General features: G+C 35.6%; 1 non-coding gene across 1 annotated transcript; it reads left to right on the forward strand.

Annotated features, from left to right (window-relative positions):
• Positions 1-22,770: 22,770 nt before the first annotated feature.
• Positions 22,771-22,875, forward strand: LOC128578683 (U6 spliceosomal RNA). Its single transcript, XR_008377823.1, has one exon. It is a non-coding gene; the product is annotated as a U6 spliceosomal RNA (small nuclear RNA).
• Positions 22,876-72,089: the final 49,214 nt, after the last annotated feature.

Here is a 72,089-nt window from a genome sequence, read left to right on the forward strand (position 1 = left end):
TTTTTTTTTTTTACCTAATTGGCTATTGTTTTTAGGATTTTTCTCCTACTATAGTTTGTTTTTAAAATCAGAGATGGCTAATATGAATGGATTTTGTCCTTGGGTAAATGGAAAGAAATTTTTTTTCTTTCTTTTTTCATTGTAACTACTAAGTCACTAACTGTATGAGCAGATATTTTATTTTTGTTTATTAAGTGGTTCATATTTCTGACTTACTATATTACAAAGCACATGTCCCCTTTGTCTTCTTTTCTTTTTTTTGAGACAGAGCCTCAAGCTGGGTAGAGTGCCACGGCATCACAGTTCGCAGCAACCTCCAACTCTTGGGCTTAAGTGATTCTCTTGCCTCAGTCTCCCGACTAGCTGGGACTACAGGCCCCTGCCACAACGCCAGGCTATTTTTTGGTTGTAGTTGTCATTGTTGTTTGGCAGGTCCGGGCTGGATTTGAACCCACCATCTCTGGTGTATGTGGCTGGTGCCTTAGCCACTTGAGCTACCAGCGCTGAGCCGACCCCTCTGTTTTCTATAAGCAATTCTTTGCAGGTGGCATGTAGGAAGTGTGATTTCTCTCAAACTTTTGTCATATAGGTCTTTCAGTAATAAATCCAACTGTTTTCGTTTATGTAATAAAGATGCTATTTTTCCCTGGAAAATTATTATTTACTGTTCTCTTTAGTGATATTAGTAGCACTCTTCTGTATCTATAGAAACTGTGATAGTTAAACTGGAAAGCATTGTACCCAAGTAACTCACTTTCTGTTTATATAGAGAGATTGCAATGTGGTTTCTATATTTAACAAGATAAGCTGTTAATATGTTTTTAAACTTTTCTATTTTATTTGAATTTTTCTGATTTTTTTATTTCAGGTTAATATGAGGGTACATATGATTAGGCAAAATTGTTTATGTTGGTAAGATAAAGTCCAGAGTCTGAGTTGTACTTGAGTCCTTCACCCAGAAAGTGTCCCATCTACCTCCACAATGTACCTGTTAGATAGAAACTTACCAAGCCCCCTCCCACTCCTATTTCTTGAATTTCATTGTTTTTCTCTCGTATGTCCACAGGTTATTGTTAATCTACTATTTTCAGATTAGTACTGAGTACATGGGATGCTTACTTTTTCATTCTTGAGATAGTTTTCTTAGGAGAATATTCTCCAAATCCATCCAGGTAAATACACCATATAAAGTCTCCATCTTTTCATGGCTGAACAGTATTCCATGGTGCACATATATCACAGTTTATTAATCCATTCACGGGTTGATGGGCACTTGGGTTGATTCCACATCTTTGCAATTGTGAATTGAGTTTCTATAGATATTAGAATGCAAATATCCTTATGGTAAAATGATTTTTTTCTCTGGGTGGACGACTACTGATGGGAATGTGGGAGCAATGGAAAGTCTACATTTAGCTCTTTGAGGAGTCTTCATACTTCTTTCCAAAAAAGCTGTACTAGTTTGCAATTCTATGCCAGCATCTGCAGCTTTGGGACCCTGTGATGTGGGCCATTCTCACTGGTGGTAGGTAATATCTCAGAGTGGTTTTGATTTGCATTTCTCTGATGATTAAGGATGATGATCATTTTTTCATGGGATTGTTGGCCTATTGTCTGTCTTGGGAAAAGGTTCTGTTCATCCCATTTGCCCATTGATTGATGAGTTTGTTTGCTCTTTTCTTGCTGATTTGCAAACTGTTAATATTATCAAAGCCTCTTTAAGGTGTCTTATTGGCAAGTTTTAAAATAATTTCATCATGAATTACACAGTAACATTTTATATTTTCAATTCATTCCTTGTTGCCAACAGCCAAGAGACAAGGTGAAGATGTCACAACTGTTTAGACATTTATTCTATACAACTGATGGAACACATCGTACATAAGCTCAAACAAGCAAATGACCACTGCTCAAAGTGGAAGAAAACTGAACAATACAGCATTGCTGTGATTTGAATATTTGTATCCTTCCAAATATCATGTTGAAATTTATGCTCTGTTGTGGTGTTAAGAGGTAGGGCATTTGACAAGTGATTAAGTCATGAGGGCTCCACCCTCATGAATGAATGTCTTTATAAAGGAAAATTGTATGAAGAAACCTCGAAGAACTTAAAGTAGACCTACCATTTGATCTGGCAGTTTCACTTCTGGGTATATACCCAAAGTAAAAAAGTCATTTTGTAAAAAGAACACCTCTACTTGAATATTTTTAGCAGCATAATTCACAATTGCAAAGATGTGGAAATAACCCGAGTGCCCACCAACACATGAATGGATTAAAAAAATGTGGTATATGCATACTATGGAGTACTACTTAGCCATAAAAAAGAAGATCTAGTGTCTGTTGTGGCAACTTGGAGAGAACTGGAAACCATTTTTCTAAGGCAGTGGTTCTCAACCTTCCTAATGCCGCAGCCCTTTAATGCAGTTCCTGTGGGTCACGAGCCACAGGTTGAGAACCACTGTTCTAAGGGAAACATCACAAGAACAAACACATGTACTTAGTACCAAATTAGAACTAATTGATCAACACTGAAGTGCACATATGGAAGTAAATCTCAGTGAAAATCAAGGTGAGGGAGGGGCGGTAGGGGATAGATAAATTCACAGCTATTGGGTACAGTGCACACTATTTGGGCGAAGTGCATACTTACGTGTATAACTTTGACTCAGTCTGCACAAAAACAAAATATGTAAACAAAACATGTGTACCCCCTAATATTCTGAAAATTTTAAAAAGAGGCTTCAGAGAGCTACCACGTGATCATACAGTATTTATTTTTTCTGCCTTTCCATCATGTGGGAAAATCTCAAGAAAAAGGCCATATATAGAATAAACTCTTCCCAGACACTGAATCTGCTGGCACCATGATCTTGGACTTCCCAACCTCCATAACTAAGAGATACATTTCCTTTATTTATAACTCAGTGTAAGGTATTTTGTTACAGCAGTAGCAACAGACTGCACGTATAATGAAAATGGCATGCATAATTTGTATTGTTTAATCAGTTATGTACTGTGAGTGTTTACCAAGGCTATTCTAATTAATACTAAAATGCCAGATGGATGCATAAACAATATTTGGTATGCATATATTATAGATAATATGGATTTTGAGTTATGGAATTAATATTCTTAGCCAGTTTGGGAACTCTCAGACTCTAACAAGATAAACAAAATTAATTATAGTTTTAAAATATACATAAACCTCTTGTTTTCTAGGCTTTTAATTTGCATACATTAATCCATAATTTGTTTATATCAACCAAAATTAAATACATGAAATCTACTTCATTTAAATAGCTACTTATGCTGAAAGCACATGCATTTTTTTCTGTCTTAACTTTCAAGTATATATTTATCCTTTATACTGAAGGCAACAGAGTTAAGAATATAGAGTTGGTGGGGGTGGGGGATGAGGAGTTCTGAGAAAGGGAGGAGGGAGGGGGTTGGAGGGACAAGGGAAGTTCACCTTTTGGGGGTGGGACACAATTATAAGAGGGTCCTTATCTAACAAAGGCAATCAATGTAACCTGGTTATGTGTACCCTTAATGAATCCCCAACAATAATAATAAAAAAAAAGAATATAGACTTGGGAAGCCAATTAGTTCAAATCCTAGCTCTGCACCTTATTAGTTCTGTGCCTTTGAGTAACTTAGTTAACATTTTATCTCAGTTTATATTCATCTAAAAATGAAAAAATATGCAGACTCTTTGGGATTATTATGAAAATTAAATGGCATAATATAAAGAAATTACAATATTGTGAATAGTATGTTCACAATATTGTAATTAAGCACTTAAGGTTAACTACCATGAATTCAGAGCTGGGATTTAAGTGCAGCATCTCCTAACAACCCACAAACATGTCTATGAAGTTACAGTGAAAAAAAAAGTGCCTACTACTGAAAAGTAGGGCTAAGCATTAAGCTATTAACAGAATATAAGAGGAGTTACTACAAACTAAACATTCGTAAGGATTATATTTAATATCTCAATATAGTTTCCATGTGACTTGGAAATTCTACACCTGATTATTTAAACTGAAAGAAATGATAACATACAGTTATACAAAGAATGTATATTGCTGTTCATAGAATCTTTATCCCTGCTATGGTTTGAATGTTTGTCCCCTCTGAAACTTAATGGAAAAGTTGAAACTTTTAAGAGGTAACTGGACCATGAGGGATTTTCCTTCATAAGTGGATTAATCCATTCATGGATTGATGGTTAATAGATTGATGAATTATCACCAAGGTGGGACTGGTGGCCTTAGTAGAAGAGGAGACCTGAGCTAACACGTTTGCAAACTCTGCTTCCTCACAATGTGATAGCTGGTGCCACCTTAGGACTGTGCACAGAGTTCCCACCAATAAGGAGGCCCTCACCATACGTGGCTTCTTGACCTTAAACTCCTTAGCTACATAAATGTAAGAAAGAAATTATTTTTCTTTATAAATTACTCAGTTTCAGGTAGTCAGTTTTAAGCCTCAGAGACAGTCCTAATAGCCAAAGAAACAAAGACAAACCCCCCCAAAAAACCCCCAAAAAACAAAAAAACAAAGACAGTCCTAATAGCCAAAACCTGGAAACAAATGTCCATCGACAAATAGATAAATGAACAAATCATGATATGTATATACAATGGAATACTACTTAGCAATAAGAAATAATTGTTGATAACATGCAATAACACGATGGATTAGAAAACATTTTACTGGAAAACAAAGCAGGCGCAGATAGAGTATGCATTATATGGTTCCCTGACATGACAAATCTAAATGACAGTGATGGAAAGCATCAATGTCTGGGGCTGAGAATAGAAATTAAACAATTATTTGTGTTAAAAAGCCATCCGTTTTAAAGGCTTACATGATTGCTACTTTCCAAACTGGTTCTTGCCTGAGAAAACAACTGTGTGAAAATATTAGAAAAAGAATGTAAGATACATAAATACAGTTAATATTAATAAAGAGAAAATTATGATGAGCAGAAATTAGTAGAATAGAAAATAGTAGAGATAATCAAGTCTGAAGATGGTCCTTTGAAAAGACTAAAATATTGATAATACACTGGCAAGATCAATAAGAGCAATAAATTATACATATATATGTATATCTATATCTCGGGAACAAAGGAATAGAAGTGATTACAAATGACACAACTTAAAGAGCACAAGACAATATAACAAATAATGTTAGAATAATAAATTAAAAACTTAGTAGAATGGATAGCATGTAATTTAGAAAATACAATTCAATAATGAATGTACCCCCCACATATGTAATTATTACATATCAACTAAAAGTAAAAGAAAAAAATTAAAAAATAAAAATTCTAAGTAGCTCTACTTTATTCAATAAATAGAATCCATTATTAAAAATTCCACATACAGATTACTTCACAGGTAAATTTTTCTAAACACTTAAGGAAAAAATGATATCGATCTTATATACATTCTTCTAGAGAATAAAACATGAGGAAAGACGTCTCAGCTTGCTTTATGACTGTAATGTAAACTTTGAGTTGAAAAATTTGATGATGATCTTATAAGAAAGAAAAATTACAGGTTGATATCAGCAGCATAAATACAAAAATTCTCAATGGAAAATCAGCATAACAAATCAAAAATATATAAAATGAAATGTGCAGCATTTCCCGAAAGTTTCCCCTAAAGTCGACATACATAGGAAAACTGGGAAATTGTTGCTAGATTGACCTTTATTTACAAAATATTCATTGCAAAATTTTACAAGACAGAGACAACGTGTGCAGAATATTTTGTAAAATTCTGTACTGAATGTTCTGTAAACAAAGGTCTATTTAGCTACAATTTCCCAGTTTCTCACTGTTTGGTGGCTTTAGGGGCAACTTTTAGGACACCCTGTATTATGGACAAGTAGTTTTATAAGAATACAAGGTTGGATTCATGTCTGAAAAGCAATCATTGCCATTTTGCACAGCAATGAAATGAATAAAAATCACATGATCATTTCAATAGCTGTAGGAAAAGCATTTGATAAAGTGCAATATCTAAACATGACTTAAAAAAACTTGTAGAAACTAGAAAAACTTCTTAAACTAATAAAGAATTTTTACAAAATAAAAAGAAATATGGGAAACACTGAAATTAGTAAAACTTTGAAAACTTTGCTGCTATGATAAGGAATAAAAGGGTGTACTTTTATAGTCGCTTGTATTCATTATGGAATTGGAAACCCCACCAGTACAAAAATATAAGGAAAATGAATGAAAGTATATGGATTTTTAAGGAAGAAATGAAACTGTAATTCTCATATGATACCTATTTAGAAGATCTAAAATAATCAAGAGACAGACTAATCAAATTAATAAAAATATTGGAAAGACAGCTGAATTCAAAGTTCATACATAAATAGCAATTGCATTTCTATATACCACAAAAATGGAATATGAAATGCTAAAAATGATATTATTTTTAATGGCATAAAACTATCTTCTCAAAATAAAGGTGAATCAAAAACACATCCTACACTGTTTGCTGCAGGTTTATTTATAATTCCCCAAATTAGAAACAACCAAACGTCTGTTAGTAAATGGACAAATAAATGTAGAATATATCATGCAATGAAATACTATAGTAGAAGTGAGTCTTATACATTTTGACCTCGGGACAATTTCATTGTCTAACAAAGACAATTTCTTTGTCTAACAAAGAATTGATGACCTTAAAATGCTTATGTTTATATGGATTACACCTGTCGATAGGTAGAGTATTTGTAACTGTAACTAAGATTTTTTTTTTAAATATCTTGTCAAGAACTGTAAAGTATCTGAAATTTTACCCTATGTGCATGCTAACAAGTTAGCCTGCCAAAGTTTCATGAATGCTGGCAGAAGACACCAGAATACTGGGTCAAAGACAAAGGACATTATAACTTGTAGCAACAGCAGTAGTGAGAGTTCTCAGCATTATCTCCTGCCAGTTCTCTGAGCCCCAGTTCCCACAGGATGAGGTGATTAGGGCCAACTCACTAGCACATGCAGTGAGTTGTGTTACAGGAAAGAAACTGCGGTCAGGAGGGCGATTCTGGTTTTTTATAATGGGCAGTAAGCCTATTGCCCTTTGCTCTGGAGGGAGATACTACCTGTCTTCCAAGGTGGTTCAGTGTATAAGCATCCTGGAAAAGCAGTTCAGAACAAAGGCAGTCAGTGCTTCCACTCATGAGAAAGTGCAGAAAGAAAAGAAGCCCACGAAGAACTATCTTACAACCCACCCATTCTATGTTAACATATTTTATGAAAAATAACTATTTTCCAAAACAAAATAAAATTAGTGGGAAGAGTGATGTTGCTTTCCAGTGTTGTAACTATTTCACACCTGGCTTGAGGGAGAAGCATATCTGCTTTTGCATTCTTTCTGTTTTGATATCACCTATCATATACTGTTTGGAAACTTATGTATACTCATAAGAAAATAAATATGAAATGCAAGTAACATCTGCTGGTGATGACGATAGTTTTGAGGTCACTGACCCTCTGAAGGGGTCTCAGAAATTGCCAGGGGTTCTTGGATTACACTCTGAGAACTGATTCCATATAGCAAAACAAATAAAATAACTGTAGGAATTAATTGCATGGATGAATCTCAAAGAACAAAAGACATCAAACACAAATTTGCACATACTTGTGATTCCATTTCTGTTAAGTTCACAAAGATGAAATGAATCAATTGTGATAGGAGCAGTAAGGGTTAGAGATTGGGAGGAGATCTGGATGGGGATGGGGTTTCTGGCTACATTTTCATTCTTATTCTGAATGGCATTGTCATAAACGTGCTCACTGTGTAAACTGGAAAAAAGAAAGGTGCGCAAAAAGAGTTTAGCAGTGTTCTGTATTAGAAAGTGTATGTGTTGAGTGCATTCCTCACCAAATATGATGGAGTCGTAATTCCCAGTACCTCAGAATGTGACTTTATTTGAGCAGAGGTCCTTGCAGTGTAATTAGTTAAGATGAGGTCATATTGCTGTCCTTAAGAGAAGAGAGAAGTTTGTATAGAAACACATCCAGAGAATTTCATGTGACAGCAAAGACAAATATTGGAATTAGGCTGCTGTAAGCCAAAGAATGCCAAAGATTTCTACCAATTACTGTTAGCTAGGAAGAGGCAAGAAAGGATTTCCCCACAGGTTTCAGAGGGCGTATGGCCCTAAAGACAGCTTGGATTTGGATGTCTATCCTCCAGAACTGTAAGACAACAAATTACTAATGTTTTAAGCCATTCCATGTCTAGTATTTCTTTATGGCAGCCCTGAGAAACTAATACAGTAGGTCACTTGGCACAATGTAGATGACTAATCATAAATGACGAGTTAAATAAACTAAAATACAATGCTGCAAAGAAGCAACTTAATCTCTTTTAATCAAGGAGACAGATCTGTGTGTGCTGATATGAAAAGAAACTCTACCGAAGGCGGTAAAGTGAGACTCTGTCTCTACAAAAAAATAAAATAAAATAAATAAAATAGATTATATTAAATATGTAACAGCAAATTTATAGAAAAGTAAATGTTGTGTGGTTCCCTATATGTAAAGGAAACTAATGCACATTTGTGTGTGTGTGTGTGTGTCTGGGTCTGGGTCTATTTGTAAGGAAAAAACAGAAATATCAACAGTTATATTTCTGTGAAATGAATAACCAGAAATAGGGAAAATCATTTTTTTGTTTAGTTTAGCCTTTTTTGCTTTAATTTCTTTTACAATAATCATGTTGAGTTTTTATAAGGAAAAAGGCAAATCTGTTGCATTGTTGTTTTGTTTTTTTTAATTTTGTGAGACAGTCTCACTTTGTCACTCTTGGCAGAATGCCGTGACATCACAGCTCTCAGCAACCTCAGGCTCTTCTGCTTAAGTGTTTCTCTTGTCTCAGCCTCCCAAGTAGCTGCAACTATAGGCGCCCGCCACAACGCCCAGCTAAGTTGCATTGTTGTTTGAATCCTTTCCGGGGGTTCTCTTTGCCTATATTATAGAAGCCAAAATCCTTATCCACGGCCTGCAGTGATGTGGGTACCCCAATCTCTCACCCTTAGCTTTACCTCTTTCTGTCCCTGCTCGTCATTCTACAAAAACATTTTAGCTTCTCTCACTAGATTCCAAACTCCACATAGATAGTTACACGGTCTATCATCAATTGCTATACATCTACCCCACCTAAAATACTGCCTTGAGCATAGAGGACTCTCACACATTTGTTGCATGAACAAATTAATTAACTGCGCCTGTGCACCATACAGTTTAATAGATCAGGGTTTTCTTTCTAGATTTAACACACTCAACTTTTCTTTGCCTATCTCTTTCACATACTATAAGGCTTAGCTTGAACATCACTTCTGCTAAGAAGACTTCCCAATATTGAATACTTGGCTAGGCCTCTGGTGGTAAATTCCTGGGACATTCTCCATTTCTCCCACTTAACACTCGCATTGTAATACAGGTTGAGTATCCCTTATCTAAAATGCCTGGGACCACAGTATTGAGATTCAGACTTTTTTTTGGAATATTTTCATATACGAAATGAGATATCATAGGGATGGGATCCAAGTCTAAACATGAAATTCATTTGTGTTTCATGTACACCTTGTGAAAGCCTAGAAGTATTTTATACCGTATTGTAGAACCTCCATAGTTGATCACCTCCGTATGTTGACCAGTTTGTTACGGTTCTGTGGGAGGTAATCTTACAGAGGTTCTCTGTATTGTTAATAATTGTGTAATGCAGAAAAGTATGTTTAAAGCACTTACATGTGCAATTTTCCATGCATGATGTCATTTCGATGCTTGAAAAGTTCTGGATTAGGGACCATTTCATATTTTCAATTTTCAGACTATGTATGCTCAACCTGATACATTCATGGGTTGCTTAATGATGGGGACATAGGTCCTGAGAGAGGCATCATTAGGTGATTTCATCATTGTGCAAACATCATGCAATGCCCTTATACAACCCTAGATGGTTTAACCATGTAAACACCTAGACTATATGGAAGAGTCTATTGCCTCTTCACCATCAACCTGTACAAAATGTTATTGTACTAAATATACAACTAAGCACAGAAAAAGTGCAGTCAAAATTTAATATATAAAAGATAAAAAATGGTACAACTGTATAGGGCATTTATCATGAATGAACCATGCAAGACTGGAAATTGTTCTGTGTGAGTCTGGGAGTGAGTGGTGGGTGAGAGTTAAGGCCAGGAAATTACTGTACACTGTTGTAGACTTTCTGAACACTGTATGCTTAGGCTACAAAATGGAACATTTTTCTTTCTTCAATACAATGACAGTTAACCTTAGCTTACTGTAAACTTTGTACTTTAAAAGCTTTTAAAATCTTAAAAATTTTGGATTCTTTTGTAATAAAATTTGGCTTCAAACACACATTTTTATGACTGTACACAAATATTTTCTTCCTTTTGATCATTCTACAAGCTTTTTTCTATTTTAATTTTTTTCAACTTTTTGAATTCTTTTCATAAAAACTAAGAAACAACACACACCTTCATCTAGGCCTATACAGGGTCGGGATCATAAATATCACCGTCTTCCAATTCTACGTCTTGTCCCATTGGAAGATCTTCAGGGACAATAACAGGCATGGAGCTGTCATCTCTTATGATAACAATGCCTTCTTCTGTAAATCATCCTGAAGGACCTGCGTGAGGCTCTTTCATAGTTAACATTTTGTAATCAGGAAAAGTACATTGTAACACGGTTATTTATCATTGCCGAGTATTACATAGTGTGCATAATTGTATGTGTGATACTTTTATGTGACTGGTAGCACAGTAGGTTTCTTTACCCCAGCATCACCACCGATAATTGAGTAATGTGCTATGGCATTATAACAGTTATGTCACTAGGCAATAGAGATTTTTCAGCTCCATTATAATCTTATGTGATCACCTTTTTACATGTGGTCTGCCATTCACCCCAACATCGTTATGTGGTGCATGACTATAATTACAACCATGACCAGCCCCTGCCAATCTTTCCAACTCACACACTGTTTTCCTTCCATCATTTCTCAACTACCCCCACACTTTCAGTTTATTTATATTACATTAACATTTCTGTATCCTCAATCCCATCTGTCATACACGCACTTCCTTTCTTATTCAGCTTAGATTCAAATTCTTCATTATAACAAGTCCCTGCTCATTACTAGCTTGCCCCTCACCCTGTACTTGCCTGGCAAAATGCTGCACCCTTCACATGATCTATTTACCTCAGTTATATTTTGTTTTCTAAAAGAAATTCTTTAAGTGAGTCTCCTTTTCTCCTTTTCTCTCTTCTTCTTCACTTATCAGTTATTCCTTTCCTAAAAGATCATTCTATTGACATGCAAATATGCTCTGTACTCTTTATCATGAATCTATTGAATCCTGACATTGCTTGAGTATAAGCATTATCCATTAATATTACTTGTGGATGATGATTAAATTACACCTATATAGTGCTAAAATAAAGAGTTCAGACAATAAACATTAAGGAAGTTTGAGAAGAAATTATTGAACTCTAGAGCAGCGGTTCTCAACCTTACTAATGCTGCAACCCTACAGTTCCTGTGTGTCACAACCCACAGGTTGAGAACTGCTGCTCTAGAGGCTAAGAAAAGTAGTAGAATGAGTTATTCCTTGGTTCAACTCAGCAAGTATAACCTAGTAAATTCCTTTTGAGCCCCCACTATAGGCAAGGCATTGCCCTAAGCACAGAGTTTGAATCTGCGGAAAGGAGTGAAGTGGGCAATCGCTCTCATCCTTGAATTTGAAGATACCAGTTTAGCCACCATTCTGTCATGCTCTGCAAGTCTCACTAAGATGGATTTTCTCCAGACCCATTAAATGTACCCTTGAGTTATTAAGGTACTCTTTATTAACTGGTCTTTCCATCATTGGTGTATTATATCTCCAGAGCAAACTCCCCATGGTAGGCACTGAGTTAATGGTAATTAATTACAGCAGCACGAGGAAACTAATGTACTCTCCTTATACCAGAACAAGTTCCTTTTCAACTGCACTTTTGCTATCATCCCTTTTATGGACTGTGCCTGAGCTACATGGAATTACTTGGAGTTTCCAGAACATCCCAATCTCTTTTACTCTAGTACTTTTGTGCATGGGCCACCTGTGTCTGGAATGAATTTTCCTGCTGACTTTATCTATTTCATTTTTGCTTTGTTTTAAATTGTTGATATTATGGTTACTTTGGAGTCTTTTTACTTAATTTTTTTTCTATTAGTATGGATTGATGAAAAAGTAGTACCTTTTCTCTGGATTTTTGCATTATAGAAATTTGTGAGGTTTTGAAAAATACAAAACATAAGACAAAAATCTCACCATCCAAAGCTATCCATAACTGGAGGGTTTTTTTCTACATATTTCTAATCATTTATTTAAATTGCTTCATAATTTAAACTATTATATTATAAATTATAATGAATATTATTTTATAAATCACAATTCTTATAATATTGTGAGATTTTCCTCACAGGACTACTTGATTATCTAATACAACTATTGTTCAGTATTCATCACAATGATATTCAACAATTGAATTGATAATTCTCCTACTATTATATATTTTAGCCATTTCAAGTGTTAAAAATTTCTGCACTCTTCATCCTCAAGGTGACATCTTCGTGAATATCTCTGATGATTTTCCCAGGATAGGTTCCCAAAATTAAATAACTGGGTTAGGCTCTGAGCATTTTTTTTTTTTTTTTGCAGTTTTTGGCCGGGGCTGGGTTTGAACCCACCACCTCCAGCATATGGGGCCGGCGTCCTACTCCTTTGAGCCACAGGTGCCGCCCAGCTCTGAGCATTTTTAATATGTTTTGGAAAACAGCTTGATGGAAAGGTCATATATATTTACTCTCCCTCAGAGAGTGTTAAGGCACTTCTTTTTTTTTTTTTTTTTTTTTTTTTGTTGCAGTTTGGCCGGGGCTGGGTTTGAACCTGCCACCCTCGGCATATGGGGCCGGTGCCCTACTCACTGAGCCACAGGCGCCACCCAAGGCACTTCTTAAATTTGTAAAACAAGTGAAAAAAATTCATCAATGGAATTATATTGTCTTAATTCGATTTCTTGTATACTTTGTGAATTTTTCTTATTTAGTTGCTAGTTCATGTCTTTCATCAGTTTTAAGAGTGCTTTATGTAAGATAATATTAAGATCTACTTTGATATGTAAGTTGAAAAATTTCCCCCAAAGTATTTTTGCTCATGGTTATTTTTGACATAAGGATTTCTGAAATATTTATATGGTCACATATATCATGTTTATTTCTTTATCTTTGTATTTAAAAATTAGTTCTTCCTTGACCTGGGATCAAATTCAAACCCTTTCCCATCCTATGTCAGATTTCATTCAACATAATGATTTTCCTGTTCTGCTCCTATGTGTGAAGGTGTCTGCTGCTGGAGCCAGTTTGGACGCATTTCCTCATGTAGTACGGACTCTAGCCAACAGATAGTTCAAGTTGTACTCTTTCTGTTTCTTGGCAGGCCATGTCTTTTGATGTGAACAGGAGATCATGTTTTGTCGTCGCGGAGTTTTGCTTGTACGAAAATGGCAGGGAGAAAGCCCGTAAGTGACGATGATATTGCAACATGGATTTTTGAGGACAGTGAGGTCGAACAAGAGTTTAGTGATGAACGTGAGCATGAAGACACTCTTCCTGTATGCAGTGATATTAGCTCCAGTGGATGTGAAGCTAGTGATGAAGAAGAAAGTGAGAAAAATAGGAAACCTGCAACAAGGAGCTGGAAGGTTTACTGCGATGAGGATGGAGATGGTGAACTTATAGTTCCCCTGCTATGTCACACAACAGGGATTCAGCTGTCTTCAAAGCGCCAGGCAGAAACTGAACTCGAATATTTCTAGCTCTTTTTCTCAGATGATGTTGTTTGTGAAATTGTGACCACAACAAATATGTATACAGTGGAAAAAATACAGAAGGTGACTCCACTAACCAACTACTCAATGTGGCACTCGTGGAGAATGAAGGTGTTCTTTGGTATAATACGGAGCATGGCTCTGAATTTGAAGGTGCAGTTAGTTGACTATTTTACCAAAGATTGGCTAGACCGAATCCCATTTTTTCAAGGATGTTTTCTCTTACCTCCGTTTATTCCAAATATTTTGGAGGCTGCATTTAGTTCCTCCCGTCACACCTTAAGGGAGTGTGCATACCCAAGGGAGTAAGGCGAAAAATGTGACTGAGTATATTGACAGTAAATGCAAAGAACTTTATGTACTGGGAAGAACTGTGGCTATAGATAAGAGCGCAGTAGGTTTCAAAGGAAGGATTTGATTCAAGTGCTACAATCCTAAGAAGCCTACAAAGGGATACCTACGGATGTTTTTGCCTGTGTGATTTAGAAAATGGTTGTGTTTTCTCACATCCCCTATTGTGGCAAGACAACAACAGAAAAGTCTCATTTGTCCTGATTTGCCATTTTTGTCAAATAGTGATTCATTTGGCACAAGTTTTGCAAACACATACGAGTGATTCAGGCTCTTACATCTACACTGAGAGGTTCTACACAAGCTCTCAACTTGCTCAGGAACTTCCTACAAAGAAAATACATATAACAGGAACAGTTGTGACTTCTAGGAAAGATTTTCCAAATGATCAAAAAAAAAAAGAGACTTCAAGATTATTAATTATGTGCCTATCAATGTGATATGAAAATGATGTGCCTTTCATTCTGGGACAAGAGCTTAGTGACAATGCTGAGCACATTCTTTGGCCCTCAAACATAGTTGATCACTTGTTACAGGAAGAAAAGCCTATTCATTTTGAAAAATCAACAGTTATTTTAGAACACACAAAGTTTATGAGAAGAGGGGACAGAGATGATCAGTACTGTGGATGTCACAGATTTACAAGGAGTTCCTACAAATGGTGGAAAAAATTATTCTTTGGCGTGGCGCCTGTTGTTCAGAGGTTAGGGTGCCAGCTCTATACACCGAAGCTGGCGGGTTCGAGCCCAGCCTGGGCCTCCTAAAAACAACAGTGACAACTGCAACCAAAAAATAGCCAGGCTTTGTGGCGGGCACCTGTAGTCCCCAGCTACTCAGGAGGCTGAGGCAAGAGAATCGCTTAAGCCCAAGAGTTTGAGGTTGCTGTGAGCTGTGACACCACAGCACTCTACCTAGGGCAACAGCTTGAGACTCTGTCTCAAAAAAAAAAAAGAAAGAAAAGAAAGAAAGAAAAGAAAAAAAGTTATTCTTCTGGCTGATGGGAGTTGCATTTGTGAGCAGGTACATCCTTGACTCATGAGATAAGGAGGAGAGTGGAGAAACAGTGCAGACCCACCTTTCTTACAGGAGAAACCTCATCACTCAGCCTCTGAGCAATGTGAGGAATGGAAATTCAAGAACCAGGGGAAGACCATCACCTTCCGACACTGAGGAAAGGCTAAATAGGAAGATGCATTTTGGAAGGCAACATAAAAACAATCAGCAAAGGATTGCGTGTTTTGCAGCAGGGACTTGAGAAAGGTGGAAGGAGAGAGACCATTTCCTACTGTGAGACGTGCAGGAGGGAGCCTGCCTGCATCCTGGAGATTGCTTCAAGAACACTCAAAAAAAAGTTACCGACTAAAATAAACAAACACACTTTAATTATTTTATGTGTCCTAAAATAGATAATAATCAGGTGAGTACATATTTATGTTTTTCTCTTTTAAAACCGTAGGATAATTACAAGTAATCTACCAACCTCTTTCCTACCCAAAATAAATAAGAGCTGGGGAGTATGCCAGTGGCAGAAAAACAGGATTGGAAGGGGTTTTAATACTGTGCCATACCTTACTGTAACCCATTTGTGTATGTGTGTGGTTTTAATAATATTTCTGTATTTAATATACTTGGGATTTTCTGTTATATAGTTGAATATAGAGCTCCAGTTTCACTTTATATTTAAAAAATAATTTATCCAAGTACTATTTATTAAATTATCACTCTTAATCAAATAGTATATGCTTAGCTATACTTTGGTCTATTTCTGGATTTTCTAAATGTTTCAAGAATCTCTCTATTCCTGCATATATACACATGTTGTAACAACTGGCATTTTAAAATGAATTCAAATACCAGCCCCTGGAAGCTACCTTCTTATTCCTATTTTAAATTACTTTCTGTTAATTCTTTAAAAGAGAATTTGAGAATCATTTTTTTCAAGATAGCAAATCCTTAATGGAACCAAAAAACATTTGTAATTAAAGGGAAGCCGAATTTATGTCTTTATATGAGTCTTTTCCATGTAGCAATAAATTATTTCTTTCCATTGATGCATCTCTTCTATTATAACCTTTAGTAATTATTTCTAGTTTTTGATAGAAAATCCTATATAATTTATAATATTTTATTAAGCCTACTATTAATAAGGATTTTATATTTTTGGTCATTAGCAATAAGATCTTTTCCCCCATATTTTCTAACGAGCTTATTAGTAAAGATTGCTGTTGCTAATCAGAGAAACTTACGCCCATTAGATTACACGTACAAAAGGTGGAGATACTATTTAATGTCAGGATTCAAAAATATCTCAACTAACCTCGAGGCCAAGGTTTTTCCAGGACGCAGAACTGAACTATAAGCAAATGCTCCTGAGATCCCCGATTCCTTCTGCACATCCTGTTTGTCACTTCTATGCCTCTCTACTTATTTTGCTTTTCCCCTTGGATAGGCTTCCCTTGACTTTCCTAGAGAAAAAAAAAATGTGGTAGATGATTTGCTAGAAAAAATAGCCGTGGAATTTATGTTCCCCAAGCTTAGCCATTCATGCTTTCAGCCTGACTTTCATGTTCTCATGGAAAAGTCACTGATTGATCCAAGTTATATCAATGTCTGAGCTAGCACTGTTCATCTACTCATTCCCGGTACACTAGAAAGGAAATCTGTGTGGAGATTTGACTTTTTTGGTTTTCTCCACTTACCGCCATGCGGCAGTGATCTAGAATAAGGAGCAAAGGTAAAAGTGCTTTTCTGGAGATCTGAAATAATAGTTGGCTCTCTTGTTATAAACCTGTTTAATCCTTGCATATATTTTCACTTTTTCAAAAGGCAAAATATTGCACCTTGAGGTTATTACTTTTTAGACAAGCATCACTTCTCTGTTTATGGAGGCTTCTGTTCAACTTTGGAAAATGTTGAGTGAAGGAAAATAATGTCTGTTATAGTAACTTAAAAAGATAACTGAATTAAGTTACTGTTTACAAGAGAACTGACTTACACGTCAAACAGTATGGATTCCTTGGTACCAGTAAAGAATTGCAGTTTTAGATATTTACATCTGTTGTGAAATCATCTTTCACAGAATTACTACGTTTATTTAAAGAAAAAAGGCAATGCATTCAAGAGCTCTACTAGTCGTCCCAGTACCGGTTAACACAAGGGGCAAATCTCTCAATAAACAGTGAGTCAGTTAGCAATTTTGAGCTCTTTCTCTAAGCCATCTTGGTCTCAGAGATGTAGTGTCCTCTCCAGTCCCAGATCCATGGGGGGGCACTTCTGCTGTCAATGCTGTTTCAAAGCTGGTCATCTTTTTCTACGGTGATAATGATCTTGGGTATCTGACACACATCACACAAAGTGACATAAGCTTTACAACTTAGAAGCAACATAACAGATTTTGCCTTCTTATCCTCCATTGGCAGGAAGATCTGAATCCTAAGCACCTAATTACCAGCAGAATCTTTTCACCATTTGGTTCCTAAAGTCCCTATAGGCTTGATTCTTATATCAAGACACCTCAAAAGAAATCCCATAAGGGGTACACACTTTACTATCATGAGCCAAAGAAGACTGTAGACTTCAGTTTCAGGGGTCCTCAAACTACGGCCCACGGGCCACATCGGCGGTGTGGTTGTATTTGTTCCCATTTTGTTTTTTTACTTCAAAATAAGGTATGTGCAGTGTGCATAGGAATTTATTCATAGTTTTTTTTTTAACTATACTCTGGTCCTCCAATGGTCTGAGGGACAGTTAACTTACCCCGTGTTTAAAAAGTTTGAGGACCCCTGCTAGATAATAATTCCCAAAGTTATATTCTTTAAACTCTGATTACTTGGTGCTAGGTCTTGACATTTCCTGATATCAGTAGTATCTTTCAGCTGGGGAGATAAAAATGATCAGACAGAAAAAAATTCTTGACTTTAGATTCTGCCTTTAAAACTAAACTGTTTACTAAACATGAACAAATTAAGCCTGTGTTTAAGCTCAGTTTTAAAGAGATGATGGTTTCCTTCCTGTGGTTCTTTGTAATGAGTTTTCTGTACAGATACAAAAGACTCACTTTTAGCAGAATTCCTTCGTCTAAAATGATATACCTGAGAGGTGAGAAGCGAATCAGTTATCAATTTTTGAATGATAGAAAAGTGCCAAAAGTACTTTACTTTCTTCAGGTGTTTCAGAGATTTTTCATAGTAGGATTTTTTTTTTTTTTAAATAACAGACCTAAATGTCTAAGGGTTCATAGGTTGTAAATAACATTTTCGGTGTGTCAAGTTAACCTATATTTGTTGGGGCAGGAAAAGGTAAAAGTGCTGAAAAGGCTACCTCTTCCTTGAATAGCAATGGTTCTCAGCCCTCCAGAATTTTGGAATATGAGGCAGAGCTCTTTTGATTCACATTTTATAAGTTTAGGAAGCAGGCAGACCAGGAAAGAAGAAATGCTTTTATGTTTCTTAAGGCCTAATCTTCCTACCAGCACTTTGCCCAGAGACTTGATTGATCCAGCACTTGCCTTTTGACCACCAGAGCCTATCTCTTCTCCCCCTTTCAGGTTCAACCTCATTCTGATGTTTAGGATTGTAGCTCTTAACGTGGTAGTTCATATGAATCACTTGTGCAGTTTTAAAATGCACGTATGTGTGGGTAGACAGACTAGGAGATTATATAGTTTTTGGAGCTGAAGATCTACATATAAACAACAACAAGGATGTTCTGAGGATAATTCTGATAGGTAGCCTCAGGCCCGATCCAATAAGAAACAAGAGGGAGCCGGAGGCTCCAGCTTATTGAATCATCCTTTCTTTCAGTAGGTTCTAAATTATGCCTCTACAGCACAAGCCAAAGCAAGGTTCCTTGTTTGTAAGTTCCTGTCTTGGTAAGTTCTCTAAAAAACAATTTAAAAAAAATTCACTCCAATTGGATGGAATTCTGTTCTTAAAGTAGTCCAATGCTTGGAGCTCAGTTATTTACTTCTAAGATTTTATGATCACCAAATATGTCAATCCTGATTGCCCAATGTTCACGATTATTTCCTCCATTGACATTGCCACCAATTAAGAAATCAGCACATTCTTTTTTTTTTTTATTGTTGGGGATTCATTGAGGGTACAATAAGCCAGGTTACACTGATTGCAATTGAATCAGCACACTCTTATTTTGGATCCTCCAATAAAGAGTTCTGCCCTAGAATAGTGTCTCTGCACTTTGCATTTTGGTCACCCACTCCTAACCCCGGGGCTTGGATTTCAGCAGCTAAGCTATTAGTTAAGTCTACTCTCTAGAATATGCCTGTCCAGATGGGTATGTCTAGTTTGAGATGGCGGCTACTCTTGTTCTGTTCTGTCTCATTTCTGTTAATCATACCATAATCAGCAGTTCCTTGAGTATTTTAACATTATCCTACTTCACACCATAGAGAAATAGTTGATAGAAGTTGATAATATGCTACTGGAGGCTGAAAAATCACTGAGATTTAACACAAGGACTAAGCAGAGAGGTTATTGACAGCTCAAATATGTAATAGCCTGAGAGAGTGAACACAATACTGGTCAGGAACCAAAAATGGTCAACAATGTGTCCAGTGAGGAGGTGATAACCTGGCACCCTTAGACTATCAATATCAAAATGTTGGTATCAGGCTGACAACCTGCAACTCCTGGTAAATTCCTTGATTTTAGGGAGCATCAGATTTGAAAGTTACTAGAGTGGTGTTTTTTAAACTTTGGTGTTTGAATAGCATAGACCAATACAGATGTGTAGGGTCTAGATATTCTGATTGACTAGGTCTCTGATAGGACCAAGGAATCACATTCTGGAGAAAGTCACCTATGTGATTTTTATACAGCTTGTCAAGGATCATACCTTGAGGAACTCTGAGCACATAAGGTCATAAGATGTCTTAAAATTTGAAACTTCAAATAGAAGCCATATTGTCCTATATATTGGAACATGGGAATATAAGTCTTGAAGCCCAGAAGGCCTCCCAATAACTGTGCCAAATTTGTTAAAAATAATTATATAAGTGCTAAGTTTAGCAATTTAATACATGTTTTGTATGGTTTTACCAAAGTAATTATTTTTGAATTTTCCTCAAATCCTTCGTTTTGTAAGTCCTAAGTTAAAGACTTTTACTTTAATATATTTAGGAAAGAACCTACACCTAAACCAAATGGTCTCAACTAATCATTCTGCCATTTGTTAGTTCTTAAACAGAGCCTCTCTTTATTTGAATCTACTCGGCTTCAGTAAAAAGCACTATTGCATACCCAGGGGTCCAAACGAAGTACATCCCTGATTTGGTGGTTACCAGGCATAGTCAGTAGCCTACTGGCCTACTGCTGTACCAACAATGAAGTAAAAATTAGAGGAAGAAAGTGTGTTATTTCAGTCCTTCAATGATGTCCTTTAATATCTAAGGGTATCTTCCAGTACTGATATACAAAGAAGCTTAAATAGCCAGGCATGGTGGCTCATGCCTATAATCCTAGCACTCTGGGAGGCTGAGATGGGTGGATCTCCTGAGTTCAGGAGTTTAAGATGAGCCTAAGTGAGAACAACACCTGCCTCTACCAAAAATAGAAAAACTAGCCTAGTATTGCAGACTTATAGTTCCAGCTCCCTGGGAGGCTAAGGCAAGAGGAATTCTTGAGCCCAAGAGTTTGAGATTGCTTGTGAGCTATGGCACCACCCAAAGAACTCTGCCCAGGGTGACTGAGACTCTGTCTTAAAAAAAAAAAAAAGCCTAAATAAAGTCATTAAAAAATTAGTGAGCCCAGGGTTCTTAGTTCTTCTCACATGATGGAGTCTTCATTCCACACTGGCTCCAAAGATCTCCAAAATTAGGTCCAATTGCTTCCATGAGGAATAATTCACGTGTCACGGCGTCATGTTCACTCACATGGATCCTTTGTGCTGCTTGCTTGCAAGTTAAGTAGTAAAATGAAACAAAAAATTGAAACTACCTCTCAATCTTCATTCTTAGCAATCTTTAAACATATACTAACAATTGTGGTCTGGGCTAGGTGAGCAGACACTGTAAACTTGGACTACCAAATATTAAATAATTTAGTGATCCTACATGTACTTTCCTTATTGTGGGTACAATCACTTCATTGTTGTAGCTTAAAATGCCTGTGAGGGAGAAACAAGAAAATACAGCTCCCTGGAAATAGATACGTTGGACTGAAAACCTCACTATGCTATTAGTGATGTTTTCATTTTTAAACATGGTTTTCATCATGCCACTGCCATTTATAGACTCCTATGGTGGTTCTCAATTGGCTCTGAAGCCGAATTCAATTTCCTGATCCTGGGTGGTAAAGTTCTCAACTTAACTTGGTTCACCTTTACCTAAAAGTCCCTATTTTCCACTCTGCCGTGTTCACAGACCTCTGTGTACCAAACCTAATTATTTTTGAGAGCTCATGTCTCAGATTTGCCTCTGAGTTTTCACATTGGCTATATTTCCCCTAGAAAAACTTCCCTGTTTTTTTTTTCTTTAACAATTAACACTTTCTTCACTTTTCTTTTTAGAAGTGAAATGACCTTTAAAATGCTTTGGCAAAGGTTTTCACTGATCAATATCATATTCCCCTGTCATGGTGGTTCTCAGCCTCTACTGCACATTAGAGTCACCTGTAAAGCACCAAGACCACATCTGAGACCAATTATATTACAGTCTCTGGGGCTGGGATCCAGGTAACAGTGCTTGTTAATCCTCCCTAGATGATTCCCATATACTTCAAGGGTTGCTAGCAGTCTCAAAATGTTTTTCAAATCTTAATGTGCATAAGTGTTAAGAATGCAGCTTCATGGGCAAGTGCTCCTGTGTGGATTCATGATGGTTCTTCATTTTACCCTTGCCAGCTTCCATAGTCTAAAAAGCACAGGCATTTTAAAATAGTGTTTAAAACCTTACTTTTCTTAACAGGAGAAACAACCTCCTTTTTCTTTACACTTTTATCTTCAATCACAAAGGTAAGGTGAGGATCTTCTTTCATGTGGTGACCTTCAGAGGTGGCCAGGGCAGAGTTTATGATCTACTGCTTCTGTGTTGTATTGAATCTATGGTGAAAATAGTACTGTACTTGGCCCCTTGCAAACATGGAGCATCTGTCTTATTGTACCCTCAATGAATCCCCAACAATAAAAAAAAAAAAGAAATATACTTCTGGAATTTCCCTGGCTAGAATGTTGGGTCAAATATGGGGGAGTGTGAGCCATTGCATTGCTGTTACCTCAAAATTTAACACTGAACTGATGGACTGCCTAATTCATTGATAGTACATGGCTGGCTGTTACTTTTGTACAAGTTGGTATGAACAAAGATCCAAATATCTGGTTGAATGGGAACCTTCAACAGAGCAGGGAAGATGGTGTTTTATCAGAGGCTCCATGTTTTTGGAGTATATTATAATAATAACAACACTGGACAGAGCATGCCACGGCAGGCAGATAGACCCAGAGATTCCAGTTTAAGAGTTCACTGCTATGCTCGCTTCGGCAGCCCATGTACTAAAATTGGAACGCTACAGAGAAGATTAGCATGGCCCCTGCGCAAGGATGACATGCAAATTCGTGAAGCGTTTCATATTTTTTCTCAATATTTTTTGTACCTACTGCTCAGAATACAAACTTGAAATATAAAAAGAAAGTTCACTGCACTACTTTACTGCACCGATTTTGAACAGCTTTTCCAACAGAAATGTGCCTGTGCCTCATTTGTAGTGCTCAGTACCAACGCTAGATGTCTGACCTAATAGGAGTAGGACTTGGCAGCACCCACGGATGACTTGCAGAGACTGAAATATCTCTGGCTATTTAGGGAAATAACAGGGAGTTCAGCAGTGACTGAAAATAAATAGCAGTTTCCCACGGTATGTCCAATGCCCGTGAATATGCTGGTACCCAGCAACTGTAAGCACTTATGTGCATACACTTAAATTAACACTTGCAGACTCTCAAATATGATAGTGAGATTTTGCAGATAAGTGGAGGTCCTTTATAAATCCCTGGGGGTAAGAGCCATAGAAATCTAGGTTTTTACTTTTAATATGATGCTATTTGAACTCATAATGTGCTGGAGACTGAGAGAATTCTGGTAATAAATTAGAAAACACTTTGTATTGGATTTTTTTTTAAGATTTGACAGATGAGGGCGATCATGCAGTAATTTTCTTTCTGGGTCTGACATATTTCACTTAGCATAAAGTCCTCCAGGTTAATCCATATGAATCCAGCTTGTCTCAAATGGTAGGATTTTTTCCTTTTATGGCTGAATAATATTCCTTTATGTATGTATATACATGGGTCACTATGAAAAGTTTTGAGATAAATTGTGTTATGGTGCATTTTTTTTTTACTTCCAAAAAGATAGTCAACAATGTCCTTTCTGATTCAGCCGTGCAAGTTTCAACTTGCTTGGCTTAGAGGTATTGCTGGGAGGGCTTCATTTGTTTCCATCTGCGCAGATTTTACGTTTGTTGATTTTTGTGCATCTTTAAACTTTCGTCATGACCCTTGTAATAGCTACAGATATACGTACTACAATTTCTTTATCCATTCATCTGCTGATGAACATTTGGGTTGTTTACATATCTTGGGAGCCCAGATGATAGCTGTCAGTGAAGAGTTCATTTCACTTGGGTATGTGCCTACAAAGAAGATTGCTGGGTTACATGGTAGTTCAATTTTAAATTTTTTGAAGATCCTCTATACTGTTTTTCATAATGGTTGCACCGAGTTTCATTCCCACCAACACTGTCCAATGGTTTACTTTTCTCCAAACCCTTGCTGACACCTGTTATCTCCTGTCTTTTTGATAACAGCCATCTTAATAGATACTAGCTGGTATCTCATGTTTTTAAATTTCAAAATATTAAGGGGGTACAAATGTTTTTGTTACATGGATACCTTTTATAATGCTCAAGTCAGGGCTTTTAGTTGCCCATCACCCAAATAGTGTTCATTGTATCCAATAGGTAAGTTTTTTTGTTTGTTTGTTTTTGTTTTGTAGTTTTTGGCCGGGGCTGGGTTTGAACCCGCCACCTCTGGCATATGGAGCTGGTGCCCTACTCCTTTGAGCCATAGGCGCTGCCCCCAATAGGTAAGTTTTTACCCCTTTCCTTTTCCCACTTCCCCCTTCTTGATTTTCAATGACCTTTATGTCTCTTGTGTGCCAATTGATTAGGTCCACTTATTCGAAAGCACATATGGTGCTTGTTTTCCCATTCCTGAGATACTGCCATCCAAACTGCTGCAAAAGACATTATTTCATTCCTTTACATCCCTGTATTACTGCTATATATATACTATATATAGTATTATATATATATAAATGTGATTATATATGTGTGCATATATATACATACATATATCACATTTTTTAATCCACTCATGAATTGATGGGCACTTGATCCCACATTTTTGCAATTACGAATTGTGCTGCAATAAACATTTGAATGTAGGTATCTTTTTCATAAAATGACTTCTTTTCCTTTGATACCCAGTAGTGGGATTGTTGGGTTGAATGGTAGGTCTACATTTTTTTCTTTGAGGCATATCTATACTGTTTTTCATAGAAGTTGTATTAATTTTCAGTACCATCAGTAGTGTATAAGCAATAATAGCTATTTTAACAATTAGTGTGAGGGCGGCGCCTGTGGCTCAGTGAGTAGGGCGCCGGCCCCATATGCCGAGGGTGGCGGGTTCAAACCCAGCCCCGGCCAAACTAACAAAAAAATAGCTGGGCGTTGTGGCGGACGCCTGTAGTCCCAGCTGCTCGGGAGGCTGAGGCAAGAGAATCGCGTAAGCCCAAGAGTTAGAGGTTGCTGTGAGCCGTGTGACGCCACGGCACTCTACCCGAGGGCGGTACAGTGAGACTCTGTCTCTACAAAAAAAAAAAAAAAAAAAAAAAAAAAAACAAACAATTAGTGTGAGGTGACACCTAATTATGGCTTTTATTTGTATTTCCCTGATAATGAATGATGAGTATCTTTTCATGTACCTGTCATTTATGTCTTCTTTGGAGAAATATCTACTTAGCCCATTTATTTAATTGGATTAGTAGGGGCTTTTTGTCTTTGTTCGTTTGTTTGTTTTATTTTGCTTTTTGTTTGTTATTGAGCTGTAGGAGCTTATATATTTTGGAAGTTAATCCTTTATCTGATAGATAATTTAAAAATATTTTCTCCCATTCCATAGGTTGCCATTTTTAAAAAATTTTCTCTCTATATATACATGTCTTTATTTGGTTTCCACTTTTTGCCTTCACAAAATTAAAAAGGCTTAAAATTTAATAACAATAACAATGTTTAAGAATTGGACTAGAAACAAAAATCTCATAAAGAACGAATGAAGATAAATACATTAAGAAAAGAAATCAGACAATTGCTGCAATGAAATATTGAGCAATAATAATAATAATGCAAAAAAAGTAACATTCACATTGTCAGATAAGAGTATGTCCATCTTAGAATGCTTTGACTCTGAGGTTCAGTATGGAGTCATCAGTTAACTTCTTCTTATTATTTTTTTCCAAAGTCTCAAAAAACAGACAACTAATATTTATAATTAAAAATAAAAGATAATTTCAAAAAACAGATCATGCCAAATCTTATAGACAATAGAAAAAGAAGGAATACTTCAAAATCATTCTACTTCATCTGGATACACCTGATATTAAAATTGGAAAAAATATATTATTATAAAGGGAAATTACAAACATATTTCACTTATAAATGAGGATGCAATATCCTAAACACCATATTAACAAGTTGAATTAAAAATTAATGTTCAAGTAATGTACTTTGGTCAAAATTAAATCCAATTTATGTGAAAATTAGTCACTATTTTCTTTTCTTTTTTTTCTTTTCCTTTCCCTTACCTCCTCCCTCCTTCTCTGTCTGCTCTCCCCTTCCCCCATGCCTCACCATGTCATTAATTGTCATTAATTAACCTCATATCAAAGTTGAATACATGGGATTCATACTTCTCCATTCCTGTGATGCTTCACTAAGAATAATGTGTTCCACCTCCATCCAGGTTAGCACAAATGCTGGAAAATCTCCATTTTTTTAAATGGCTGAATAGTATTCCATGGTATACATATACCACATCTTGACAATCCATTCCTGGGTTGAGGAGCATTTAGGCTGTTTCCACATTTTAGTGATTGTAAACTGAGCTGTGGTAAACAGTCTAGTACAAGTGTCTTTATAATAAAAGAGGTTTTTTCCTTCTGGATAGATCCCCAGTAATGGGATTGCAGGATCAAATGGCAGGTCTAGGTTGAGTTCTTTAAGGTTTCTCCATACTTCCTTTCAAAAAGGTTGTATTAGTTTGCAGTCCCACCAGCAGAGTAAAAGTGTTCCTTTCTCTCCACATCCATGCCAGCATCTGCAGTTTTGAGATTTTGTGATATGGGCCATTCTCGCTGGGGTTAGATGATATCTCAGGGTGGTTTTCATTTGCATTTCTCTAATAATTAGGGATGATGAAAAATTTTACATGTGCTTGCTAACCATTTGTCTGTCTTCTTTAGAGGAGGTTCTGTTCATCTCTCTTCCCCATTGATGTATGGTTTGTTTGGTTTTGTTCATCTCTCTTCCCCAATGATGTATGGTTTGATCATTGGTTTTGTTCTTGTGGATTAATTTAAGTTCTGTATAGATCCTAGTTATTAAGCTTTTGTCTGATTCAAAATATGCAAATATCCTTTCCCATTGGGTAGGCTGTCTGTTTGCTTTGGTTGTTGTCACCTTGGCTGTACAGAAGCTTTTCAGTTTAATGAAATCCCATTTGTTTATTATTGCTGTTGTTACTACTGCTATGGAAGACTTCTTCATAAAGTCTTCAAAAAGGCATAGGTTGCCATTTCATTCTGTTAATTGTTTCCTTTGCTGTGAAGAATATTTTTAATTTAATATACTCCCACTACTTTTGTTTTTGTTCCTTGTGCTTTTGGTGTTATATCCATGAAATCATTGCCAAGATCAATCTCATGAAGACGGTCTCCCATTTTCTTCAAGAAGTTGTATAGTTTCAGGTTTTACCTTGAAATCTTTAATCCATTTTGAGCTGAATCTTGTATATGATGAAAGATAGGGGTCCAATTTAATTCTTCTGCATGTGGATATCTAATTTTCCCAATGTCATTTGTTGAAAAGATTATTCTTTCTTCATTTTGTGTTCTTGTCACCTTGGCAAAGATCAGTTGACCATCCATGTGCATTCTTATTTAAGGGTTCTTTCTTCTTCTCCATTGGTCTATATGTCTTTATGCCAGTAATATTTTGTTTTAATTAGTGTAACTTTGTAATGTATACTAAAATCAAGAAGTGTGACTCTAGATTCTTTTTCAACATTGTTTGACCGTTTAAAGGTTTTTTGTGCTTCCATATGAATTTTAGGATTCATTTTTCTATTTCTGAAAAAATACCATTAGTATTTTTGATTAGTATGGAAATTTTAACAATATTAATTCATCCTACCTATGAATAGAAGATATATTTTGTGTCTTTTGAAATTTTTTAAATTAACATTTCATGGTTTCAGTGTACAAGTTATTAACTTTCTCAGTTAAGTGCATTCCTATTTTATTTTCTTTGATGCTTTTGAAAATGGAATTCCTAATTTCTTCTTCATATAGTTTATTAGCATAGAGATATAAAACTCATTTTTGTTTGTTGATATTCTATCCTGCAGCTTTACTGAATTCATTACAAGCGTTTATTTATTAGACTGGCAAACATTTTTAAAAATACATGTATAAGCTATTCTGGCCTTGTATTTTTCTTAGACTATTGTTTTGGAAAAACATATTATTTTATATTTTTCTAATAATGTAAACTATCAAGGTCTGCCACATTCTATTCCCATTCCAGATATCAGCCATGGTCCTCCTTCAATTTCAGACTACTCACACTGGATCCAGTGAGAATTTTTCAGCACAGTCAGGAATTAGTTTTTGCAATGCCAGTTTCATTCACCCTCTGGCCTATGGCAGATCTGCTTCTGCCTCTGTCTCTTAGATAACCACCTAGTTTTCCACCCCTATTGGGTTTCTGAAGTCTTATAGATGCCAAGTCCTACATCTCAGCCAGAAAACTGGAATATGTCCTGTGCTTTAAAGTTTTGCCAATTTTTTCTAAGAACCGAGATTATTGTTGTTCATCTGTGCTTTACAATAGACTGCCCTATCTTCAGGGGCATTATAAGGGTCAAATTCTCAAGAAGGGTTTTATCTGACCCTCTCTCCAACCTCATTCCTAATCAGCCCCTCAAAGCAGCTTTGTCAGCCATCGATACACGTATGGAATTGGTCTACTATTTGTTATGGATTTTACTCCTTCTATGTAAGCGCTCTGTCTTTCCATTAGCATCTCTTTGCCTAATTAATACCCTATACTTGTCAGGAATATTACAGACTCCACTTAACAGACATCAAATTCAAACTGACTTGAAAATAAGAAGGGAATTTATTGACTTACAGTTTTTAAAATTCCAGAGAATTCAATTCTCACCCTCTTCACATCTTTCTCTGTGTCGTCTTCATTCTCAGCCCAGCTGTGTTTATCCATTGGGTATCTGGCTACTAATACTCACCCCAGAGCACTACTTTGATAGACTAATGGCTGAGCAAATATTTTTATTTTGTAATAACTCTGGCAAAAATCTAAGGTAACATTCACTGGCTTAGCTTCAGTCACATGTAAGTCCCGAATCAATCACCAAAGCCAAAGAATCTTTTGATGCAAGTCCTACTATCATATAGAAGGGTGGGCCATGCCCATTAGAACTACATGGGCTGTAGGAGAGAATGAAACTCTACTACCCCCAAATTGGAATACTGTATTCTCACCAGAATAAAGAGGAAATGGAAATCGATCACTACCCTTCATTAATAGTGAGAGCATGCATTAATTCACATCAAATATTATTTATTTTGCTAACTGAGACAATAACAAGTAACATTTTTTAGAGCACTTTTTATATGCCTGACTGTGAATAAAAGGTTATCATTATGCCTGGACTTATGGAGACCTTACAGAGAATGCCTTTGAACTCCACAGCATGGTTTCCTTGGAAACAGAAAAAAATAACAGATAAATGTTATGTCTGCCTCTTTTGTTGTATGAAACTGTGCCTGTGTTGATGGAGCTTTGTCTTAGCATGCAGGATTCTGGCCTACATGACTAGGACAGTATAAAAGATTAACAGGGGATAGGCTTGTGGCTTCTGTATGTCAAGGTAACCCACATGTACCTAGATTCTCATGCCCTGGAAGGGTTACTAGGCAAAAGGATCTCTGTACTTGGACAGATACTGGGCCTGCTGATGATCTCTACCTGGTGTTTCTCCTGCCTTGAATTATTCTTTAAAATGAAGCAAATGCAGCATTAGATTGAAGCTTATTTTTGTCTTATGAGTTTTGTTGACATCTCAAACCCCTACTTACAGCTGTGCTGCAGCATGGACACACTCTCTCAAGAGTTTTAAATACAGCATCTTGTTTATTCTTTATGGAAAAGTCTATTTAGGTATTATTTAAAGATGAGCAAGCTGAAACTTGAAATGTTGCACAATTTACTCATGCTCATGCAGGAAAATGTAGAAGAACCACAGGATCAAATGAAGCCAGGTCAACCCAAGACGCTATCCTCAGACAATATGCTATGTGGGCATGTCTGCCCCAGATCACATTTAATCTCTTTTATAGTGATGACCTCAATGGTATTGCAAAGTTTTTTTCCTACTCACATGTGAAGAAAAAGGATGTTGCTTGCTCCTTAGGTGGTACTTTTACTAATTTGGAACATAAATCACATGGGAAATGTTAAAAATGTATTTTCTTATTGACTTTTTTATAGAAGCATACAGCCTGTTTACCTTAGAATCTGATGATGCACATTTGTTTATGTCAAATTTTGGAAAGTTAACTGTGTTCCTGCAGCATTCAAAAAGTTTATTTTTTTTTCTCTTTAACATCTTTCCTACGAGATTTCTTTTTTTTTTTTCTTGACTGAGATTTCCACCCACACAGGATTAGCTAAAATCCTTTGTTAGGTGCTTTTCTTACTACCTATGAAAGTGTTGTGTTCTTCCTTTTCCTAATTAGAAACCATCCATCTGGAAGTTTTAAAGTTTGAATATCTTCATGCTGTAAGTTTTTTTTTTTTATTTTTCAAGTATGTCTTTGCTGATGTAGGCAACTTGTTCTTTTGGGTGCAGACTATTTGGAAAGCAGGCAGTAAAAGTAACAGTTGATCTATCAAAATAGTACCTTTACCTAATATTTAAGTTATATTTAATAAATTCCAACTGTATATTGTAATTAAGGTAAAATGGACTGTTTTGGTAATTTTAACATTTATAAAGACGATAACAGACTTACCAAATTTCAAGGATCTGAATGGAAGCGTCAGAAGTCAAATAACTAAAAGATGGCTTATTTAATTTAGGTTTATGAGGAGCAAAACAGGCCCTTATTATTATTTTATTTATTTATTTATTTGCAGTTTTTGGCCAGGGCTAGGTTTGAACCCGCCACCTCCAGCATACGAGGCCAGCGCTTTGAGTCACAGGCGCTGCTCCAGGCCCAGGCCCTTATTATTTACCTCAGAACTTTATTTGGCTGAGTCAATCCTAATCAGATTCCATCTAAGCCTGCCAGTCTTAAAGTAAAAGAAGTAGGAACTTCACTAAAAGTTTCCAAATCGTATTAAAATTGTCCCACATAAAATCAGAAGATTCACTGGATTGAATTTATCTCTTTGGATGTGAAGATGATCCATTAGAAAAGTAGCCAGGGATCGTGTTTGAAATCTAGAAAAGCAACACAGAGTGGTTTGGGATTTTGGGATTCTTGTTTGTGTGGTACTATTTATTATTCACAAACATTTAAGTGGCTCTAGGTGCTCTGTCATAGGAAGCAGTGACGAGGAAAAACCAGATCCAATAAGGGAGCAAATGGGAAATAACTGGCCCTGGTTTTGCGTTAGAATGAGCACTGCAAAATAAGGATTTATTAAAACACATAGAAAAACATAGAAATTCACCTATTTCCGGATGTAAGGGAAACACAATGGTCAGGCCTTTCTTACTGTAATTGACAAGACACAGCCTGTTTTCAGTCAGAGGTGCCTGTCTTTGCCAGTCCAAATGATGTTAAACCATAATAGGTAATGAGGTTTCCAGATAAATTGTAGCTTGAATATGGGTTTAAGAAGCAATTACTTACTTTAAATATTAATGGTAAAATTTAGAAAGACTATCAGTATGATTAAATTTTATTTGGACTACAATTAAAAAAATAAAAACAGCTGGCCAGGTGCGGTGACTCACGCCTATACTCCTAGCACTTGGGGAGGTCAAGACAGGCGGATTGCTTGAACTCAGGAGTTCGAGACTGTCCTGAGCAAAAGCGAGACTCAGTCTCTACTAAAACTAGAAAAACTAGCCAGGCGTTGCGGCAGGCGAGTGTACTCCCAGCTACTCTGGAGGCTGAAGCAAGAGGATTGCTTAAACCCAGGAGTTTGGGGTTATTGTGAGCTGTGACACCATGGCACTCTAGCCAGGATGACAGAGTGAGACTCTGTCTCAAAGATAGATAAATAAATAAATACAGCTGCCATATAAAACATTTATCAACGAATTGTTAGGACCACAGAATTATTCCTTTTCTTATAAGTTGCTATACAGTGTTGAATTGGTACAAGGAACATATTTTTTCTGATTGGTGCATTATTTTCTCAAGTAGTATGAGATTAAAAAACGCTTCCAAAGGTTTTCCTTTTTATCATTATTTCATGGTCAGTTATATTGCTTTGGGAATACATTTCTTAAAAGGATAGTTGATATTCAGAATCTAATTTATACATGTAAGAATTCACAGCTCCCAAAGGGAAAACATTTGCGTAGATGTAAGTCCTTACTGTCATACGACTTCACTAGGTACTACAACAGAGAGATTTTGTGTACAGATTCTGGAGCCAGCCTGCCTGGATACAAATTCCAGTACTGACACTCGCTGCGTGACATTAGGCAAATTACTTAACTTCACGTGACATTTTTCTTATCTATAAAGTGGAGATTAAAATAGTACCTGCCTCATAGTATTATTTTAAGCAGTCAACAAATGTTAGCATTATAGAATATTGTAAGATCCTCTTTTAGTTCTATATTTTTCCAAGTGAATCCATAAAATTTGATGTATGAAATAAGAAAAGGTTTATTTCTCATTAGATCGGATCTCCTATTGTATTTATTTATTTATTTTGAGACACAGTTTCACTTTGTCACCCCTGGTAGAGAGCTGTGGCATCACAGCTCACAGAAACCTCAAACTCTTGGGCTCAAGCAATTCTCTTGCCTCAGCCTCCCAAGCAGCTGGGACTGCAGATGCCCGCCACAATGCTCACCTATTTTTAGAGACGGGAATCTTGCTCTGGCTCAGGCTAGTCTCAAAATCCTGAGCTCAGGCAATTCACCTGCCTCAGCCTTCCAGATTGCTAGGATTACAGGCATGAGCCACTGCACCCAGACCTCCTATTTGTTTTTAAGGTAAAATGATTTGGCTCTATTTTGAATTAGAATAATATAAAAGCATCATATTAATATTACCAAAATTTCAAATATCTATTTACATTTAATATATTTCATTAATTTATTTAGTCATTCATTCAAAAGATTGTGCAGTGAAATATGCTATTGCTCTAAGGAATAAAAAGTGAGCAAAATGTCTAGGATCTTCCTACCTGGCAAAGGAGAGAAAATCATGTAAATAACCACTGAAAATGATTTTGCACAAGGTAAACAGTAAAGCTATGATTCATGTATTCACAGCAGCATCTGGTAAATACTAATTCATTCTAAAATTTAGAAAATCTTGTTTCTTCATGACGGATTTGACATTTCATAATTCATTTCAGAACTGAAGGTTTTGTTCTCATCTCAAGGGACTAAAATCATTTACATAAGGGTTAGGTTTTAATATCAGTATACACAATATCATTTGAAGTCAAAATTGCCTTTTATTATTCTTAGGATTATGGGGGTGGACTTTGTGTAGACATTCCATCTCACAGATAGCTTTTCCTTAGAATTTTTCTAAGAAGAGCTCTCTTTCTTCAGTTCAGCAACAGATTAAGTAGTTGGCTTATATTTAAAGATCATGCTGCCTAAAAATGTATACTTTAAAAGCTGTAGTCACTCTCATTAACAGCAAGAAGCTTACACAAATAGAAGAATCAGAGATAAGGTAGATTAAAGGAAGAGTAGATTTATAACTTCTACTGCCCTCTTATTTCATGGCACATTTGGTTCAATAGAGTCACTACAGAATCACCAGCACTATTTTAATTGTTTTTGATTCTTTCATTCTTCCATTCTCCCCAACTGTCCTGAGTGTATGTGTGTATGTGTACATATATATTATGTATGTGTACATGTATATATAATGCATTTGAATTAGTACGACTTAAATGCACATTCATTGTGCTCCAACAGTATAACATAAGGATAAAACCACATAGCCTGGAAGAGATGCATGGCATACTAAGGATACAGCCCACATGGATTGCCTTGACTTCATAATCTCTTTACTTTGCTTGATACACATGAGATGCAGTATTTATCAGTAATTCTAACCTTAAGTCATCTGAGGAGTGCCCAGATTAGTCTCTCTTTATTATCAGAGCATGTCATAACAAGGAACAAAAGCAATGAAAGATACGTCTATTAAGACCTGTTATTATTTTTGAGATTCTCTTCTGAACCTATATAAACAGTGGTAATTGACGGCCAGCTCTCTTTTCTCAAGGAGGTCTGGAGGTACTGAAATATAAAGATATCTTAGTGGTTTTTTTGTTTGTTTTTTTTTTTATTTTTTTTGCTTTTCTGAATGCATCCGATTTTTTTATATTAAATCATAGCTGTGTACATTGATATGATCATGGGGCATCATTCACTAGCTTCACAGACTGTTTGACATACTTTCATCACACTGGTTAACATAGCCTTCCTGGCATTCTCTCAGTTACTGTGCCAAGACACTTACATTCCACACAGAGTCTCACTCTGTTGCCCCAGGCTGGAGTGCCATGACATCATAGTTCACAGCAACCTCAAACTCATGGACTCAATTGAACCTCTTGCTTTAGTCTCCAGACTAGAATTACCACAAATTACCACAACTCCAAGGTAATTTTTTCTATTTTTAGTAGAGACAGAGTCTCGCTCTTGTTCAGCTGGTCTTGAACTCCCAAACTTAAGCAATTCACTCGCCTTGGCCTCCCAAAGGGCTAGGATTATAGGCGTGAGCTGACATGCCCAGCCATCATTTTAGTGTTTATATCAAGTGGTTTTTAGCAAGAAATTTATGTGTCTTAAATTGCAGACTATTTAATTTTTGAACAATTTTTAGGAACAGACGAAATTTTCCATGTGTTTTAATGAAAGGTTTACATCCATTTAAAATGATACCCTTGTTGTATAGATCGACAGTGAAGGAAATCAACCATAACATTTTATAATTAAGAATAATGCAGGGGTGTAATCTTCATTGCTTGCAAAACTTGAAAAATCTATTAATTTCTCATTAGTTGCGACATAATGACTCAACTCCTTAAATGGGAAGAAAAATAAACTTCTTGAACCATTTTTAGTGATAGCGACCCAGCATGTGTTATTAATTTAAAATGTTTCTTTCGGTGATTTGATTGTGTTTTATGATATAACCTATTCAGTGAAATGGAAATGTAGAAAATGTTTCATTTGATTCCTAAATGAGGGATAATGTAGGTCATAAAATTTCTACTAAAATGAGTAAATTGCTCTTAAGAAAAAGTATGTAAAGAATTCACAAACTGAAATAAGCCTCTGTATGTATAAATAAATATATATATATATAAAAGAATGCTTGACATCTGCAATAATTGATTGTATTTATTGACTTTATATAATTAATTTTACTGCCCCTAAATCATATATGGATTAACCTCTTCTTATATACTTAAATTCAAATTTACATAAAAATTTTAAAACAAAAGGAATTATAACCACATGCCAATCAGACTTCCTAAAGCTAAAATGCCTGAAAATTTCAAGGACTGTTGAGAGTAACTGGAACCTTCATATCTTGCTTGTGGGAGTTTATATTCCTATAATTGCTTTGGAAATCTCCTTGGCAATATCTTCTAAATAGGAAAATATATGCCTTTTATGACACATAAATTCAACTTCTAAGTAATGTGTGTGTACATGCATCAAAAGATATACACAAAGCCATTCATAGTAGTATTCTTTTTTTTATTTTTTTTCATAGTAGTATTCTTTACATGTCCTCTGAACTGGAAGCAATCTAAATGCACATCATCCCTGGAAAGAATAAACAAATTATGGAATATTCACACACATATACACTACACAATAAGAAGGAATAAATTACTGTCACGTGCCATACATGAGTAGGCATAATATAATGTTGCTATTGGCTTGGCGCCTGTAGCTCAGTGAGTAGGGCGCCTGCCACGTACACCGAGGCTGGAGGGTTTGAGCCCAGCCCCAGACCTACTAAACAACAATGACAACTGCAACCAAAAAATAGCTCGGTGTTGTGGTGGGCACCTGTAGTCCCAGCTACTAGGGAGGATGAGGCAAGAGAATCACTTGACGCCAAGAGTTTGAGGTTGCTGTGAGCTGTAACGTCACAGCACCCTACTAAGGGTGACATACTGAGACTCTGTTTCAAAAAAAAAAATAATGTTACTATTTATTGGAAGAAGCTAGACAAAGATTATACACTGTGTAACCTTATTTATATAAGGTTTACAATTAAGCAATACTTGTTAAAGGTGTTAAAATTAGGACGGTGGTTACTTTTACTATGGCACTTAAGACTCTGTATGTGGGCAAGAGGGGAAATCCCAAAGGTACTGGTAATGATTATTTCTTAATCTTGGTAGTAGCTGTGTGGGTGTGTTACCTTACTGAAAATTTATCAAGCTGCCCAATCAAGATTTGTGTACTTTTCTACATATATGTTATATGTTCATAAAGGATTCATTTTTCAAAAAGAAGCACATCTTGTTTCTCAAAGTGATGATCTCCTGACAACCAATTTTTCACAGTTTCTGAAACAGCTGCTTAATGACTCTAACACCTTCTTATGACTTCCCATTATTTTTCATTTTTCAAGTCATGGAGGAATTATTTTAATTTTTTCAATTCCCTCAGCCTGTTTACTTACTATTAATTCCTTTATGTGGGGATCAGACAGGAGTCCTTAGAGAATTTAGACAGCCTGTCTTTATTCTTATATCTGCCAAAAGAAATTTTATGTTACAAACCTTGATTATTGATTCTTTCCATGACATTTAAAGTGATATCTTTCATAAGAACTTTGCTACTACCTTTCTGCCCAGAGTAATTTACAGGAATCATGGAAATTTTGAAATTAGATTGGAGACCGTTTGTCCCAAACCACATGTTTCTTATAACAGAGGGAGTTTTGAACAGTGTAAGGTTATTCCTAATCCTGGCAATAATACTTAAGAATAATGAAAGACTTAATGGGTTGATCTATTAGGTCAATTTTTCAAATCAAAGGTGAAGTTTTTTTTTTCCTTGAAAATCAAGGTTATGTCTGTCTATAGGCATGCATCAAGCAATGAACATGAGTTCCTAGGCAAGGAAGGCCTCCCATGGGAAGCACAGGGCATACTTACTCAATTGGAAACCCTTTTAACAAAGGAATTGCTTCCTCATGAGCTGTATTAAAGCAACTTCCCATTACAGAAGCATGCTAAACTACCTCTTGGGCATTTTGCCAATTTTTTAAGCTGCATTTCAGGAGTTTCATATAAAAGGTGTTTTTCTATGAAACAGTTCAAACACTCTCTAGTCCTTCACTCTCTCTCCTTTTCTTCTTTTTCCAATCCCTTACAGACACCATCAAGGTTACCCAACTTCAAACATTAATTTCTTCTATAACTCTTATCAAGTCTTAAACAGGGAGATATGAGAAGCAAGAAATTAGATGATGGAGCAGAGTTCCTTTGTGATTAGAACCAGTGAAACTTGTGTAAAATGCAAGTCTTGTCAATATTATTTATACTTTTGTCTTATACTAAATTATAGACTATAAGATAAATAAAATGCACACAGAGTAAAAGATGAACAGCATGACTTGGGCACAAAGCAAATTTAACCATAAATACAAAGAAATCCATTCCAATATTATTACTGGATTCAGTACTAAGTGGCCAGACATGGCTATAGGATGATGCATCTGACTGCTAGATGTCCCCTCTAAATATGGTGGACTTTTCTCCTTGGTTATATAGGCCAACCCAATGTAGACCATATTTCCAATTCTTTTGTGGCCACATGGCTGCTCAACTAAATTCTTGCTAATAAAATATAAGCAAAAGCAATTTTTGCTTTTTTTGGATATTTTTTCTATTTCCCCTTCACACAGGCTAAAAGCCAAATGAGGCAGTGACCAGCAGTGACCATGTCCAAGAGAGCTGTATACTAGGGAATGATGTGACACCAGCACGGAAAATACCTATACCTCTGAACACCTTGATGGAGCTGAGCCACACCTCCAGCTGTTATTGAACTCACCTGAGAAAGAAATCTACTTCTGTTTACTTTTAGCAATTGTTTTTATTTCTGTCATAAAAGCAAATCTTTATACTAACTAATCCAGAAGGGATTTTGTTGTTTTTCTTGATGAATATTTTTTATTTGCCTTCAACTTACAGAAGGAATATGAAAGAAATATTAGGTGATTCTCATGATATCAATCCTTTCTATTGTAGGATATTTCTTTTATCAGGACCATTCTCCATAATCTGTTTTATGATAGTCACAACAATCATGTGGTGGCAGTTAACATCATTTATTATCCTACTTTACAAATGAAGAAATAAATTCGTTGACAGCTGAACCTTGATCATTCCAAATTATCTCAGGAACCTGTACAAGTTCAGAGGAAATGTAGTTGGATAATTGTTTACTAAAGCCAATCAGAGATATTTTATTGAATTAAAATCTATAATTTTAATAGTGTTTCTCTTCCTTTTGGGGAACTTAATTCATATGTAATTTTACTGCATTCATTTAGCAACTAATTTATATGTTTTAAATAAAATTATCAATTAAAAAAATTAAGTCATTCTGTTGATCTAAGGGAAATGAATTAGGTAATTTATAGAAATATCTGTACTCCCGCATCCATTGCAGCATTTTTCACATAACCATAAGCTATTTCTGACACTTTCAACTAGTTAAGAGTCCTGAATTATAGTATACTTATAAAGCAACTACAATAATGCCTCATCTTCCTGAAATTTTAACTAAGCTGTATTGAGTATTACTGTCTAGGAAAACAAGTAGAGTTATTTTTCAGTTTCCAGTTATAATATATATTGACTGAAATACATAATTGAACGAGAGAATTGCAACACAGGATAAAGAAACCGGACCAGAAGTAAATTAAGTCTCTGAAAATTAACTAGTGGATTATATTTAACAGGACATTTGAGCTTTCAGAGCTTCAGTTTTTCTAGTCATAAAATGAAATGATTATCTCACAGGGCTATTATGAGAAAAAAATGGAAGTACACGAAGTAAAGATATTATGCATCTTATGAAATATAAAATAAGATATTTGATGAATCACACAAAATTCAATTACCAGGATTAAAGTACTTTAATGTGAGTCAAACAGTTTTACTATATTTAAGCTATAATCATGAATGGAAAAGTAAAAGGATATACAGAGAAAATTGAAGGGCATGAGTGCTCTAAAGAGAAACACTAAGTTAAAAGAAATTATTATTCTGTTCTATTGGGTGAAATAATTTGACACAGTAGTTAGCTTTTAAAATTGAAATGAAAATTTTCATATTTTGTTATGTCTTCATGGAGTAGGTTGGCCCTTGACTGCTGTCCTTTTCAATTTTTGTGTTCCCTGGTATAAAATCTATTAGTACATTCAGAATCACTTATATATTTTATGTAGAGCTTTGGATTTATGTCAACATGTTTTGGTCAAAATAATGGTAAAATATAAGCATTTAAAGAGAATAAAAAGAGAAGCACAGATTGAGAGAAAATATTTGCAAAAGATATATCAGATAAAGCACTATTATCCAAAATATACAAAAATGCTCAAAACTCAACAATAAGAATGCAAATACCCCATTTAAAAAATAACCCAAAGACCTTAACAGACACTTCACCAAACTAGATATACAGATGACAAATAAGCATATGAAAAGATGATCCATAGCATATGTCATCAGAGAAATGCAAATAAAAAAAAAAAACAAGATACCACTACACCTGTTAGAATGGTCAAAATATGCAAACCTGACAAAACCAAATGCTGGCAAGAATGTGGAGCAATAAGAACTCTCACTCATTGCTGCTGAGAATGCAAATGGTATAGCCACTTTGGAAGATTGGTGGTTTCTTACAAAATTAAACATATAAGTACTCTTACTCTATGATCCAGTAATTGTAATTCTTGGCATTTATCTAAAAGAGTTGAAAATATGTCCACACAAAAATCTCCACGTGGATGTTTATAGCAGCATCATTTAAAATGACCAAATTTGGAAGCAAACTTGATTACCCTCAGTAGTTGAACAAAGGAATAAATAAATGGTGATACATCCAGACAAGTAACATCATTTAGTGCTAAAAAGAAATAAGCCAGCAAGTCACAAAAAAGATGAGGAGGAAACTTAAGCATATGTATATGTCTACAAAAGCCCATCTAATAAGGCTGAATACTGGATGGTGGGGAATGTGTGAGTCAAAGAGTATATGGGAAATCTTGAATCCCCAACAATAAAAAAAAAAAAAGAAATGGGGGGTGGCGCCTATGGCTCAAAGGAGTAGGGCATTGGCCCCATATACCGGAGGTGGTGGGTTCAAACCAGACCCTGGCCAAAAACTGCAAAAAAAAAAAAAATAAATAAAATAAAAAATATATTTTTTAGAAATGGGTAAATTCAGCTTTAATTAAATTAATAAAATAATAAATGAAAAAATAAAAATAAAAATAAAAATTAGGTCTGGAATTTTTCTTCTTCTTTAAAATCTCAGAATATTATGGGGATATACACATTTTGGTTACATAATTTGCTTTTGTACAGTTTGAGTCAAAGTTTTAAGTATGCCCTTTACCCAGATAGTGTGCATTGTACCTATTAGGGGTGAATTTACCTATCCCCTCCTCCCCAATCCCCTCTACCTGATTTCTGTTGAGTTTTACTTCCATATGTACACATAAGTGTTGATCAAATAGTTTCAATTTAGTGTTGAGTATATGCAGTATTTGTTTTTCATTCTTGTGATACTACACTTAGAAGAATGGTCTCCAGTTCCATCCATGTTGCTGCAAAAGATACTAGGCCACCATTTTTTATGGCTAAAACTCCATGGTGTGTGTGTGTGTGTGTATAGTGTATGTATACACACACACCGCATTTTATTAATCCACTCATGTGTCGGTAGGCACTTGGGTCGTTTCCACATCTTTGGGAGTGTGAATTGTACTGCTGTAAACATTTGAGCACAAGCGTCTTTTTAATAAAGTATCTGTTTCTCCTTTGGGTAAATACCTTGTAGTGGGATAGATAGCTGGATCAAATGGTCGGTCTACTTTAAGCTCTCTGAGCTATTTACATCCTACTTTCCATAGAGGCTGTATTAGTTTGCAGTCTCATCAACAGTGTGTAAGAATTCCTTTCTCTCTGCATCCACACCAGCATCTGTTGTTTGGAGACTTTTTGATAAAAGCCATTCTCACCGGAGTTGGGTGGTATCTCATTGGGGTTGTGATTTGCATTTTTCTTATGATCAGAGACATTAATCATTTTCTCATGTGTTTCTTGGCCATTGATATATCTCCCTTTGAAAATTTCTATCCATGTCTTTTGCCCACTTTTTAATGGGCTTGTTTGATTTTTTTCTTGATGATTTGCTTGAGTTCTTTGTAGATCCTGTTTATCAGTCCTTTATCACATGTGCAGCATGCAAATATTTTCTCCCATTTGCTTTGTTGATTGTATCCTGGGCTCTGCAGAAGCTGTTAAATTTCATCAGGTCCCATTTATTTATTTTTGTTGTTGCTGTGATTGCTTTGGGGGTCTTGTTCATAAATTATTTGCTTAGCCCCATATCTATAAGAGTTTATCCGACAATTTCTTCTAGAATTATTATAGTTTCATGCCTTAGGTTTTAGTCTAAGTCATGAATTAATTGTTGAGAGTGGTGAGAGATGCAGATCCTGTTTCAGTCATTTACATGTGACTGTCCAATTTTCCCAGAACCATTTATTGAATAGGAATTCTTTTCCCCAGTGTATACTTTGGTCTGCTTTTCCAGAGACAATATGGAAATATGAGGATGGTTTCATATCTGGGTTCTCTTTTCTGATCTATATGCTTTCTGGCTTTGTTTTTGTACCAGTACCATGCTGCTCTGGTTACTATAGCCTTATAGTATAGCTTAAATAAAGTGATGTCTCCCAATTTGTTCTTTTTTTTTTTATTAAATCATAGCTGTGTACATTAATGCAATCGTTGGGTATAATGTGCTGGTTTTATATACAATTTGAAATATTTTCATCCCAATTTGTTCTTATTGCTTAATGTTTCATTGGATATTCATAGTCTCTTCTGGTTCCACATGAAGCATGGAACTGTTTTTTCTAGATCTGCAGAAAATGACTTTGACATTTTAATAGGGATTGCATTGAATCTGTAAATCACTTTTGGTAGTATAGCTATTTTAACAATGTTGATTCTGCTGATCCATGAGCAAGATAGGTTTTTCAATCTCTTCACATCCTCTGAAGTTTCCTTCTTCAGTGTTTTGTAGTTCTCCCCAGAGAGGTCTTTTACTCATTCCTTAAATATATTCTTAGGTATGTTGTTTACTTTGTTGCTCTTGTGAAGGGTACTGTATCTTTGATTTGTTTCTCTGTTGTTGCCATATACACAAGCTACTGACTTGTGTACATTAATTTAGTAACCTGAGAATTTGCCGAATTTATTTATCATTTCCAGGAATCTCTTGGTTGAAACCTTGAGGTGTTTTAGATATAAGGTTAGGTAATCAGGAAAGAGCGATAGTTTGGCCTCTTATTTCCCCATTTGGATACTCTTGATTTCCTTCCCTTATCTGATTGTCCTGGTTAGAACTTCTAGCACTTTGCTCAATAGAAGTGGTGATAGTAAGCAAATTTGTCACCTTCCAGTTCTAAGGAGGAATGTTTTCAAATTTTCCCCATTAAGGATGATGTTGGCTGTGGGTGTGTCATATACAGCATTGATAATTTTGAGGCATGTCCCATTATGCCTATTTTGTCTATTGACAATTCTCATGTAGCCTAGGACCTTTTTTCATTTAAGTATAATTTTCTATATTTTAAAAATTAGCATTATTTTTAATTGACTAGTCATAATCGTTTACTTTTATGGCATACAATGTGGTGTTTTGATATGTATATAATGTGGAATGATTAAATTGAGCTAATTAACATATGTATCACTTCCCTTACCTATCATTTATTATGTTGAGCCATTGGAAATTTACTCTCTTATTTTAAAATACACAGTACATCATCAATAACTATAGTCACCTGCTGTGCAATTGATCTCAAACTTATGCCTCCTATCTACCTGGGGCTTTGATGCCACCCATAGTGTTTTATAAATAAATTCTATTTTGTAGAATTTTTTTAGGGTTTTTTGTACCACTTTTTGTCTTTCAGTATTATAATTAATTGCTGGCCAGTTATTCCAGCTTCGTCCTGTCATTTGCTATTATACATAATAGAATCAGATGAAATAAGCACACTAACAATTTCATAGATAAATGTGTTCTGAATATTTCTATTATATAATAGTATTAATATTTCCATATTAGGCTTAAATATGAAATTGATTTCATGATTGAAATGATTTAATAGTAATAGTTTCATATGGCTTAAATTAACATGCATTAAATTAACATACATACAAATATAACATACAATTTGGAACTATATACACTGAGGTATTTACAGTAGTTACCTTTGGAAAGGTAAGATGATAATATTTTTGGTTTTCTTTTACATATCTTTGTATCTTGTTATTGAGGAATGAGAAGCTTTGATTTGTAATGAACAACACCATTTGACAACGCTAATAACTAAATGAATCTAGGAAAATGGGGGACTTGGACTTCAGAAAAAAAGGACTTGACATACGTAATTTAAAATATACCTCCTGAATTAGTGATTCCAGTAATTTATTTTATTGTACTTTGACTTCTAGTAGGTATCTCAAACAATATATCCAAAGCTAAATTCTTGTTTTCGCCAATCACACTCCATCTCCTAGCAAATTTTCTTCTTCTAAGTCCTTCCCATAGTCAGCAAATGGCAATACCATCTTCACTTTTCTCAGGCCTAAAATATTCATGTTTATCTTTTAAGCCTCCAGTTTCCTCACCACCCACTACATTCAATCAAATAGGAAATACCACCACCTCTGCCCCTACCACCCTGGTTCATGCCAACATCAAATCTTATCAGTTTTATTGTAAATAGACTCCTAACTGGTCTCTCTGCTTCAACGCCTTGCCTATAGTCTCTCTGTTTCATAGAAATCAGGTTGGTCCTTTAAAAATATTAACCACATTGTATCACCTCTATGCTCCAAATCTTAAAGGCTTCTTATCTCACTTAAAACAAAACCTCCATCTTGTTCTATAATCTACATGGTTCCCAAGGATGTGTCCTGACTGCTCCTTCCTTACCACTCTTCAGTCATACTACTCTGCTTTCTTTCCCCTAGGCTATTGCATTTTCTATGCTGGAACACTTTACCTTCAGATAGCCGTATGGCTTCTTCAATCACTGCATTTAGGTCTCTTTTCAAATGTCAGCACATCAGAAGACCTCCTTAACCATCTGTCAAAAATAGCTAAATAGACGGCTAGCCAGACATAGATAAAGATGTAGCTGTAGATGTAGATGCGTATGTAGCTACAGCTGTAGATATAATGGTGTGCTTTCATCCACACATTGTTATCACTGGGTTATGAATTCTATGAGTAGAGAGTTTGGGGTTTTTATCTTTCTTGACTGCTGTTATCCTTATGCTGCTTTAAAAAGTTCCTGACACAGAACAATAACAGAAGTAATTGATCACTGAGTGAATTAAAACAATCATTATATAGTATTTTGGGAATGGGGCAAGAGGAGTTTTTGAAGGAACTGAACCATAGCAGTCCACCACTAGATGATTTTCCTGTTCAGTTCCCTTATGGTAACAGAATCAATAAAGAAGAGGGTGAGCTCACTTTAGTAGATATAATGACAATTAGCCACTGTGGAAGAGTCGGAATTTCATAGATATGGCAATCCCTTCTGTGTCTCTGGATTTAGAGTCATCCAGATGAGAGATGATCAGCAGTGGCAAAGGAACTGAAATAAGATGAACGGAGAAGGCTGAGAAAGAATTTATAGGACAAGACATCACATGTGGAGGGTGAGGGAGAAAAGAGAATAAACAGAGCTAAACGTTCTAGTCTACAAAATTGAGTCAATACAGATAAAGGTCTGTCTTTATCTGCATTAGGGAACTCCTACTTCCTCTTCAACAACATAGCTTTGACATCAAAATTATCGATGACATCATAATTATCACAAATTTGCATCATCTGGAGGAAATAACACTAACATGGCAAAATCAGAATGTGAACTGAGCTGATTGAGACCATTATTATATAAGATGGGGAAAAGACAAAAAGAAACAAATTAAACTAACCTAACTAACTAACTAACTTAAAGATTAGGCAGTCTCTCAAGAATGAATATGACAACATTTAAAACCCTAACAAGTGAGTGCATTTTTTAGTTGGGCGCCTTTGTTCTAGCAAGTATTGCCACTAACAGATGGCATTTCTTCCTTTTATATTTACTAAGACAATTTTTGTGTCAAAATATCTATGTGTTGTGTAACAAAATAAAATAATCATGGAACCCTGTGGACTTGAACTAGTCCATTTTACATTCAGAGGCATTGGTATATGATTTAAATTACTGATAATTCAACCTAAGTCTTCTCATATTAGTAAATAATATATTCACATGTAACACAGTGGGAGAATTGCACAGACCAGTGGTTCTCAAACTTCACCATGCATCAGAATCACCTGGGGAGCTTTTTAAAACACAGATTGCTGGGCAATAGATCCAGAGATTCTGATTCAGTAGGTCTGGAATGGGCTCAATAATTTGTATTTCCAACACACTTTTGAATAATCATGATGCTGCTAGTCTGGGGATCACACTTGGAGAATCATGTCATAGAATCATGTTTTTCTGTCAGGTTTTAAGATTTAATATTAAATCTTCTGGGTTTAATATTTTAAAGAAAATGAGTTCTTTAAAATATTAAATATTAAATCCATATGTATAGTAACAGCTGACACTGATATTCTTTCATTCTTGTCATTGCCAGTAGAACAATTTCACACTCTCCTGAAGCTCTAAGAGTCATAATCCTTGGATGAAGTGTTAATTAACAAAAACACTAGTGAGACAGAGAAAACAGGAAAAGGCGAAAAAAAAAAAAAAAAAGAAATACGGTTTTTAGGTCTGTGTCCTGGAAATATAGTTCTGGCAATTATGAAAAGAATATTTTTAGATACTCAACTAAATTCTTATTCTCCAAATCTATTGTCAGTCTCTAAGATGGTCAGGTCAGGCTTGATGGTTAGCCTTAGGGAGTCAAGCTAAGAGGATAAAAACTGTCTGCAGGCAATTGCTCCAAATGTTTATGCTAATCATGAGCTGCTTTCCCTCACATTTAAATATCATTTCAAGTTTAACTGACTTTTTCCTAATATTAAGATTTAAAAAAATATTTTTAACAGGGAAGCAAAGCTCAAAATCTACATCTTTCTGAAACTCACTAGTCCACTGTATAATATGAGAGATTTTTGACGTCTGAGATACTTGTACGGTGCTAAATGCTTTAGAATGCAGTAATATTTTTACATCATCCTATTACAGATTATTTTCCATTGAAAGAGTTCCTGCAATATATTAGTATACACCATCTCTGCAAACAACAACAACCACCCCCAAACACTGTCTTCTCCAAAGAAAACTTTTGATAAGGAAACTTTCACAAATCCTGTGACAATACCAAGAACAAGACCTGGAACACGATAGGCACTTCATATCCTTGCTCAGTGATTGGCTGCATGTTCAAATGACTTGATAGTAAACGAACACTATTGATCTTATTTTCATACATTTTGGCTTTTCGGAAGAACTGAGTGAAATAAAACAAAGTTTTTACAGTATTTGGAGGATAGCTGCAAAGAAGTGGTCAGATAATTGGTGAGCAATATAGAAGATTGTGAATTTCAGTGATAGAGGTAATCTTCATATGAGTGGAGACAGAATGAGAGATCATTCCCTACTCACAAAAATATATGGATCAACACCCTTGATAATGTTGTCTAAGAGAAGTATTTCTATACTTTTGCTTTAGCAAGTTACAGATTGATGGAATTCAGCTTTGAAATGATTAGTAGACCTTTTCCTAAGCTGTCTTTGGACTTCACCTATCTCTTACAGCATGTTTTACTTGGAAATACTTTATTATCATTTCCTGTTTGTGGAATAGAGCAAGTGTATCACAGACTGAGGCCAAACATCATAAGCCTTGGTAAAAGTGTGACTAGATGAAAAAGAAGAGAATCTTTCTTCTTAAAACTACATTCTAAGTAGTCCTGTGCTTATCCTATGTGAATAATAAGTACTTAAAAATTACTATGAACAAATTGGCAGGAATAAGTCCTTACATATCAATACTATCTTGAATGTAAACAAATTAAATTTTCCAATCAAAATACACAGAGTGGCTGAATGTACTAAAAAGAACCCAATTATTTGCTGTGTAAAAAAAGGCCCACTTCACCTGTAAGTACACACAGAGACTAAAATTGAGAGAATGGAATAAAGATAGGGCAGCAAATGGAAACCAAAAGAGAGTAGGAATAGCTGTACTTAAGTTAGATAAAGTAGATACTAAGTTAACAACTGTAAAGCAAGATAGAAAAGATCATTGTATAATGATAAGGGGGTCAATTCACCAAATGAACATAGCAATTGTAAATGTATAGGCTCCCAACATAGGAGCACATATGCAAGGCAAATTGAATAGATATGAAGAAGAGGTCGCCTGTAATACAATAGTTGGGGGATTCAATTCCCTATTTTCAGAAAAGGAGATCATCCATTGAGAAACATCAGGCTTAAACTACACTTTACACCAATGAACCTTGCAGACATATTCAGAACATTTCATCCAACAGCTGCAGAATACACATCCTTCTCAAGGGCACACAGAACATTCTCCAGGATTGATCATATGCTAGGACACAAAATAACTCTTTTAAAAAAATGGAAGCTCATGTATGTCTTTATTTATAAAGATTTTGGAGGTTTGTGTGCAGATTTGTTACATGGATATATTCATAGTGGTGAAGTCAGGCTTTTTGTGTCACCCGCACCCAATTAGTGTTCACAGTACATGTTAAATAATTTCTCATTCTATACCTCCCCCACAACCTCCCATCCTCCTGCCCTTCCGAATCTTCAGTATCTTTTGTTCTACTCTTTGTGTCAATATGTGGTCATTATTTAGCTCTCACTTTTAAGTGAGAACATGTGGTATTTGAATGTATGTTTTTAAGTTATGTCACTTACGATAGTGGCCTGCAGTTCTTTCCATGTTGAAACAAAAGATTTTATTTTATTCTTTTTTAATGCCTCACTAGTATTCCACAGTGTTTGTATGCGCGCGTGCACACACACACACACACACTGTGTTTTGTTATTCAATCATCAGTTGATGGACATTTAGGTTGATTCCATATTTTTGCTATTGTAAACAGTTAAACAGTGTAGTAGTTAACATATTAGTCCAGATATCTTTTTGATAGAATATTTTTTCCCTTGGGTAGATACTCAATATTTGGATTGCTGGATCAAATTATGGTTCTATTTTTAGTTATTTGAGAAATCTCCATACTGATTTCTATAGAAGTTATACTAATTTACATTCCTACCAAAAGCATATCTGCATTTCCTTTTTAATTTTTTTTTTTTATTAAATCATAGCTGTGTACATTAATGCTATCATGGGGTACATTACACTGGTTTTATAGACCATTTAACATATTTTGATCACACTGGTTAACATAGCCTTCCTGGCATTTTCTTAGTTATTGTGTTAAGACATTTAAATTCTACATTTAGTAAGTTTCACATGTACCCTTGTAAGATGCACCGCAGGTGTAATCCCACCAATCACCCTCCCCCCGCCCATCTTCCCCTCTCCCTCCCCTCCCCCTCCCTCATATTCTTAGGTTATAACTGGGTTATAGCTTTCATATGAAAGCCAAAAATTAGTTTCATAGTAGTGCTGAGTACTTTGGATACTTTTTCTTCCATTCTTGAGATACTTTACTAAGAAGAATATGTTCCAGCTCCATCCATGTAAACATGAAAGAGGTAAAGTCTCCATCTTTCTTTAAGGCTGCATAACCAAAAGTCATTTTGTATAGTTTATTCCATCTAAATATATATCAGAGGGACTAAACTGAGGTCAGCAAATTTCTTTTGTTTATATTCCCAGTATCCATTTCTTTACTCAGTAGTGTGGCATAAGGGTACAATTAGGTTGGAGCAACAGCCTGACAGAAGGGAAAAGACAGATCAGGGTTGTGGGAAAGAAAGGTTAACTGATAGTCACTGCTCTCCCTAAGAAGAAAGGTCTTATAACCCCTGTGAAATGTGCACCACATACTATCAACTCTACAGAAAAATAAGGAAATGAATTGAAATTCTCTCTACTCTGGTCATAAAATTCAACTGAAGTAGGAGGGGGTTCTTTCAAGAAAATGTGGCTTCTAAAAGTTTAACTAAAACTTCTTACACTACTCTAATACTTTCACATATAAGGTGAAACTTTATTCTTGAGGATGGAAGTATAGTGAAATAAAAGAAGTGTACAATACCTGTGCCTTCAAATAAATGCCAATATTAGTTGTTGCTCATAGTTTTATTTGTAAATGCAAGATTTCACACAAAATTTTCTGGATCACTGCAATCTACTGCTGGCATTTACTTTCTGGGCTTATATTTGAGGAGGTCGATAAATGATTAACTGCAGCTTATTTTGTTTTAGCTGTGGCATCGGATAGACTGCAGTTCTCACTTTGTCTTCTCAGCAGTTGTGTGGCTTATGGAGATGAGCCGTAGCTCTAGCAGAAAATGCATCATTTATATATGTCGGGCGATGGCATCACACGCCTGCTCTGGACTTTTTCTCAGAGGTGGGAGATTTATGACCATAATAAAACCTTGCCCCCCCATAGATCATACTGGTAGAATACAAATACCTTTCTTGACTTCACCCTAACCAAAGCCAGCTAGAATCAGAAAGAATAACGTGCTGTTCTGGTAATCCTTCCCCCCAGAGTGAGAGAAAATACTCCTCTCCCTAAAACTTTCTTCTACTGCGAAAGGACTAATTATTCAGACCTTATAGAGAAATCTAGTGGATTATTTTGTTTCCTTTTTACCATATTTTCTTTGAGAGAAAAAGCATATATTTGTTTTAGGAAAATCTTTTTAGACCAAAAGGTACTAAATTGCTTTGTTTGGCAGAGCTAGTAGGTGAAATCCATGCCCACACACAGAGCTGTTTTTGCTCATGTACTCCAACTCTCAGGAACAGATATGCAGCTTCATTTGCCTCGTCTGTGTAAATTGTTACCTGCCATTTGGATTATGTAATTAGAAAATAATTTGCATAATTGGAGATAACTCCTGAGGCAGCCCATATGGTTGAAGACAATGCAGACAGTAACCTTACAGGATTGCCAAGTTAAAGCTCCCATTCAGGAAGTAACTTGATGCTTGATTTCTCCTTCTCTCAATCTATCCTGCCTCTGTACCTCTCTCCCCAGAAAAGCAAAGAGGGGTAAAAATAACCCAAACAAAAAAAAAAATTACCCATGAACATAAACAAAGCAATACATACCATAACAGAGAATTTGTGTGATTACAGCAGAACAGAATGACTATGTGTCTTAGAAAAACTGACACAGCTTTCATAGAGGAGGTAATGCTTAAGCTGGGGTTTTCTGCATCTGTATTTCCTTTCTAGCTGAGACTTTATCAACAAGAAAAGGAAAATCAGCGAAGACAAAGTATTAAAAATATAGGTAGTAGAGCATATAGGTTTTGTTTTAATGGCTCTGATATATTAACGGAGGTAATTATATCTAGACTTAGATATAAATCGAGACCAATTTATAGGACCACACACAGCATATACAAGGGGAAAAATGGCAGGGGGGAAAAGGTGTTTTTAAATGAGTGAATCATCCATGAGCAAATTTTTAATTGTTCTTTCTTGCAACATCTTTATAGATTAAAAAGAAAATTTCATTATCTACTGATATTCATCTTTCTATATAATCTTCACTGGTGTTACCCCGTTTCTTGGCACAAAACTTTGAAATTAGTAAACATGAGTTTTATTTATGTATTCACCTAATAAGCATGCATTAAAGGCTTACTGTGTGATATAGAGACATGCTTATGAAAGGTTTAGATTGAATATTTCCAACTCCAGGAAAGAAAAAAATTAATAACAATAAAGAAAAAGTCCTGGTATGAGCTCCTTTACTGATGATTTATCTCTCTTTCTAAACATTTAATTCATCAAAAATTTAGATATTAAGTCTTGTTTCCCTTTGAGAATTTCAAGGTTAGTTTGAGTGCTCCTGGATGGTTTGAGCAAAAGGTTATGTTATCACCTAAGTTATGTAATAGCAAGTCCTCGTTTTACTCCGACAATACATGGAAAAGTAGTTGAATTCGTAGATTTAAGAAACAATTCAGATGGGAAGATCATAGAAATATTTGAACACATCCCAGTTATACAGAAGGAGAAACTGACATATAAAGAGAAAAGTAAAGTCACAGTTATATGTTGTTTATTACACTGGTTTAGCAATGTGGATCTGGGTATTTTTAAATGAATTATCATTTCGTAAATTAAACAACTTTTTTTTTTGCCTGTATACCTAGGTATCATAAATCCAAAGGCCCATTTTTATAAAACATGCTTTGGTGCTACTTATCCTTTAGTTATTTTAAAAATTCTTTAAGTATATAGCTTATCAAATTTTTCAAATATTTTATTTTTAATTGAATTCTTTATAACATTTTTTTGAGGTACTTAAAACACCTTATGAACATACTTGTGTGCTCTAAATTAAACAAGAAGGCCCCAACTTGAGTTTTTCACATTATGGTAGAATGGAACTGATCTATCTTCAAGAAAATTAGCCTTTCATTTAAATGTCTGTCTACCTTTGACAGGAAAGAAAGCTAGAGATGTGTGAGAATATATATGTGCTTCCACAAGTGTGATGTGCTCCCATCAGAAAGTGCCAGAATATCTGCAAAGAAAACTCTTTTGTCAAAATCAATTTTAAATGAAGCTTGATTTAATGAGCAGTTTTTATGGGGCATGGAAATTTCAGGCGATTTTTTTTTTCCCAACCAGTTTTATTAATCATGGAACAGCCAGATTTCAAACCATCTGTCCATTAGGATTGACTTTGGGAACTTTAGCAGATCTTACCTCTATTTTTTTTTCTGCAACACAGAATCTACTTCTCCAAGGATACGATACATTGAATGAAAAATCACACAGGTTGAAATAGGTATTCTAATTAACATGGGTTGGGATATGATACATTTTTTTATCATCTCATACTAACTAGAACAAAATGTCAGCTTCCTATCATTCTAGCACAAAGTTTACACTAAGTCCTTATTACCTGCTCAACAGTAGGAGGGTATTAGCAATGCAGTGACCTTAAATGTAAAAGGTTGAACAGATCTACAAAATACTCCTAAATTCAGAGCAAGTGTCAGTCTGAAAGACATTATTATAATCCCCCTACTCCACGTGGTGGATTTCACTTTTGTCAAGGAAGAGTATCTTGTGTTAATTTCCGTAGTTCCTGCACTGCTGCTACTTCTTAGATCATTAACTTTTACTTTCTGAGTTCTCACGTCCATAAATATGCCTTTCATTTTTAAGACTCTCCCTGGAATCAGAAAGAGCACTCATGGTCAAAGAGGGGTGGCAGATGAGTTAATATTTCCTGAAGGATTCAGAAATGCATTAACTTAGCCCTGGACAAGCTCAAAGAAAATATTGTATAACGGATCCTGGGAGTAATTTGGATTTGTGAATTTGATATTTCAAAATTGAAAAAAAAAAAAAGAGTTAGAGATCCATTGAAGACATTATGTTTGAAATGTTAAATATATATGCTCTCGCTCTCACAAACACAGAGTTTAAAAAATTTCTTCTCCGGGACTTCAGTTTCTGGAGATATGATGAACTAGACACCCTAAGAAACTCTGAACAGCTAAAAAAATATCTGATTGAAATACATGAAAATAATTGAATGCATTCCTGAGCTGGTAAGATAAAAAAAAAATCCAACTTCAAAAAAGTGATGAAAGTGCTAAAACTGGAAGACCAGTGTTGAGATAGCTTTTGAGGTGAGGATAACTGCAGAAATACAGTGACCCTAATTAGGATTAAGAGACAGGAGAAAATGCTATGGCTTGCTCAGGCCAGAGAGTCTATTGTGAGGGGCTGCATCCTCACTCTGATGTTAAATGAGAAGCCTGTCACACAGAAGAGGATCACAAGACAGCAAGGAAATTTACTTATTAATACTTTGGTGCTAAAATATCCTAGATAAACACTATAAGACTGTGTACAAAGAATGCACATTGCAATCTAGGAGAAGGAACTAGTGATGAGAAAACAGAACCTCACTCAAAAACAGGACAGAATGTACTCAGCCCTACTATGAAACTAATTAGGGTTTTCACATGAAAGCTATAACCCAGTTACAACCTAAGAATAGGGGGAAGGGGAAAAGGGAGGGGAAGGAGGGGGGAGGTGGGTAGAGGAAAGGGGATTGGTGGGATTACGCCAGCGGTGCATCTTACAAGGGTATATGTGAAACTTGGTAAACGGTCTGTGAAGCTAGTGAATGATGCCCCATGATCATATCAATGTACACAGCTATGATTTAATAAAAAAAACAAAACAGGACAGAAAGAAAAGGATAACAAGAATGACCAAAGCGGCCTATATTAAAAACATAATTAGGAGTAGAAATAAATTAAAATGCATAGTCATAATAAATACCAAAAGTATTCAATCAAAAGTAAAAGAAATTTAGTCTTGAATTTACTACATCTAGCCATATGTTGTATATATTAATAAAAGAAACCCTCAAAACATTAGGATGTAGAAGTTTGAAAATCAAAGGGTGGAATCATACCAGTTAAATGCTAACAAAAAGATAAATTAATATCAAATAAAATAGACTTGAACACAAAAAAGTATTACTTGAAATAAAGAGGGTTGTATTATAATGACAAGAGATTTCAATTCACAAGGGAGATTTACAGATTCTAGACTTTTGTGTACATAATACGTGATCTCAAAAGAACTACACCAGGCTCGGCACCTGTAGTTCAGTGGCTAGGGCACCAGCCACATACACCGGAGCTGGCGGGTTCAAATTCAGCCCGGGCCTGCCAAGCAGCAGTGACAACTACAACAAACAAAAATAGCCAGGCATTGTGGCAGGAGCCTGTAGTCCCAGCTACTTGGGAGGCTGAGGCAAGAGACTTGCTTAAGCCCAAGAGTTTGAGGTTGCTGTGAGCTGTGACGCCACAGCACTCTACCAAGGGCGATATAGTGAAACTCTGTCTCAAAAAACAAACAAACAAACAAAAAAACCCCCTATGATTTAATTTAAAAAAGCAGCAATGAATGTCAGCAAATAATATCTCCAAACTACTGAGAAAAAAAAAAAAAACTACACCAAAAATATTCAGAAATAAAAGGGAAGATATATAAATATATCAAGATGGTGAAAGATTTCAACACACTTTCCTTAGAAATTGCTAGATCTAGGGTAAAAATATTGCTCAGAATATGAGAGATTAAGAAGCTTGATACTGGGCATATGAAGAATGCTAAATCCAAAATGTGTTCTCATTTGCCTTCAAGAATACATGGAATCTTTGAAGGAGTTTGTGTGCTAGTTGATAAAGCAAGTCTCAACAAATTTCAAGGAAATGATATAATACAGATCATACTCTTTAATCCCAGTGCACTTGCATTTTAAAGTAATAAAGATAATTTTAAATACCTATATCATTGGAAATATTAAAAATACACTTTTAAACAATATGTGGATCAAATATAAATAATAGTCAACCCAGGAATGGATTAACAAGTGTGGTATATGTATACCATGGAATACTATTCAGCCATTAAAAAAATGGAGACTTTACATCCTTCGTATTAACCTGGATGGAAGTGGAAGACATTATTCTTAGTAAAGCATCACAAGAATGGAGAAGGATGAATCCTATGTACTCAATTTTGATATGAGGACAATTAATGACAATTAAGGTCATGATCAGGGTGGGGGAAGAGGAGAGCAGAGAGAGAAAGAAGGAGGGAGGGGTGGGGAAAGGAAGAGCAGAGAGAGGGAAGGAGGGAGAGGGGTGGGGCCTTGGTATGTGCCACACCTTCTGGGGCAAGACACGATTGCAAGAGGGACTTTACCTAAAAAATGCAATCAGTGTAACCTGGCTTATTGTACCCTCAATGAATCCCCAACAATAAAAAATAAATAAATTAAAAAAAATATATTCAAAAGTGAAATTCGATAATACCTAGCAAACTTGTGAGATACTTATAAACCAATTCTTAGAAATTTAGAGCCTTAAATGGCTATGTTAAATGTAGACAAACTAAATATTAATAACTGAAATGTCTCACATAAGAAGTTAGGAAATACATAGCAAAATTAGCTGTCAATTTTATAATGCAATAAGTAAGAAATAACAGAAATTAATCAAATAAAAATAAACAAGATGGAAATCAAAAAAGCCAGAAATAGGGGTATTTCACAAGGCTAAGGAAATTGATGTGTTTATGGCAAGCATAGTCAAGGAAAAAATAATAGGCTAATAAATCGAGATGAAAAGGGAGAACATAAAGTTGTAACAGAGATTTTTAAGAGAGCTTATGAAATGTATGTTGGCAGATTTTATGTCAAATATTTGAAACATTACTTGTTACTGATAAATTTAAAGAAAATTGCAGTTTACTAACAGAATGGAGATGAAAAAGAAAAGGAATAATGGAGTTGAAGACAGAACAAGGACTATTCCACAAAGAAAACACTAGGCCAGGAATGCTGTCGAGGAAAACTTAACCAGACACTTAAAGAAGAGATAACGCCAGATTGATATAAAAGCAACCATGGACTAGAATAACAGAAACAGCTTTCAGCGTAAGAAAGAAGATTAGAGAAATCTCTCTTAGGAATAGGGAGGCAAAAATTTGAAACAAATCTGAACTAGTAAAACATACTCAGCAATATTAAAAAAAAAAATTGGTGTGATAGCATTTAGTTACTCTCAGGAATGAAATGTTGATAAATTAAATAATATAAATAGCCATATTGCAACAGAAAAAGAATAAAGAAACCATATGATCATCTTAAAAGATGCAGAAAAAAGCATTTGTTAATTGGATTTTTTAATATTCACTAAGGAAAAACAAAACAAAATTTAGTGACGTTTGAATGTTAAACAAAAAATCTAAGCACAAATTAATAGTTTAGTGATATCATTATATATGAAATCAAAATATAAAGTCACTTGTATATATATCTCACAGCAAAACTCATACAAAAACATAAATTTTAAAAAAAGCATTGAGTATTTCTTTTTCTTTTCTTTTTTTTTTTTTTTTGCAGTTTGGCCAGGCTGGAATCCACCACCTTCAGCTCGGCGCCTGTAGGTCAAGTGGCTAAGGTGCCAGCCACATACACCAGAGCTGGTGGGTTCGAAGCCAGCCTGGGCCTGCCAAAACAATGACAACTACAACCAAAAAATAGCTGGGTGTTGTGGCGGGCGCCTGTAGTCCCAGCCACTTGGGAGGCTGAGGCAAGAGAATCGCTTAAGCCCAGGAGTTGGAGGTTGCTGTGAGCTGTGATGTTACAGCACTCTACCCAGGGGTGACAGCTTGAGGCTCTGTCTCAAAAAAAAAAAAAAAAAAAAAAACATTGAGTACTTCTTTCAAACCATTTCAAAGTTACCTTGGCTTTAACTCTTAGCCCTCTGCCTTTGGCATGACTAGTTTCACTTAGGCTTTGACCAGCTCTGTACAACTGCCATCTGTCAGTGAGGACTCGCATACTTCTTATTTCTTGCTCTGATGCTTCTCTAAATGTGTTCTGTATTCCCACATGCAACTCAGAAGCACACAAATGTTGATGCCCATGGGGCCACCCTTGAACAATAAACAATGGTGCCAATGAATAAATGTTGTCTCCTTTCATTCCTCAGAGAAGCAATTCAGAAATGCATTTTATAAGGATCTTCAGAGAGTCTGAGTGGGTTTAAACACTGTTTTTTTTCTATTGGGTGGTTACCCTGACAACCCATCCTTTAATGGTTTCCCTTCCTTCCCTGTTCCTCTCAAATTGTTCTGTGCTCCTACTTTCTTTAATAAAAATTTCCAAATATAAGAATTCTGCATTTGGGAAAACCCAAGAGGTAAAATAATTAAAGTAGAAACAAAATAAGTAAAATTTTTAGGAATATTTATAGCAAAAAGTAGTTAACAGTCATGATGGAGGAAAATACCATTAAAAGACAAAATAATTTGAAAATACATGTACGATTATATTCACATACTAGGGAGGTTTAATAAAGTTAACATATAATAAAAACTTAAATTGATCTTTAGATCCAATTATTCTAATTAAAACTCCTAGAGTAATCCTCAAAGTTTGTGCAACAAGCTGATTCTAACTTGTATAAGAGCAAAGGGCTAAAGAACAGAATAGGAATTTGGTGCAAACAGATAGCAGGGCATTAAAAGCTGTAGCAGTCAGGGTGTAGGCTTGGTATTAGATGTCTTAATTAAAAAAATGAAAAGTGTAGAATTTGGGGATAGATTGATTATCAAGGCATTGAGACAATTGGTAATTCATATGGAAAAGCAAACTAGATTCCTACCCTCATATACTATAATAATTGAATTGAATTAGGTACTTAAAAATGGAAAATACTAAAACTTTTAGAAGAGAGTATAGAAAACTATCTTTTTGAACTCTGGGTAAAGAAAAAATTTTTAAACTAGAATAAAAATCTGTAGCCATAGGAAATGACCTGAAAATTAAGAACATTTGGTTAATAAAAGATACTGAAAAGAGAATAAAAAAATAGGGTACATACTTGAAGAAGTTATGTCCAATTTGCATGTCTAATTAAGGGATATCTTTCTCACTATATATCTAAAAGTAGGTACTTGATCAATAAGTAAAATAGACCCCCAAAATGATAAACAATAGTTCCCAGAGGAAGAAAACTCAATAGAATCTAGGAAAAAAAAATCTTTGCTGAAACACATTAAGAAAAAGAAATTCTGAGAAACCAAGTGATGTTAAGGATAATGAAAAGCTAAGGGGGACAGAAGGAATTGCCATACACAGGTGACTGGCATACATATTAAACAAAAACATTTTGGAAAACCATATGACATTGCCAAGCAATTTTGATAGGGCAGATAATGATGACACAACAATTGGATTCCTAGGTATTATATACTAAATAAACTCTTACCCTTTTGCTCCTAGGACAAATGCAAGACAGTTCATAGCACAGCAACATCTTTCTCTCCCTTTCCCTCCCTCCGTTCTTTAATCAATCAATCTCTTCTTTCTCTCTCCCACTTCTCCTTATTTCCTTTTTTCCCCTTTCTCTCTGTAAATACATACACATAAAACATATATAATGCTGAATAACATTTTTTTCACTTCCATATCCACTCTCTACCGTTTTCCATTGATTCTGTGCTCCAGGAGATGAATACATTACTTTGAACATCATCAATCAATTCACTTTACTTCCAGCTCTTGATTATTTTAGATAATGGAAGGCAATGCCAGACCTTGGAGGTTTTGGAAAGAGGGTTGAGGTGTGTATCCCTCAGCAGCCTCCCTGCATGGTCTTCCAGACTCACCTGCATTTTTCCCTCTATGAAGACCATGGTTCTTGACAGACATCTCTCTCTTTTTTACCTTTTCTATAACTACCTTCTGAAAGTTTGGGTAACTGCTACTTTTCCCTTTAGCTGTAGGGCTGAGTAGAGCTCTTCACTGCTGCCAGCCCTAGAGTATTGCATTATCCTCTGTGGGTTTCTTGAAACCCTATCACACTTTTGAGAAATAGCCCCTTTATTAAACTCTAGTCAACTGGTTCCTGTGGGAATTTTACTAATAGAAACTCAATCGCACAGTACTAATTAAATGGAAATATAACTTTTGTTAAATTTATATGATTGCGTGCAACTGCATAAGTACAATAGAGTGGTGAAATGATGAATTAGACTTGCATGAATTAACTCTATAACATATTATTAAGAAAGAATGGCCTTTAAATATATAAAGAAATTCAGTATCAGCCAAATGGAACATATTCCATGCATTGGGTCTATCTTAAATAAAGGCTAGCGTTTATTTAGCCACATAACTTGTTCTAGATAAGTTATCTCTGAATAAATTATGAATCTTAAATACTTGGATTCCACGTAAGTCAAAGATGCTATAAATACATCATTCCATTCATTTCATTCATTCATCTGTAACATGGGTGTCTTTAATCAATGTTCATGTTCAGGGAGAATCTTAGGTACTCTCACTCATGGAGGAGCTGTTATTATTCTCCCTTTCACATCCCCAAATATTCCCTAAAGCACCCTGAGATTTATCATCTGGAGATACTGCATTCATCAGTTCCTTAACTGTTATTCAACAAATAATTAGAGGGCGGCTAGTATGTGATGGACACTGTCCACAAAAGGTATGTTGAACAGTGGAGATGAATATCACTCCTGCAGAGTGGTCGTGTGGCAAAATGCCATATGCTATACAACTGCCCTCCTTGAATGCCTCTTTGGACACAAAAAGTGGAAACCAAATAAACACATGTGTATGTATAGTGTAGAGAAAATTTTTAAAAAGGCAAAAAATATATATATACAGAAGACAAATATGCTCCTTGGGTAGCCTGAACCACTGATGCTAATTAGAATGAAGGCTGGATGAGACCAGCTTCACTCTCCAATGGCTCCTTTGTTCTGGAAAATATGGTGCTGGCTTCCTAGAGACCAGGGCTTCACAAACTCAGCACCACTGCAGCTCCTAGGTTCTCTAATTCTCCTCATGATGGCAGTGTCACTATCTTTTGGCCAGTTGAAAAAAACAGAGCAGGTGTCTGCTGTCACAGGACTTATGGTCTATGGGCTGTATTAGAGAAAATAAAGGAATTATGATAACTGCCATAAGTGATATGTAGGGCAAGTACAGGGTGTTACAGGAGAATAGAAGTGTGCATCTAACCTAGATTTTTGCTACCTATAGTGCCTATGTGGACATCCAATTATAGAATTGCTATTGCTGCTGCTGTTATTACAGGAGTTTAGAAGGAAATACTATGGTGTAAAGGGTGATTTTCAGAGCTCCAGTTTCACTTATTATCTGTATGCCATATTTGAGCTTTGGTATATACAGTTTCCTACTGTAAGTTCAGGTTTAGCAGATATAGGGCCAATGCATTTCAAAGAGAAAAGTTTTAAAAGTCCTAAGGTCTTGGGGGTTCTCTTCATTATACACACGATCAATTCCTCTTACTTTTGTTTCCTCACTGCCCTCCCATTCACACTAAAATTTTGAACATGGTTACAGTCAGATTTTCTTTTTTTTTAATTGTTTTTTTTCCCCAGGAATATTTGCATATTTTATATTTTTTATGTATTGTTTCAGGTTCATTGAGGGCACAAAGAATTAGGTTACACTGTTTGCATTTGTTTGGCAAAGTCACTCTTATAACTGTGTCCCACACTTAAAAGATACGCCAGACACCTTAACCCCATCCCCCTCTTCTTCCCCCATCCCTGCTCCCTCATCTCCCACCCACTACTTCAAATTGATTTCAGTTTTTCTCTTAAGTGGGTGTGTATCAGCTCATCTGCTGGCTTCATATTAGAATTGAGTACATTGGATTCTTGCTTCTCCATTCTTGTGCTACGTTACTAAGAAAAATGTGTTCCAACTTATCCAGGTTCATATAAAAGATGTAAAGGAGAGGTGAGGTCTTTTAGAGATGATTAGGTCCCAGGGGCATGGCTCTCATGAACGGGATTAGTGCCCTTATAAAAGAAACATCTGAGAGCTCCCTTACTCCTTTTCCCATGTGAGGACATAGTAAGACGGCCATCTATGAAGCATCCATGAATTGGACATTCATATGACATCAAATCAGTCAGCACTTTGATTTTGTACTTCCCAGTCTTCAGAACTGTGAAAAATAAACATTTGTTGCTTAAGCCACACAGTCTGAAGGAAGTAAGACACTGTGACAACTACACAGCAGATTTACTGAGAGGTTAGTTTGAACAACCTATCAATTTTATTGTAAATCAAACCAAAAAGTAACCAACGGAAATTCTGATATAGTATCACTGAAAAAAATTATAATATCTTCAAGAAACCTCAAGTTCAATATTATATAAAATTAGAGGTTCAACTGCGATTACTGGGTAGGAACTATGAGGAGAAAGATTTTCACACCACTTATCCATTGAATTATTTATTTACTCATTAAATACGTATTGAGTGATAGGCATTACTTTGAGTTCTGGAGATACAAATATGAATAAGACAATTTATTTTTAATTTTTGATTATTATGAGTACATAATAGCTGTATATCTTTATAGGATACATGTGACATTTTGATATGGTCGTACAATTTTTGATAGTTAGGATTTCAGGGTCTATTTTGGTTTTTTATTTATTTCAAATTATGAAGAAGGTACACATTTTTAGATTACATTGACATAAACATGAATTGATACATTTAAATGCAAGGTAACAGGATCTACAGTAGAGTAGAGCTTTAGTATGCCTAGGAGATTGAAAGGAGGCTTCACAGTCAATGTGACATTATGATTATTAATTTTTTTTCAGTTTTTGGCCAGGGCTGGGTTTGAACTCGCCACCTCTGGCATAGGGGGCTGGTGCCCTACTCCTTTGAGTTATGTTTTAAGGGACTGGTAGTAGCAAAGCTAGAATAATATAGCCAGTGAAGCTCTCCAAACATATGATGATTAAAGTTTCATTTCTAAAGAACTTTCCATTTTCAAATAACTTTCTTTAGGCAATCTTCTTTGATTCAATTGCTTCCATAAATGCATGAGTTGGACAGGCTTTAAGTTCTTATTTTTTCCTGTTCATGGAGATTACATTATTTGACAAATTTTTTATGGCTAATAAGGGAACAAATGAAAAACCACAAAATTGAATCATCTGTTTTAGAAAATAGGGAGTTTGTCACTAAAGTGAGTGATGGGAAACAAATTGGATGAGTATTTAATAAGAAGACTGAAAGAAAAATTCCAATAATAGATACATGTTATCATAACGTAACATCAGGTGATATATAAAGCCCTTCAAATCTTTCCATTTTGTGATTTTTCATAGTTGTAGTGATTACGAATTCAAATATTTAAATAGTTAATGTAAAAGAGCTTTTTAAATACAGGAGAACCATTATTAAGATTTTTTATCAGCCAATTTTTCAGAAACTACCCTGTAACAGAAACACCATACTGGGAGCTTAGGACACCAACAATCAGGCTTGGTGCCTCTGCTTACCAACAGGCATCTCTGTGGAAGTTTATTTTTATATAATTAGGAGCATTTAATTGTCATTTTCTTTAATGTTTCTTTCAAATAACAAAAAGATAATTATGTGTTTTTTATTTTTTTTCTTTAAAGTAGCTTTGTGAGTTTTTAAAAAGAGATTAAGACTTGGCGGTGCCTGTGGCTCAAAGGAGTAGAGCACCAGCCCCATATGCCGGAGGTGGTGGGTTCAAATCCAGCCCCGGCCAGAAACTGCCAAAAAAAAAAAAGATTAAGGCTGTGTACCCCAGGCTGGAGTGCAGTGGTGAAGCAATAGTTCATTGCAGCCTTGAACTATTCCTGGGCTCAAGTAATCTTCTCATCTCAGTGGACTATACAAGTATGTAACCATGCCTAGCTATTTTATTTTGTTTTGCTTTATTCTTTATTTTTTATTTAGTTTTTAGAGACAGAGTCTCACTTTGTCACCCTTAGTAAAGTGCTATGGCATCACAGCTCACAGCACTCTCCAGCTTCTTGGGTTAGGCGATTCTCTTGCCTCAGCCTCCCCAGTAGCTGGGACCACAGGTGCCCACCACAACACCCGGCTATTTTTGTTGTTGTTGTTGCAGTTTGGCCAGGGCCAGATTTGAACCCACCACACTTGGTATATGGGGCCAGCGCCCTACTCACTGAGCCACAGGTGTTGCCCTGTTTTGCTTTATTTTTATTTTTATTTTTAGAGATGAAGTCTCCCTATGTTGCTCAGGCTAGTTTCAACCTCCTGGCAATCCTCCTGTCTCATCCACCCAAGTAGCTGGAATTTACAGTATGATCCACCTCACCCGACATTGTTGCTATACAAGAAAAATTGTGACAAGAAATGAATACAAATGCAATGATCCATATTGCTTGAGTAGAATCACAGAGTGGAGAAAAACACTCAAATTTTTTAAAGTAAAACACAAAACAATTAAGCTACTTATTCAAGTAGTTAACATATCCAAGGGCTTATACTCACTTAGGCTGTAAGAATTACCTTATTAATTTTATTTTATATATTTATTTTTCTTCAGAGTGATTCAATGAATATGACAGCTTTGTGTAACTGTTACTGTTTAAAAAGCGCTTTCAAATGAACACTTGTTAAAAAGTCTTATACAAACTTCATGAGACAAATAAAGGGATATTGCCTATTTAGGGATGAATAAATTGAAGCCTGGAATAATTAAGTGACTTGGCTCTGAGCAAACAAGTAATTAAGCATCAAGACTTATATTTAAATCCTGGCCTTCTAACTTTAAACCCTGTGCAATGCACACTTCCTATGATAACTAGAGTTTTAATCACTGTAATAAAAATATGTCAGGGTCAATGTCTTGATTACAAAACAAGAAAACAACATTTAATCTTGTTCTCATGCAACACATTAAAAAAAATTAAAATCAGCAAATGCCCTAAAAATCCCTCTTTCCTCGCCCCCCAAGACTAAGGAAATGGTGCAACATTTCTTTCTCAACCACTCACCTTCTGTATGCTAAATTTAGAGAAGCCGGAAAAGTAATCCTGACTTTGGATGAGAACCTGAGGTTTCTGAACACGCTGCCCTCTGCTCTGTGCATCTTGCCTCTGTTTTACCAGTCTCCAATCAGCTAGGCAGAGTGTTGCAGATCTACCAGTGGGTGGATCCATTAAAAGGCATTTCGTTCATTGTTATGAGCTCACACTTAAATAAAAAGAGCCATCTGTGAAATAATGAAGTATTCAAAGATTCTATAGGCCATAAAATAACAAGGAAATTACTTTTAAGCCAACTAAAGCATCATGGAGGCATTTCCCGGTTTCCAGCAATTTTTCTGTCCCTCTCTCTTTTTCTCCACACAACTACAACTACACAATCTGACACAATATGTCAGATCTGAACCACAGAAAATTATACGCTCTGAGCCACCAGCTAAACAAGAGCACTGGGTGATTAAAGATTCAAGATCTTCCTGCTTACTTCCTTCACTCTCGTAAGATGGCTCTTTTTCCAAGTCTGTGATCGGTTTTCTCCCTCTACCACCAAAAGGGCGATAGTTCTGCTTCCAGCCACAGCAATTAGCAAGTACGCCCATGGCACGACAAAAATGTTTTCTCATATCATGTACCTGTCCTGGAAAACTAAAGTAGGTAAGAGGAGCTCATCAAGAGAAAGACAGGAACAGAGCAGCACTGTGAAATGCCAGCAGAGCCCAGGCTCATAGGCTAATATACAAGGGATGTGGAGAAGGTAAGAAATGCCAACTTTGCCACCTCTCATTCTGGCTCTAATGTCTGCCCTAAAGCATCTTTTCTCCCCTACTAAGTTTCACTGCAAACAACATCCTTTCCTTAGGGTCCTAAAAATGTTCATGCAGCTGCGCTGTGCTGGCAATGAAATGGTTTCCCATCATATTGCTTTTAGGGAGAATGTACAAAGTTGAAATCATTGTCTCTTCTAATATAGACAGTTGGGCTCCATGTGTATTGCAATAAGAGGCACTAAGGAAATGCAATCAGTTGTGCTACCGCTAATTTAATGCGGAACATTACCATATATATATATATGGTATATATTTTATTTATTTTTTGGAGGGGCGGGCACCCTACTCCTTTGAGCCACAGACATCGCCCATCACCATATTTTTTAAAAAAGGTTTATTGCAGAAAAGAACAAAAAGAATCTTCTAGTTAATTCCTTCCCCCCTTTATTTTTAAAACCCTCATTTGAAAGATGAAGATTTTGAGTTCTAAAAATTCTGTGACTTATCCTGGATGACATAAGGGATTAGTGATGGAGCCACATTTCCAAGGTAGAATAATAATGTTTCTTTGTCTACCAAACAATTCTTAAAGCACCTCCACCGTACTTGTTTCATAATGAGCTCACTCAGCCTATGCTCAAACACATCCAGGGATGGAACACTCCTTTCTTAGACAGCCAAAGCATGTCTGGCCACCTTTTAGGATGAGAGAAACAATTTACCATTCACCTGAATTTTATCTTCTGTGTGTTCTGTTTCTTGGTTCCCTTTGACTCTGTGGCACTGAGAGGAATAAGCCTTATTTTCCTAGCACATGACTCACATGTTTAATCCAAGCTTTCAACTTGATTTAGTCTCTCCCCTACCTTACGGTCACCCTTTCTAGCTATCCATGTAAAAGCTATTAAGTCTTCCCTGAAACTGCCTTTATCTCTGCAAAGTGTTTGAAATTCTTCAAACTCAGGATTTTTAGCTACTGAATATTATTCCATTAGTATAAATATATACTGTTGATATAACCCTATTAGTGGTTGTTTTCTTTAGTTTATTATTATTATTACTATTTTGTACAATAAGTTTACAGTGATCATTGCTTCCCTTGCCAGCTTGGAAAAATATATTGTAAGATAAAATGCTACCATTTGAATAGCTAGATCAAAACACTTGTGCATTATGCAGGGGGAATTGCCACATCTTTTTCCAGTTTGTCACCTGCCAGTAATAGTCATCCAGTTTTGTTTCCACATGGCAATTCTTAAGTTATTTGAAAATACAGTATATCATAGCAGAAATCCGTATTCATAATGTCACGAAATGGGCTTGAAGCAGGCTCCTTGTGACTTTGACAAGGTATATGGGGCAAAGTATCTTCTTTTTTTTTTATTAAATCCTAGCTGTGTACATTAATGCAATTATGGGGTACAATGTGCTGGGTTTACATACAATTTGAAATGCTTCCATCACACTGGTTAACACAGCCTTCACCACATTTTCTTAGTTATTGTGTTAAGACATTTATAATCTACACAAAGTATCTTCTTTAATAAAAAGAATGATTATTCCACCATCAGCATAGTTTCTGCCCTGCCTTGATGGCATGTCATAACTAGAACATATGTTCACTACATATTCGTTGTATTGACTTCTTTAATGATGCTCACCCGTATTTTCATTTTTCTATGCTCTCCCTTCTATGGCCTTTCAAAGTCCCCCTTTTGAAATGTGGGACTAGAAATGAGCACAAAATTCACAAGCTGATCTTATCAATATGAAAACTTGTAAAAACAGCTCACTTGTTAGTGTAGCTTTTCACCACAGTCACAGTAGTATTTTTTTTTATAGTTTTCAGTTTCATGTTTTTAACTGAGTAACACTGAACTTTTATGTCTTTATTTTTAATTATGATGGGCCCATAATAGTTGTATATATTTATAGGGTACATGTGATGTTATGATACAGGCAGGCATTGTAAATTAATCAAGTCAGAGTAATTGGAGTATCCATCACCTCAGGTATTTATCATTGAAAATTGAAACTTTTTTTTTTTTTTTGGCTGGGGCTGGGTTTGAACCCACCACCTCCAGCATATGGGACCGGCGCCCCACTCCTTGAGCCACAGGTGCCACCTGAAAATTGAAACTTTTAAGACCCTTGGCTTTTTGACTATTGTTGATCCTCCTTTTACTAATCCTGTATGTTAAATAATTGCTATTTGATAACCAAATTACAGAACAATGTGCTTTCTGAGCTAAATTTCATTCCAGTGTGTTTGGAATGTTTCAAATATTTCTCTTTCTACCAGTTATGCTATAATTATTTTTAGCTTTTATTCTCCCTGAGTGTTGTACCACATATTTCTCTGCCTTCCTTGAAGTCCTTGTTATAAATTCAAACAGAACGCCTTGCAAGAAATAAAGCTGCGGCATGTCCTACAGTATGATGCATGCATGACAATGAGCCTTTAATCTACATTGTGAATTCACATGTTACACGCAATCCAAATCTCTACCTCTTGTTTTAAATCTCACCCACAGTATCTCGTTAAATATTCTAAAAAGTCTTCTTGAAATTAAAATATAACATTCCTATAGTTATCAATCTAGGAAACTCACAAAAAGAACTGCCTTCTTTTGCTTGAATTAATCTTCAATTATTCTACTAATAATATTAATTATTCTGATGAAGCTAAGGATTCATCCATGTTGTTGTATCAGTAATTTATTCTTTTTTATTACTAAATTTTTACTGTACCTTTTTTTTGCATTTATTAGCAAGATAATGTCCACCCCAAATATACAAAAAAAAATTTGATCCTTACAACTGCAGTTTTAAAAATCACACATGTGTATCTTCTATCTTTTTAATTTGGTTTTGTTATATTTTAATTTCAAACATCAATTCATAGTAGACATATTTAAAGTGGTCTTTCTTTCTTTCTTTCTTTCACTGTTATCAATCTAGGAAACTCATACCTCAAAGTAACCTCACACTAACCTCAAACTCCTGGGTTCAAGTGGTTTTCTTGCCTCAGCCTCCCAAGTAGCTGGGATTATAGGCTCCTGCCACAAAGCCTGGCTAGTTTTTCTATAGTAGAGACAGGGTCTCATTCTTGCTCAGGGTGGTCTCGAACTCCCAAACTCAAGCAATTCACCTGCCTCAGCCTCCCAAAGTGCTAGGATTACAGGCATGAGCCACCAGGCCCAGCCATGGGTTTATATTTTAATGTCTAAACAAAAATATTGTATAAGCAGGTATGTGTCATTTCAGCTCAAATAGCATTTGAATAATGGTATTTTAAAACTGTTACATGTTTAATGAAAAATAATGCATTTAGATTGAATTCCTCCAAACGTAATGTTTTACCTTACCTTATTCATCTTTAAATTTCAAGGATTAAGTAGGCAGTTACCAGAGTACAATAAACATTGATTAATTAGTGGATATAAATACTACCTATTAGGTATAATATAATCAAATTACAAGAGATGGTTTATATCTCCTTTATCCTGTTCACATTCTCCTAACTTCTAAATAATAATATACTGTAAATAAAGAAGACATTTCTGAAAGGGCCCAGAATACCAAAAACAATCTTAAGAAAGAAGAACAAAGCTATATGCAGTATATTTCCCAATTTCAATATATTGCAAAGCCACAGTAATTCAAACAGTATGAAACTGGCATGAAGACAGACATACAGACCAGTGGAACGGAATAGAGAGCCCAGAAATAAATTCACGTGTACATGTTCAACTGGTCTTCAAGGAGAGTGTAAAGAATACACAATAGGGAAAAGACAGACTCTCTAACAAAGATATTCACATGTAAAATAATAAAATTTGTCCCATATCATACACAAAAATCGATCCAAAATAAAGACTTACATGTAAGAACTGAAACTGTGAAACTCACTGAAGCAAACACATGGGAAAAGCTTCATGGCATTAGTCTTGGCAATGAGTTTTTTGATATGACACCAAAAGCACCATCAACAGAAGCAAAAAAAAAAAAACAAAAACAGACAAGTGAGACTGCAAAAAATCAGAAAGCTTCTGCACACCAGAGGAAATAATTAACAGAGTGAAAAAGTGACTTATGGAGCGGGAGAAAATATTTTCAAAACATATAGCTGGTAAGAGGTTAATATACAATGTATAGGGAACTCCTACAACTTAATACCAAGAAATAATCAAAAATCAACAAAGGATTTGAATAGACATTTTTTGAAATTTTGGGGGGTTTTATTATTTCAAAATATTAGGGGGTACAAATGGTTTTGTTATAAGATACACTGTATAATGCTGAAGTCAGGGCTTTCAGCCTGCCTGCCACAAGGACAGTGTTCACCAGACAGGTAAGTTTTTATCCCTCACCCCCTTACTACTGCCCCCCTGCATAGTGTTCAGTGTCTTTGGTGGGGATTTTTATTGTGTGTGCTTATGTGTACCCTAATTATCTCCCCTTATTAGTGAGAATGTGTGGTGCTTGTTTTCCCATTCCTGAGATACTTCACCACTCCATGGTGTGGTGTTGGTGATGGTGGTGTGTGTGTATGTGTGTGTGTGTGTGTATGTGTGCACATGTGTGATGTTTCCTTTATGTGCTTGTGAATTGATGGGCACTTAGGTTGATTCCATATCTTTGCAATTGTGAACTGTGTTGTCATAAACATTCGATTGTAGGTGTCTTTTGATAAAATGACTTATTTTCCTTCGGGGAGATATCAGTAATGGTATTGCTGGATCAAATGGTAGGTCTACTTTCAGAGAAGATATACTAGTGGCCAATAGGCATGTTAAAACATACTCAACATCACTAATTATCACAGAAATGCAAGTGAAAACCATAATGAAATATCATTTCATGCATTTAGAATGAATATTACATAAAAGCACTGGCAAAAATGTGGAGAAATTGGAACCCTTGTACATTGTTGGTGGAAACGTAATATGGGTGCAGCCCCTATGTAAAACAGTGTGAAGATTTCTCAAAAATTTAAAAGTAGAACTACCATATTACCAGTGATCCCACTTCTAGGTATTGATCCAAAATAACTGAAATCAGGAAACCAAAGAGATATCTGCACTCTTATGTCCATGGCAGCACTATTCACAATACCCAAGATATGGAAACAGCCTAAGTGTCCCTCAGTAGATGAAAGGATAAAGAAAATGCAGTACATACGTACAATAGGATATTATTCAGCCTTAAAAAGGAAGGGAAGTCAGGGTGGCACCTGCGGCTCAAAGGAGTGGGGCACTGGCCCTATATGCCGGAGGTGGTGGGTTCAAACCCAGCCCAGGCCAAAAACTGCAAAAAAAAAAAGGAAGGGAAGTCAAACTACATGCAATGACCTGGATGAACCTTAAGATCATTATGTTAACTGAAACAGGCCAGTCACAGAAGGACAAAGACAGCATCATTCCACTTTTATGAGATATCTAAAATAGTCAGACTTATAGTGGCAGAACATAGAATGGTGGCCACCAGATGCTGGCAAATGGGGAAAATGGGTGGTTGCTATTCACCAGGTAGAGGTGCAATTACTCAAAATGAATAAGTTCCAGAGATTTTTGTATTGTACCCTTAAAAATTCGTTAAAAGGGTAGATCTCGTATTAAATGTTCTTGCCACAATCAAAAAGAAACCTTTTGAGAGCTCAATATTAGAATTGGGAACACTTGAATGGAATAGTGAAGTAGCGATTTGACTGTTTACCCTAGAAAAATTACTTCAAGTACGTGTCGGGTTGGTTTTTATTTTTATTTTTTTAAATAAACTGGGGGGCATCACATTACCTTTTCAAAAAGTGAGTTAAATATGACAATTCAATTGTGCATTCCTCTGGCACAGCAAGTTTTCTGCATATATCAGTTTTTAATTGTCAATATTACTACTACTCCTACTACTATTAGTGTCTCTTTATTGTTATTTTATTTTATTTATTTATTTGTGGCTTTTTTGGAGACATATACATAGATCATGAATACATTTATGGATTTGTGGAGTACAATGCATTGATTTTTTATACAATTTGGAATGCTTACATCAAACTAGTTAATATAGCTTTCACCTCATTTACTTAATTATTGTGTTAAGACATTTATGTTCTAACTTGATAGATTTGACTTGTACCCTTTCGATATGCTCCATAGGTGTGGTCCCCCTGTTTACCCTCCCTCTATCAAACCTCCCCCTCCCCTCCCATCCCCTTCCTATTCCCTCCTTCCTCCCCGGCTATAGTTGTGATTTATCTTTCATAAGAAAGTGTGAGTAATTATAAAATCATTTATGTAGACAACCACACATACTCTCGTTTGGACACTTTTTAAATATAATAACATTCTTGTGCAACAACACAACATTCTCGTTATTATATTTAAAAGGTGTCCAAATGAGGGTATGTGTGGTTGTCTACACATATAATTTTGGGAATCAGGAGGCGCCTGTGGCTCAAAGGAGTAGGGCACTGGCCCCATATGCCCAAGGTGGCAGGTTCAAACCCAGCCCCGGCCAAAAACTAAAAAAAAAAAAAAGTTTATCAAGTCTTAAACCAATCCGTACAAATGTTCAGATCCTTAAAGATTAGGTCCTATAACCACACTGAATTCTAGTCCTGAAATTGAAAGATCTGTTGAGAACTGAACTCCATAGACTCATGATTTTCAACTATTGGTCTGAAATGTAAGACACAGCTGGGCTAGAATAATGTACAGGCATAAGAAAGTAGTAAATCACTTTAACACTACAGCAAAAAGATAAGACAGTTACATGTGTCTTAAAACTTCAAGATGACTAAATCTTATCACGGATATGTCTCTGTATAATAGAAAACCATAGCTGTTTTTAAGTTTCATGAAGTTAAAGCATATGTAAATCTGTCCTTACAGTATTTATAGACTTTGTAATTTAAACAACTATGTCTAGACCAATGCTGGAATTCTCTATTAGAATTTATTTCTACTGACCACTAAATAGACATATGTAGATAGGTTAAGACCATCTTCTACTTTACTCATGATAGTAATGAAAAAGAAGGCAATGAAATTCATAACAAGAGGATTAGTAATTATTGAAAGTATATTAAACTAGAAACTTATTTTTTCAAAAGGAAGTCTTAGAATTAATTACATACGGTTATAATTTATAGTCCATTTGAATAAATTACCATATGTGTTGAAAAGAAGCTGCATGGATTTAGTTCCTTCCTGAGAACTTGCAGTAAAAATCATATCCTGATATGAATTTCTTATAGAAGAAACAAAATGTATGCCATGGGTATTCCACATATGTACAGACAGACAAGATGTAAAGAGCCCCATAGCATCGAAGATGTCCAAATACAGTCAAACAAAGCCCCAACTAATTGCATATTAGGCATTAGGTGTCAATATAAGCTTAATTTATTGAGACAGGACAGACATTTAATAATTTGTGTCACTTAAAGAAAATATCAAAACACACATTTTTACCCAAGAAAGTTCATTGGTCAAAAGTGCCATAATTTCCAAAGGGGGAGTTAGAGGCTGGTTAAGAGCAGACTGTAAGCAAACTTTTTGCATGAAGTAGGCATTTAACACATTATTTTATGATTGAATAAGGGGAACTAATGAT

This window comes from Nycticebus coucang, chromosome X (genome assembly GCF_027406575.1).
Source record: "Nycticebus coucang isolate mNycCou1 chromosome X, mNycCou1.pri, whole genome shotgun sequence".
NCBI classification, from domain to species: domain Eukaryota; kingdom Metazoa; phylum Chordata; class Mammalia; order Primates; family Lorisidae; genus Nycticebus; species Nycticebus coucang.